At 38.2% G+C, this 72,089-nt stretch overlaps 3 protein-coding genes across 3 annotated transcripts in view; 2 read left to right on the top strand and 1 right to left on the bottom strand.

Annotated features, from left to right (window-relative positions):
• Positions 1 to 1,305, bottom strand: part of slc39a1 (solute carrier family 39 member 1) — a 6,898-nt gene extending 5,593 nt beyond the window's left edge. Inside the window, exon 1 of the mRNA XM_038308844.1 lies at positions 1,032 to 1,305. Within this exon, the coding sequence (XP_038164772.1) occupies positions 1,032 to 1,146 (115 nt within the window). The 5' untranslated portion in view covers positions 1,147 to 1,305. The remainder of the gene's footprint in view (positions 1 to 1,031) is intronic.
• A 6,856-nt stretch (positions 1,306 to 8,161) lies between these two features.
• tmem208 (transmembrane protein 208) lies at positions 8,162 to 12,608 on the top strand. The gene is made up of 6 exons (XM_038308824.1): positions 8,162 to 8,344; positions 9,328 to 9,423; positions 10,329 to 10,388; positions 10,475 to 10,611; positions 12,034 to 12,118; positions 12,206 to 12,608. The coding sequence occupies exons 1-6, from the start codon at positions 8,339 to 8,341 to the stop codon at positions 12,341 to 12,343; spliced, it is 522 nt and encodes a 173-aa protein (XP_038164752.1). The 5' UTR covers positions 8,162 to 8,338; the 3' UTR covers positions 12,344 to 12,608.
• A 27,829-nt stretch (positions 12,609 to 40,437) lies between these two features.
• LOC119799098 (mothers against decapentaplegic homolog 6-like) lies at positions 40,438 to 64,135 on the top strand. Its single transcript, XM_038308832.1, has 4 exons — positions 40,438 to 41,791; positions 44,320 to 44,373; positions 44,807 to 44,884; positions 63,140 to 64,135. Exons 1-4 carry the CDS (start codon positions 41,068 to 41,070, stop codon positions 63,784 to 63,786), a joined length of 1,503 nt encoding a protein of 500 aa, XP_038164760.1. The 5' UTR covers positions 40,438 to 41,067; the 3' UTR covers positions 63,787 to 64,135.
• The last annotated feature ends 7,954 nt before the right edge of the window (positions 64,136 to 72,089 follow it).

Here is a 72,089-nt window from a genome sequence, read left to right as displayed (position 1 = left end):
ACATCTTAAAGGTGGAATATATTTTCACAGCCCTGAGTTATCATCTTTTATATTTGTTTACATGTTTTATACTACTGTTTATGAATAAATTGTAAAACTGAACCTTTAATGGAAAAAATAATAAATGTTTTCTTCCAAACAGGGAATAAAAAAAATTAACTGAGTATCATGTGATTAAAGTACCAGCACAGAGGTCAAAATGACTCAGTTTCAGCACACGAGGATACGAGATGGAGAAATGTTACTTTCACTTCCATATACACATGCATTCACCATTTAGACAGACTTTTTTTTTTTCTTTAGCAATAGATTAAATGTAATCATGTGTGATGAAGAGTTAGAGCTCCAGGCTTTATCCTCATCAGGTGATCCCTGCCAGCCCAGGGCAGTGAGATGGGAGGCCTGCTGGCTGTCAGATGCTTTAACTAAGCCTTTATACACAGAAAATCGTTTAACATAAAAAAAAACAAATATATCAGGAAGATGTTTAGAATGTGTTACTGACTGAGCTGTCACAAGGTAAGATTCTCATTGTGTTCATTGCCTTATCTCTGCTCCGTTGTCTCAGAATCAAACACATCCTTTGTCACAGTAAATAAACTCATCAGAGAGCCATTACCTTTGCAAAATCAGCGGAAGGCAAATCATGTGACACCAAATTAAACGCAGCATGATCAAATGTAATCTAACGGCTGGGAAACCGATCGTTCTAAGTGGAGCGTTTTTGAAACCGAATCTCATTCAAATTTCGTTCAATTCAAAGTTGATTCCATTTCCCCGAGACAAGTCTAAACAGTAGAAAAACAAGAGAAAGCTAGAAACAAACACCACGTCCCACTTTGTCTTTCGGCGTTCATAATGTAACGAAATATGTATACAAAGTATAATTAATTAGCTTTTCGGTATTATGGACGCATATGTAGGAAGTGTATTATTAAAAACCACTAATATGTGTTTAAAAACAGATCTTTTGATTAAATCTGGATACATTAGTTAAAAGCCCACGCTAAAATAAAGCATAAAACACCAACCTGTCCCGTTTGTGTCTCTGAACCATTTGACTCTAGCAGGAATTAATCCAAAGAGGAGAGTCAGGAGCAACAAGCCGACCAAAGCTCCGACTTTCACCTGCAGGAGGTACTCCATGGTTAAAGCAGACCTTCAAAGTGGAGCCGAAGAGTCGGACCTAAACTCTACAAGCATCGGAGTGTCAATCAAGCCATAAGATTAACTGATAACATCTCAGTCCTATGAGGAGCGCCTCACTGAAGCAACAACACCAGTGTTGATATTTAGAAACCACTGGCTACGGTGGCCGAGATGGATTAATACATGCGGTTTCGAGATTTCCGGTGGTTTTGATCAGATTAGAGCGCATTGTGCAAATTAGTCGTTTCAACTGACTATTTAGGGTCGTGATTACTTTTAACACATACATTTCCTTATTTTTTGCTGATAGCTTTGCCGAAAGCATGTTGTTTTTCTGCGTTTGATTTGTAATCTTTATGCTGTTGTTTAAAGACTACAGTGAAATATTATAATAAGAAACTATTTAACAAATAGTAAAACAGTTGCCTTGTTTATTTATTAACATAAATAAATACGTCATCATTATAATTCTACCCCTTAGCAAAAAGTAGTATACTTGAAGTAAATTCTATTAAGAATACTTAAGTATAAGTATACCGAACAATGTACTTTTAGTATACTTGAAGTATTACTAAAGTAATACTTCTTCGAACTAAATTGGGACATTTTTAAGTTTAAACAATAAAGTAAACAATAGTATAGTCAAAACTCTAAGTGCACTGCCTAATTTTAAGTATGAAATAAGTGCACTTTTAGCATACTTGAATAAACTACTTTTTGCTAAGGGTATGCCTATGAACTCAATTGTAATCCACCCACAATCTGTTCAAATACAGGCTGGCTGGGTTAAATGTGAAAATAGTAAAGACTGACACATTTTATTACTTTACAACATAAAGTACATTTCGATATCAGCCAAAGATGGCACAAGGAATATAAGAAACGTTTTCAAAGGAAGATGTTCAGTATAAAATAGAAAACAATCTTTCCAGAAGAAAAGTGATTGAAACTAAACCTTTTGACATCCTTTTGAGTCAACAGGCATTTGAGGTTGGAAAAAAGGACGTTTAGCATCTCTGTGGAGGAATTTTGCCCCTTTTTTTTATAGAAATTTAGGTAATTGTTTTTTAATTTAAACTAAATTGAATTGTTTATAATCGCGCCTTAAATTTCACTAATTTCAGATTCTGACTGGAAGAATTTGTGGTTTGCATTGGTTATGGAGAGTGGTTTGTCTGCAGAATTTGATTAGATCTCTTCCACAGATGCCCCAGTGGCCCATTCTTCTTCTGAATATTAAATCATGACCTCTGACCGTCGCTGAGATAAGTGAGAACTAATGTGCATTAAATAGACAGTAGCTCCTGGATCTTTGGTGATTTCCTGTAAAGAGCTGTGATTCAATTTAGTTTAATTCACTTTAATTCAAAATACACCAAAGGATGATAAAATACTGGGGTAACTCATAATATAGGTGGTAATTTGCCTGGTTGTTTTGGATGTTAATTGCTGCAGACAGTAAGGATCTCCTGCAGAGGTCTGCCTTACAGCAGATCTGGAGAAGCCTCTGATTGAAGACACTGAGAGGTTTTCCACTGCAAGGTTATTATTGTTAGCTAAGATTTACAAGACTTAGACTTTAGACTTAGACAACTTTTATTGTCATTTTTTTATACACAGAGTCTACAAAATAATGTAAACTAGAGTAAAAAACTATTTAATTAACTGAAATAAAATTAAACCTTGCCAAAAACCAAAATGTTCAACTCATCAAAACAAAACAAATTTAAAGAGAGAAAGTGCTTAGTTTTCCCTTGTTTTTCCCCCCCACAATGTTTTAATATGCGGTCTGGTTTCCAGTTGTTGTTTTCGCTTTTTATTTTTGCTGCACCATATTATAACAGCAGATGGCAGGCCATTTGTGTTGCTGCAGCAACATGTCCTTTTAGGGATTTTATTTATTATAATTTTTTTTTTCTTTGTTTTTAGTCTTGGCCCCATATAAGTAAGTCATATTACAGAAAATAAAACTATAACTGAAACTAATAAAAAACTAAACTGAAACAAACATAAAAAAAAAAAAAACTAAAAAAAACAATTAAAACTAAAAATGTAATTATAAATCATAAATTAAAATCAGATGGAAAAAAAAATTGTTAAGACTATTTAAACCTTGACCACTGTTCCATACTTTATGGCTTTTCTATTGTGAAAGGCTTAGAAATGCTCCTGTAACATTCCCATACTTTCTTCACATTGGGACATGAGTTTTAGCTTCTAATGTCTTTCAGTCTACTTTAGTTAGTCACTCATGTTCTATTTAAGCAGTTTCTTTCTTTCTACAGGTCAGGTTTTGATCAAAATCAGTCATCACCTTTCTATGCATGGAGTTTAATCACCGTTCCTTTGATATTTAACAAAGGGGGGAACTATATTCTTTACAAATAGATCTGCTGGTTCAAAGGGGTCTGCTATCAGATTCCAAACCCTGGGGGAGACTGTTTAATTTCATCAGAGTGCAGCGTTGCCAGTTGCTTTTAAGGGTCCTTAACCTGTAACTTCCAGGTTAAATGCTAGTGGCTGAACGTTACACAGTTTCCCTTTGAGAGAACCACAGAAGCAGAGATTGACTTGTGGTTTCAGACCCCTTATAGCACATGTAAACAAATCCTATCCCCTTGCTGAAGCTAGGCCTGCAACAAATTAATTTCAAAGTAAAACAGTTAAGATGAGAAAGGAAACTGGTCCAAAGGACCAATCAGAAATGGTTTATCATAAGAGAATGATTTTGTCTTGTGTTTTTCCTGAAGGGAAAAACCAACCATGGATGAAACTAAAAATTAAATTGTGTCCTTTATTCAAATTCTATGTGGAGGGGACAACAAACACTGCACATTACCCTAAACAGGGAACGAAAACAGCAAAACATTAAATTGGCAGCATCATATAGGGGAGATATTTTTCATTGATAGTTTTCTATGTTACATGTTGTGAGAAACTAGGCTTTAGGTTCCCCTTTCAGCAGAGCAATGACAATAATAATACTGCCAGAGGTACAAAAACATAGTTTGATAAAAGTAGATTAACATCTTAGAATGGCATGGAGTCCAGACTTTAAGTTTCAGTGATGTCCAAACAAATATTGACATTGGAAAACGGTTCAAAATCAGCCAAAAAAAAAAAAAAAAAAGAATATCAGAATACTTTGACATTTAAAATCTCTGATAACAGAAAGCTCATAGAAACACTTTGCTTCTATCTACTTTTGTTTACAGTTTAAGATAGATAGACTTCATTGCTCTTAATTCTCTTAAGTAACTGTTTGGTGAATGAGAAATGGGTCAGTTTTTCTTATACCTGATGTTGTTGAGTATTGTTTACTGTTTGGGAAATATAACCTGACCAAATATTTTCTATCATTCTACTAATTAAAATAAACAATAAAGTATGTATGATTTATGCTGATATCGTATCGGGTTGATTTCAGTATCGTTCAATACTCAAGCTGCAATAACTGTATCCTATTAGAAATTAACAAGTTTAACATAGAATCTAGGGATGCACGATTTTGGGATTTTGGCTGATATCCGATATGCTGATATTTTAAAACTCATGTAGCCGATAACCAATATCGATACTGATGTTAAAGCTGGACAAAAATAAGTAGTCATTGAAAATAGCAGTTTTGTTATCCAATTCTGACACTTTGAAAATATAATATACTCAAATATATTTTCATATGCTGATATCAAATTGATTTTTAAAAACGCGGTATTGATCTATTTTACTTTCAAAATCTCGTGAAATTTCATCGTTCTGTTACAAACTCTCGCGATATTTTGCAAATTCTTGTGAGATTTTGTTAGTAAAATAGATCGATACCGCGTCAATATATCAACATATAAAAATATGGCAAAATTTTGTGAATTTTCGGGGGATTTCGTAGCATAACGATGACATATAGCAATATTTTATTAGTAAAAGAGATTGATATGGTGTTTTTAAATGGCAATATATCAGCATATGAAGACATTGTGATATTTGAATGTATCAATATTTTTTCCCTCGTCTTTAGAAGTTTTTAAGTCTGTAAAAAAGAAGTTTTTGAGGAAGAAGAAGAAGTAGTATTTTTTTTATTTTTTTTCAGACTTTAGAAACTCAGAAGCTGATCAAATATCGGGTTAAATATCGGTGGGGTGGCCGATGTCCGATATTCAGTTTTAAGGCCGATACAGGCCGATACCGATAGGGGGCCGATTATATTGTGCATCCCTAATAGAATCTATTGTGGGAATTAAAATTAGATTTTCACAGACACTCCTAACACTCCAATGGCTCTACAAAAACTATTTCACTGACATGAATGTGTATAAAACTTTTCATATCTTTATTGAATTTTGTGGTTCATGCTCAATATCAATAAAACCTATTGAACGTTTGGTAATAAGATGGATAAGGAACAATGGGAAAAGTTCTAGACATGTAAATGCAGGTCCTTCTCAAAAAAATTGCATATTGGGATAAAGTTAATCATTTTCCATAATGTAATGATAAAACTTGAACATCATATATTTTCAATTTATTGCACACTAACTGAAATATTTCAGGTCTTTTATTGTCTTAATATGGATGATTTTCGGATACAGCTCATGAAAACCCAAAATTCCTATCTCACAGAATTAGCATATTTCATCTGACCAATAAAAGAAAATTGTTCTTAATACAAAAAAAGTCAGCCTTTAAATAATTATGTACAGTCATGCACTCAATACTTGGTCGGGAATTCTTTTGCAGAAATGACTGCTTCAATGCGGTGTGGCATGGAGGCAATCAGCCCGTGGCACTGCTGAGGTGTTATGGAGGCCCAGAATGCTTCGATAGCGGCCTTTAGCTCATCCAGAGTGTTGGGTCTTGCGTCTCTCAACTTTCTCTTCACAATATCCCACAGATTCTCTATGGTGTTCAGGTCAGGAGAGTTGGCAGGCCAATTGAGCACAGTGATACCATGGTCAGTAAACTATTTACCAGTGGTTTTGGCACTGTGAGCATGTGCCAGGTCGGGCTGAAGAATGAAATCTTTATCTCCATAAAGCTTTTCAGCAGATGGAAGCATGAAGTGCTCCAAAATCTCCTGATAGCTGTATTGACCCTGTGCTTGATAAAACACAGTGGACCAACACCAGCAGCTGACATGGCACCCCAGACCATCACTGACTGTGCGTACTTGACACTGGACTTCTGGCATTTTGGCATTTCCTTCTCCTCAGTCTTCATCCAGCCTCTGGCACCTTGAATTCCAAATGAAATGCAAAATTTGCTTTCATCCAGAAAAAAAGTACTTTGGACCACTGAGCAACAGTCCATTGCTGCTTCTCTTGTCCTTTCCTGGGGAATGCGGCACCTGTAGCCCATTTCCTGCACACGGCTGTGCACGGTGGCTCTGGATGTTTCTACTCCAGACTCAGTCCACTGCTTCTGCAGGTCCCCCCAAAGTCTGGAATCGGCCATTCTCCACAATCTTCCTCAGGGTCCTGTCACCTCTTCTCGTTGTGCAGCGTTTTCTGCCACACTTTTTCCTTCCCACTGAGGTGCCTTGACACAGCACTCTGGGAACAGTCTATTAGTTCAGAAATATCTTTCTGTGTCATACCCTCTTGCTTGAGGGTATCAATGATGGCCTTCAGTCAGGTCGACAGTCTTACCCATGATTGAGGTTTTGAGTGATGAACCAGGCTGGGAGTTTTAAAGGCCTCAGGAATCTTTAGCAAATGTTTATAGTTAATTTATTGATTCAGATGATTAGGCGCATAGCTAGGGTGACCAAACGTCCGTATTTCCCAGGACATATTCGTATTTCATGTCCTGTCCTGGGTGTCCCGGGTTTTTTTTAGAAAGTGAGGAAATGTCCTGTTTTTTTAAATTACCTTCATTGGACCATTAAATTTACAGACGCTAGGGCACTGCGCACGACGCTGCGTGTGACATCACCCCTGAGCCGCGCCAGTGCGGGCAGCCCTGTTCTTAATCAGAATATAGATAGCGTGGCTGTCAGTACGCCAACAACATGCAAAGGCACAAATGTATGTTTACCAACGATTTACAAAAGAGTTTCCCCGCTTTCAGACCGGATCGAGACACATTGGAGGCCTTGTGCACAGTGTGCAAAGCAGGCACATACGTATGTCTCGGTGTCCAATGGAAGTGCAAGGGATCTGAAAAGCCACCTGGACTCCGAAAGTCAAGATATTCTATTGATATGTTTGTTCGTTTTTGGTACATTTTGAGTTATTTTTGCTACAAAAGAGGTATTTTTTGTTAATTAGCTCATTTGTTTATTTTTTCCAATAACCTACAGAACAGACATTATTTCGTTCATTGCTGAGGCTGAGCATCATCATATTGGGAGTTGAGAGTTATTGTTAACTTTTATTGTTAAGTGAGGGATGTTTAGATGAGACATTATTTCTTTCATTGTGCTATTCATTCATTACAGGAATTGTTAAACATTTTTAATAAATACATTTTGAATAAAATTATCATTTGTTATTGGAGTTATTGCTGTTGACTTTTACTGAAAAGCATTTTTAATAAATCAACTGTTAATATCATGTTATTGTAGGATTACCTAGGCCTATGCATGGGAACAGAGATCCCCCACCGCCGCCCCCCCGCTCCAAGGTGTCCTGGTTTTTCAAAATGAAAATATGGTCACCCTACGCATAGCTTTAGAGACCTTTTTCATGATATGCTAATTTTGTGAGATAGAAATTTGGGGTTTTCATGAGCTGTATGCCAAAATCATTATTATTAAGACAATAAAATACCTGGAATATTTCAATTAGTGTGCAATGATTCTAAAATATATGAATGTTCAAGTTTTATCATTACATTATGGAAAATAATTAACCTTATCACAATATGCTAATATTTTGAGAAGGACCTGTACAGGGCTCTGCAGCGCTGTTTCTCTTGACAATTGTTAATATTCTTTCTGACCAGCAGATGGCAGCACCGCCCAATATTATCAGAGACGTCCTGGAGCTCCTGCAACGTCATATTCATGCGCCGGAAATGTTTCATACTCCGGAGCCCGGAGTGCTGATGTGTTTCTGAGACGTTTTAGTTGACAGATCCCTCAGGGTCTGATCATTTTTATCGGTATATTAACGGGTAGAAGCGGGAGCTGTTGTAAGGTTCATGACAGAGAGGACCCACCGGAGGAGATCCTCAGTAGAGACGAGTAGAGGGAATGGCGGTGAGTGAAGCAGACACATGTATTAAAGGAGGAACACTGGTTCATTTCAGTAGGAACTGACTGCAGTCACTGTCCTGCTGGGATAACGGTAGCTGGGACTAACGATTGAGACATAATAACATCATGTTTTAGTGTCATTTTCACTTTTTTTCAATACAACATAAAACTATATTAAGTACCCATTTAAGCCTCTTTACATGGTCTACTGATAAATAAGGCATAAACTGCTTACCTAATGCCTATTTAAAAGAGAAAAGGCATCCACATTTAGGCATAAAGTAGTTCTATGTGTACTTAAAGAAGCAATAGAATAGCAGCAAAAAACATTTAAATGTCCAAGATTCAAGAGTGGGTGTCATCCAAAAGTATTAACTTTTTTCTGTTAAGGAGGTACAAATATATAGTGTGGTTTTAGGTCTCAACTTTGACTAGGCCATTTTAACACACAGGTGTATTATGATCTAAGCCCCTAAATTACAGCTCTGGCTCTATGTTGTTATTTTACAAACTGGAACATAAAGTGAAGTCCAAAGATCAGGTATGTTTCTGCTTCTAACTGGTTTTATTCTAGGGTCCTTCTGCGTTTATCCTTATTCATAATAAAGGAAGTGGTAAAAGTAGAACTTCTGACTGATGGATTGCAGGTTATAAAAAAACATCAAAAAGCAGCTCACTCAAGAGTTGCTGCAACAACTTGGATGAATTCAAATAATTCAGTCATTGATTTAGGAATTCTTCTAAATTAAGCAAGTGCAGATCAAATGTGTTATTTTGGAGTATTAATCAACAGTAAATGTCTCAACTCAAAACTATAAAGTGTTTCGATTTATAAGACTACAAATATCATTATGTTTATATTTTTTGACCGTTTCCTTTAGAAAGTATGGAATATGAATTATTATTTGCTAAAATGCATTGATTTCTTTTGATCAGGTTGAGAGCAGTTTGGTTTTACTCACAAAGCTCTCCATGTTTTCTTAAAGCCCAAAGGTAAAGTTGGAACAAAAGGAAAGAAGCAGATCTATGAGGAGAACGAGGCGACGCTCAAGTTCTACACCAGAGTCATCCTTGGAGCCAATGTAAGACAGATGCATATAGTTATTGTGGTCTTTCTTCTGGGACAATGTTAGGGGATGATCACCAGCTGTAATTGACTGGATGCTGACAGATATAAAGCTTGGCATTGTATGGGACTAGTAGAATGGTTTAGGATTCTTTTCCTGCTTTTTCTTGAAAGCAGAAAACAAGGATCAGTACGGCAAAACATGATTAAACCGTATTTATCTGCAATTTATTTGTTCCTTTTTTTAGATTACTAATGTTGACACGAAAGGAAAATATGAACCTCTAAAAGGCTAGATTTATATTTAAATCCAAAGCCGAAAAAGTTAGCTCCTGGAAGTAGCATAGGATCCCATTTCCGGTACAAATGGGCACAGATGAGTGATAAAAGCCTTTAATACATTATCGTTTAGTACACTTACAATTTTTGGGAAGGGAAAAACATAATCTACGTCTTTTTTACTGAATAAAATTGAGGGCGACCTGGATGTATATCTGGTTGCACATGCACAAATGAGCTGATGGTACGGATCGATTTCCGGGATGGATCGGGTAATGACATCAACAACTGTTCAAAGTTACTGTCCTCCTTACAAGATGTTTTTAGCACCATAACTGCTTCAAAACCTACATTTTCCAGGTGCATGATCTATAGGATCAGAAATGTACCCAGAAGCTTGGCTCTTCATGTCCTAATCATGTCTTAATCGTCAAAAAAGTGTTTTTCGTAAATCTAAACAATAACTTTTATATTATTTCCTATTATTTCCTAAAACCCAGTTGTAAAATTTTGAAGTAGTTGTAAGTGGGAAAGCAGATGTTTAGGAACACTGATGATGAAATGATAACGATAAAAGCAAGCAGTTTAGTTTGTGTTACTGTTTTGATGAGTTTCCTTCAACTAATTACATTTCTCCTACAGGCAATATATGCTGCTGTGAATTTTTTAGTTTTCTACAGTTCTTCCACGTTATGGACCTGGGTGAGTGGATTTAAGTGTCTCCTAACTGTCTGAAAGTAGTGCTGTCGTTGTCTTTTCTGAGCCTGATCTTGATATGTTTCCCACAGCTGCTGCTGCTGTTTGCACTGGCCGTGTACGTGGGGAGTTACCGCTCTATGTCAGCCATGGCCAAACCAGCGTTTGCTGAGGACGGAAGCCTCGTGGATGGAGGAATAGACCTAAATATGGAGCAGGGAATGGCGGAGTAGGTCATGTTATGATTAGTAGATGAAATATGGTAAAAAAGTTAACGTTGGTCTCAATGTTTTTGCTTTTCTAACTCTGTTATGTGTCTGTTAGGCCTGCATCATTAGGACATAGCTGCCTAAGGTGCAGTGGCGTTATAAAATCCAGTTTCTGATGGGAGGAAGTCATCGTTGAATATGCTAATTTTATGAAATTTTTATTCACTTTTTTTTACATTTCATTTTAGTTTTATAATGAATGAAATGTCTTTTCAAACATGAGATCATTATTTCTTAGTAAAATTTAAAAGGGAAAAGACTTAATAACATGAATAAAGATACAGCTTACACTGTTTAAATCCAAATTACTTTCTTGTAGTGTAACTGTGATTCTATAATTCAGTCTAAGGATCAAAGCTGTTAACACTCAAACTCTGTATCTGGTTGCAATACTAATTTTGTTTGGCATCGATGCTAAAAACAAGTGTTTGCATATTTTAAGAGCTCAACAATAATATATTTACTCTTAATTTCATATTTATGGGTTATTTATTTTGTACATTTATTTAATATTTGATTCTGTTAAGGGTATAGTGGAGGATTTTTGCAAATTTTTGAAAAGAGCCATCCTCTCCTCTTAAAAAAAAAAAAAAATGCACATGCACAACCCTGTACCCGCTCCAGAAAAGGAATGCCTATCAAACGCGTGCAAGAGCGTGCACCAGCCCATTTCTCCTCGTGCACGCTTTGTTTAAAAGTTGCTGTTTGCATCGCTCATAAGAGCTTACTTTCCGAAAGACTAACCACCAGTAAGTGAAAATGGGGATGAGTACGTCATTCTGGTGATAAGTCCATCACATACATATACCGTAACCAGAATGATTGACAATTAGGAGGACCACTTATTTTGATGATCCACCCGGAAATGGAACATCCTCCTCTATACTTTTAAGAAAGCATGTTCAATGGTGAGATTAAGAAAGGTGAGCTTTTCTAAGCTAACATTTTCTTTGTCACGCCTTTAATTATCTGGCCTTTTTGTCCCAGTAGTATTGAAAATGGTATTGAATGTTAAATATTTTCCTATATATTGGTATTGAATTTGATATTTTAGTATCAGTAGACATCCCCTTATTTAGTTGAAAGGAGCTTATAGCTGATTCCAACTGATCCACTGCAAATAGACTTTTGATAGATGAGCAAGTTTTGAGTTTGTTACTCTAAGTTTGTGTCTTAATGTTAGACACAACGTTAACATTTATCTGAACTCTTAAAAACACTGAAACATTGTTTTCCATATTTAGACTCTTTTGATAAAATATCTCCCAGTCTCATTAAAGCTATGTTACATTTAAAGTTTAGAAAATGATATATAAAATCTGGTCCAAATACTCAGATTAATATTTTGCGCTGTCTGTTGTTTTGTTTTGTTTTGTTTTCAGACACCTTAAAGATGTAATCCTGCTCACCGCCATAGTGCAGGTGCTTAGCACCATCTCTTCTTATTTCTGGTACCTTTGGTGGTTGGTAAGAGCTTTTTTTTTTACCTTCTTTCATCTCTGATACTTTATTTCTTCTTCTCCTGACATGTCCTGTGCTTTGTGCGTGTTTCAGGCCCCCGCTCGTGCCCTGCACCTACTTTGGGTGAATTTTCTGGGCCCCTGGTTTATGGCAGAGAATCCTTCAGCACCTGAGGAGGTGAATGAGAAAAAGCAGAAAAGACAAGAGCGTAGACAGATGAAGCGATACTGATGCTGCAGAGCGCACTGAGCAGTATTTTTATACACACACAATTTAATATACAGGAGGAGGGCAACCCGTAAGTTATTCAGGAGGAAATTTTTGGTTATTGAGTTAAATCCGGTTGAAATCAGATCCAGTGAAATCCTGTCATTCATGTTTGTTTTCTTTCTGCTTTCATGCTGTAATCTAATGTTCTCCCTAAATTATGAAATGAAATGTTCCCTGTTTAGATGATGGCTCGCTCTAAATCCCATTCGTCTTCATGACAAAATGTGAGAGCAGAATGCTTTCCCCGCTACATATTTCTTTTTTTTTTTTCTTCCACGCCATCGTCCAAAACAGGTTTGTAACGTCATATCTTTTATTAGAATTTTCTCAGCTCCACACTGTGTCCGGATGTTTCAGAATCTAAATCAAAGCCTTAATGAGAAAATGGGAACAACTTTGCAATAAAATTCTTCCTCTGTGTGTGCTGAGTTGTTATTTGACTGAATAGATGTTTTTGCAGTGACTGAGCTGTGTTTTCTAGTGACTCAACAGTGACATATAAAGTTTATGGCTTTGGTTTGTTAAGTTTCCAGTTTTTGGACTAATTTCCTGAGCGGTTATTAAATGTAATGAAGATTATCATGAGTAAAAAAGTAAAACTTCACTGGTGTGTTATATATAGTTAGCAACATTTACTACAAAGCTTTTGGAAAAGTGTAATTAAGACATGTTCTTAATGCCGTTAATGTTTTTTTTTAATTGCTTATTAATTTTTACATTTTCTTTATTATGAATTTTCTAAATCTTTAAACTCCCAATATTTTTGTCTTGTTTTTTTTTATTTTCTCTAAACGTTTCAGCAACCAGTAGAGCCAGTTCTTTAATCTTCCCTCCTTTATGTGACAATAATCTTTTTATATTCAAACTAGGCTTTAGGCTCAAGGCCTAACAAAGCTATGCCCTCTTGTAAATTCTTTACATGTTAGGATATAAGAAGTGTATGGGGCCAAAATGGTAGCTTTAATATTTGCAAATGTGTGTGGAGAGTTGTGTGTCTGTATCTCGATTTGTGTGTGTGCAGTGGGATTTGAAAATGTGTAAATAAATCTGTAAATGTGTGAGGAGATGTGTGTGTCTGTACAACAATCCGCAAATGTGTAAAACTACAGGTGCTGGTCATAAAATTAGAATATCATGAAAAAGTAGATTGATTTCAGTAATTCCATTTAAAAAGTGAAACTTGTATATTATATTCATACATTACATACAAACTCATATATTTCAGATGTTTATTTTGTTTAATTTTGATGATTACAAATGACAACAAATGAAAATCTCAAATTCATATCAGAAAATTAGAATATTGTGAAAAGGTTCAAAATTGATGGCCCCTGGTGCCACACTCTAATCAGCTAATTAACTCAAACCACCTGCAAAAGCCTTTAAATGGTCTTTCAGTCTAGTTCTATAGGCTACACAATCATGGGGAAGACTGCTGACTTGACAGTTGTCCAAAAGACGACCATCGACACCTTGCACAAGGAGGGCAAGACACAAAAGGTCATTGCTAAAGAGGCTGGCTGTTCACAGAGCTCAGTGTCCAAGCACATTAATAGAGAGGCGAAGGGAAGGAAAAGATGTGGTCGAAAAAAGTGTACAAGCAAGAGAGATAACCGCACCCTGGAGAGGATTGTGAAACAAAACCCATTCAAAAATGTGGGGGAGATTCACAAAGAGTGGACTGCAGCTGGAGTGAGTGCTTCAAGAACCACCACACACAGACGTATGAAAGACATGGGTTTCTGCTGTCGCATTCCTTGTGTCAAGCCACTCTTGAACCACAGACAGCGCCAGAAGCGTCTTGCCTGGGCTAAAGAGAAACAGGACTGGACTGCTGGTGAGTGGTCCAAAGTCATGTTCTCTGATGAAAGTAAATTTTGCATTTCCTTTGGAAATCAAGGTCCCAGAGTCTGGAGGAAAAGAAGAGAGGCACTTCATCCACGTTGCTTGAAGTCCAGTGTAAAGTTTCCACAGTCAGTGATGGTTTGGGGTGCCATGTCATCTGCTGGTGTTGGTCCATTGTGTTTTCTGAGGTCCAGGGTCAACGCAGCCACATACCAGGAAGTTTTAGAGCACTTCATGCTTCCTGCAGCTGACCAACTTTTTGGAGATGCAGATTTCATTTTCCAACAGGACTTGGCACCTGCACACAGTGCCAAAGCTACCAGTACCTGGTTGAAGGACCATGGTATCCCTGTTCTTAATTGGCCAGCAAACTCTCCTGACCTTAACCCCATAGAAAATCTATGGGGTATTGTGAAGAAGAAGATGCAATACACCAGACCCAACAATTCAGAAGAGCTAAAAGCCACTATTAGAGCAACCTGGGCTATCATAACACCTGAGCAGTGCCACAGACTGATCGACTCCATGCCACGCCGCATTGCTGCAGTAATACAGGCCAAAGGAGGCCCAACTAAACACTGAGTGCTGTACATGCTCATACTTTTCATGTTCATACTTTTCAGTTGGCCAACATTTCTATAAATCCTTTGTTTTTATTGGTCTTCAGTAATATTCTAATTTTCTGATATGATGAATTTGAGATTTTCATTTGTTGTCATTTGTAATCATCAAAATTAAACAAAATAAACATCTGAAATATATGAGTTTGTATGTAATGTATGAATATAATATACAAGTTTCACTTTTTAAATGGAATTACTGAAATCAATCTACTTTTTCATGATATTCTAATTTTATGACCAGCACCTGTACTTGTGTGTAATCCTTTTTGCAAATGTGTAAAAAATCCACAAATCTGTATTCAGATCTGCAAATGTGTACTGAGATTTGCAAATGTGTAAAAAATCCACAAATCTGTATTCAGATCTGCAAATGTGTACTGAGACTTGCAAATGTGTAGATCAATCTGTAAGCACACACAGAGACACTTGTGTCTGAAGTATTTTCTCTTCAAGACCCAGAAATACAGACAAATCATTGGTTACAAGTCAAGCGGTTTTTCGGTTGGCTCTCTTTACACACGTGATTTTTGCTAATCTTCTGCCGCGTGAGATGCACAAATGCGTAGAAGGATTTGTATCTGTATTTTCGCGATTTGTAACCCCTTGCGCAGGCTCGCAGGCTCACATGCTGCCCTGACCACAGGCTCACAGACAGCCTCTACCTTTTTTTTTTCCTCCGCTGCGGGAGTTGACATGACAAGGATTATATATTGATACCATTCAGTAAGGAAAAAATTTAATCTATTATTAAACAAAAGGTTACGGAAAGATGGCAGAAGCTGTGGGAAGAGCATAGAACTGGAAGGTGGCTTTATAGCAAGGGCGTAGGTTTGATTTGAACTTTGGTAGGGACACTATTAGTCTGGTGTCATTGGTGCTATGCAATATGCATGCCCTTTTTTATGCTCGATGTGAGCATCCGTACTGATAAGAGGAATTCATTGTTAAAAGAGAAAAGCAACATTTTGCTCCATTAATAAAAATGTTATAAGCTCTACACTCATTAGATGCTGTTTATCAATGTTTGAAGTATCACCGGCTCTGATGAATGTGGAATTAGGACTGTTTTCCACTTTGAAAACGGTTTCATTTGAACGACTAAGAGAGAAGGTAAATACAGTATTTTCTTTTGAAGATATAGAATTGTGCAGAGTTAAACCCCACTCTTATATTTTTACCTACTATTCTCTCTCTGTATCAAGCAAAATAATACATTCATTAAAATATTAACTTCACTAAAAAAGTTGAACATCTGGGCTGTAGTTACTCTGTGTAGCCAATTTCATGTATTTCATCTGGGGCTGAAAAAAAATGAATCATATTAATTGATTATTTCAATAATCGTCAACTAATTTAGTGAGTGATTCATCATTAACTGGAGTATAGAGACTTTAAAACATACAGTAATATAAATGTAAAATGTGCCTTTCCCCACAGAGCAACCCACTTAGATCAGTTATTATATCAAAATTGTAAAAATAAAAACAAAAAAATGAAAACTGTAATATCAACTTAATATCAGTAAAAAGGAAATCCTCACATTTTCTTTTTTAGTTGGCTGTGGCTAAGAATCAGAAATGTTGATGGCTTACAGCCTTTATTTGCCCATTTTTCCAGCAGTCTTCAGAACTCCTGGCTGACTCAGAATATTTCGTTTTATAAAAGAAAAAAAAAGGTTTTTGTTTTGTAGTGTACATGATATTCATTTTTGTTTTAATTGGGACTAGTTTTGTAGCCTAATATTAATTGTAGTAACCGCTGCATTCTAGTGTGAATATATTTTCAATGTTGTGCTCCAAGCACACGCGGACTAGAAAACAGCCAATCAGAGAGAGAGAAGGCGGAACTTAAGGCAGAACAACCAATGAGAGTGGAGTTAAACAGCGCAGAACAGTTCCATGCGCTGCTACATGAAAGGGACAGGAGAGACCAGGCAGAGGAGCTGCGAGAGGAAAAGAAGCCACTGCTGCAACAATTACTGCTGTAAATTATAAACATGTTGCTCACATCCAATTATTGGTCGGGACAATTAGGTCGGTTCAAAATTTTGGTAGGGACATGTCCCTATGCAAACCTACGCCCATGCTTTATAGTATTCAAAGGAAAATTGGTGAAATGAGGAGAACGGAAAGGAATAAAAAAGAGGTTATATCTAGATTAAGTTTCGGAAACACGGGGTTAAATGGAAACTTATTTAGAATGGGAACAGGAGGTTGTGGTTTTTGTTATCAAGGGGAGACGGTGGAGCATGTTTTGTTGTTTTGTTATAAATATTCTATGGAGAGAAGGGTTACAAGAAAATAAATTACAGTTAAATATACAAGATATTTTGGGGGAAAAAAATCTACTTATGATTATTTTTGTAATTTGATATACAATCCTGAAAAAACGAAATTGGTAGAAAGGATATAAGTTTATTTATGTAAATATTGTTAATATTTATTTTTATTTTTCAGTGGGAAAATACATAGCATCCCGATCCACACTCTACTGAAGTAGATGGTGGTAATGCACATCATAAAGTTGCTTGCCAGCCGCCATAAAACAGAAGCAGAAGAAGAAGAAACAGTTTTACTAATGCAAACTATAGGAAAAATTAAAGAAATATACTTACAGAAAGCTGACGGGATTCCATTGCTCTCAACTTAGCAGGTACAACCCCTAGGACCCCAGTAACGTCACGTACTGTACAATACCGCCAACTGGTGGTATGTGGCTGTATGTGAAGCAAGTTGTGCTGAACTGTCTCAGCAGAGAGAGAGCTGTGAGCCTGCGAGCCTGCGGTCAGGGCAGCATGTGAGCCTGCGAGCCTGCGCAAGGGGTTACAAATCGCGAAAATACACATACAAATCCTTCTACGCATTTGTGCATCTCACACGGCAGAAGAGTAGCAAAAATCACGTGTGTAAAGAGAGCCAACTGAAACACCGCTTGACTTGTAACCAATGATTTGTCTGTATTTCTGGGTCTTGAAGCGAAAATACTTCAGACACAAGTGTCTCTGTGTGTGCTTACAGATTGATCTACACATTTGCAAGTCTCAGTACACATTTGCAGATCTGAATACAGATTTGTGGATTTTTTACACATTTGCAAATCTCAGTACACATTTGCAGATCTGAATACAGATTTGTGGATTTTTTACACATTTGCAAAACGGATTACACACAAGTAGTTTTACACATTTGCAGATTGTTGTACAGACACACAAATCTCCTCACACATTTACAGATTTATTTACACATTTTCAAATCCCACTGCACACACACAAATCGAGATACAGACACACAACTCTCCACACACATTTGCAAATATTAAAGCTACCATTTTGGCCCCATAGAAGTGATCCAGTCTTTTTGCAGGTTCTAAAGTTATTTTAATGCATCATAAAATACACAGACAAGAGGTTTCACACTATTACTGAAAAGAAATCTGCAGAGAACAAGAAGCCATTTTCAGTACAGTTATGAGCCAGGTTTTCTTTTGGAGGAATTTTGCCTCATGTTTCTATGCAATGTTGCTTCACTTGATGAAGGTTTTCCAATATTCATTACTAAAGATTTCTCTGAAAGTGTCACATCAGGATTTCAGGCAGGTTTGGATTTGATTGAGAAATTTGAGCACCAGTTCTTTTCTCCTTCAGCCATTCTGTTGCAGATTAGCCTCCGTGTTTGAGGTTCATTGTCTTGTTAATGAGCCGCTGTGGACTGAGGTTCAGCTGTCGGACAGATGGCATTACATTAGACTCTTGAACACGGCAGTTTTCTGTAGAGTTTGTGACGGATTCGGTGACAGCTTCACCCTTTGACATCTTTACTCTTAAGGTCTTTGTGCCGGTTTTTGCTGTTTTTTTTTGTTCTTTATACATTATAACCAAATATCTTTCATCCCAATTATTGTCTGTATACTTAACAGAAAAAATCTTTTAAACAAATTTAGAAACTCATTGCACATTACAATCTTTTATTGAATGAGTTGCCAGTACCTATAGCTTTAAGTTGTTAATATTCATGAATGTTCAGCTAACTTTTGTGTTTTTCTTGTAAAATATGGGAAAACCAACTTTTGGAGTTGGCTTTTTAGTTGGAGGCTTAATGTTTGTTTAATGTTTACTTTTAACAATACCGATTGCTGCTAAAGAGATGCTGCAATCACGATAATACTTTATGTTCTTTACAATGATAAAGCCTTTCATTGAATTCTTTTTTTTATTGATCTATAGTTAGCTTACCTGTTTCAGCCTTGTTTTGTCTAAATATTACAGATTGGAACTACTGTGGGGTGACCTACTGCTTAATGAGCAGAGTATTTTTATTTTATTTTTTTCTGAGCAATGGTAAAGGACGGAGGTTCAAACCTTAGACTGCTGCTTTCTCTAAAACAAAAAAGGGGTTATAGGTAAAAAACGTAGATGATAAATTCCTCCAGGGAAAGACAGCTATTAATAGAAATGATTATTCTGCCAGAGGTTTCTTCCCAACGGTGAGTTTTCCTCTCCACTGTCGCTCCATGCTTGCTCACCATGGATAGGTTCTCTAAATCTGTGTTATCCAACTGGACTTCCATCTTCCAGGTCCCTGAGTGAAGCTCTAGTATCAGCTCATGCAGTCCACTGCATCTCCTCATAAAGCTCAGCATACCGTCTCTCTAACCAGCAGCATACAGACTGACCAACTTCATCTATCTCCACTCCACCACTATTTAGGCAGAGCTGAAAGGCTGTAGGAAAGCAAGGCGGCAACACATCTGACCCATTTACACCAGTGATTTTGTAGAAGTATGCTTGGCCCGAAAAAAAACAAAAAAAAAACGTTTATAAGGAACTACTGATTTAAAGAAATTTATGCAAACTTCAGAAAGCTAAAAAAAATCTCAAAAACATATATTTCTTTACTTATTCTGACATTTATTACATTGATTTGACATTCGCAGGATGAAATACCCTAAAAGAGGAAACGTTTAGTAACAAAAAAGGCTTTTAATAAAGTTAATTGACTATCTGGCTTCAGTTCCATCTTTCAATCAGAAATCATTAATTCAGTTTTATCTATAGCTTCTCCTTGGATAGTTCTCATGTTTCTATGCGTTTGTTTGGCCATTTAGGATTAGAAATGTTTGTGTTTTCACTACAGCATGACATGATCTGATTTATTCTGTTTAAAAAAAAAGCTTCTTCGGCAGATTTTTTTCCACTAGTTGAATCTGCAATAATCTCTGACTTGCCATTAAGTTTGAAGCACTGTGGCATCCTGAATGAACAGCTTTAGAAGGGTTTTACACACAGCATGAAGACAAATGCTGTCAGAAATTATTATTAATAGGAGCGCCACTTTAATGGCAGTTGCTGCAACACTTCAAAACACTCATAAGTCAATATTTAGTGGCTCTTGAAACTGCTCATCCATTTAGGATTAGTTGTTGGGGCTGACAGATAAATGCGCAGATGACAGCCTAATCCCTAAACACTGAGGTTATGTTAAACCTATCAGAGAAGCTTCCGTTTTTATCCATCAACTTTAGACTTATCCTCAAGGCAAACGCTGCTTATTAGGTCTTCTAAGTCACTCTGTGTATCCACTGTTGACAAAGTGAATTGAGCGATTAAGCTGAAGCTCCAAAGAGAACCAGTGGGCCAGTAAAGCTCTGGTCCACTTCTCCACCCCCCCGCCTCAAAAAAAGAAAAAAAAAACATCCAAATTTGCTCAACAAGCTAAAACCTGCAGTGTGGAAGTTTAACGCTGACTATGTTCTCTACAAAATAGACAAAATATAAAAGTTTGCTTTCATCTTGGGTTGAAATCTAAGCAGCTCTTCTTACCAACTTCATACATTTACACCCATGTACCCTGAAGAGTTCCTTTCAGTCCTAAAGTAACCAAAATTAGAGCAGCTCTGCATCCAGTTGTGAGGACCAATCCTGGGGCGCTTTGGGAGAGATCATGCTGCAGTGTCATTTCGTCCTTGGGCGACTAACTTGCATATAACCCCCTAACCCCACCCTCATAAACCCTTGCACAAATCACAAAACCCCCCACAGATGTTCTCTGTGTTTTCTCTTTGTTGTGACCTCAATAAAAACATGTACAGGGATGTTGTTGTGCATTGATTTAGAAGTATCTCCTAAAGTTACATGCTTTATGAGGAAATCTGTCTTGCATGCAGTTCCATAGTAGGAGGGTGAGCTATTTGTTTACAGTGGCGATATAACCAGCCTCATCCTGACAACATGAAATAAGGGAGTTGGAGTTGCATTCCTTTTTCCGCGTTTCGTGTGCATAGCCTGGAAGAAAAAGCAGAACTTTATGTCTGATAGTGACTTTAAACATGAAAATGATAGCTGCCTTGTTGAGAACTGTCATCATGGGGTCTGACATTTAAAAGAACTGATTTAGGACAATTAAAATAGACAAGTTTCCCATGTAAGATCTCGACTGAGTGAGTAAAAAGAGGAAACTGGATGGAATTTGGGCCGCAGTCGACTCTCTGACCTTTGAACTGCATCACTCCTTGCCTTTGAAGTCCATACAGGGAATCATAAGCAGCACAGTGAGTGTTGCCCTGAATGTTCAGCCTGCACTTTGTAAACAGAATCAGAGCTTCTTTGAGTGTGTTTGGCAGAGCTGTGGGTGTAGCTCTGCTAAAGTCCATCATCTGGACTCGGTTTCAACCTTGTTTTGTCTAAACTCACCCACGCACTGGGGACTATTTGGGTAAGTGAAGCAGGACCAGCTCAACAAACCAACGCTTCAATTCAAATTGTCTGTTAAAACCCTTTCTGGTGATTCACTCTTCTTTTATCCCTCATACCCAATAAGTGTCGCTGTTTCTGGAAGAGTCCAGGCTGGGCAGCGTTCACAGCTCCCACCCTGGCTATAAAAGGAAGCTGTCAAGAATTTCTGCTGCATTTCACTCCTGTCTTTGAGTCTGTTTTTATAACTCCAGTTTGGAGGACATACTTCTGTTTGTAGTCACTTTGTGGAAACCTGCCTCCTCCTGAGAGGAGAACAAGCCTCTTAAGCTTTGAGTTGAGAGCTTGGTTAACGGAGAGGAAGATCAACTTTATGGCCATGGCTAAGTTTTCCACGGAATTTACTGAAGTCAGCGTAATGTCCTCTGAAGTGATGGAGACATTTAGAGCATAAGTCTTGGTGGGAAGCGCTCCACCCTCTCAGGGATTTAGAGGATTGTCACCTCTACTAAACGTCTCACTCTATCGCCCTGCCAAGCTGTCACCTGCTCCAGTTTGTCACCACCACAAAACTAAACCAAGAGCATTAAAAACCACAAAATGACACATCAGCGATTCTTATGTGCACAAGTAAAAAAAAAAAAGATTTATTCAATACATTAAAACTTAAAGTAACATTAGATGGTGCCATCAGCATTTTTAATCATAAATCGATGCTTACAAATGGAACTGTGGCATAAATAATGATGAGTTTGAAGTCGGCACATAAACACCTTGTAGAAATCCATCTATTCCTGTTTTATTGCTGCTGGTTAAAATGTCTGCTACTGTAAGAATAAAGCAGATATGAGGTGAACAAATCCAAAAAGGTCATAAGGTTGAAAATGACGTTTCATATGTATAATTAACTTTACAAAACAGAAAAATATTACAATCTATAAACCAAGGTTATAATTAGCTTACTGAGGTTATGATCAGCCACCTATAGTCAATTTGATGCAAAAAAAACAAACAAAAAAGAAATGCATAGTTAGCAACTGGGAAGTCATTCTCAAGACATTATCTATCTATCTATCTATCTATCTATCTATCTATCTATCTATCTATCTATCTATCTATCTATCTATCTATCTATCTATCTATCTATCTATCTATCTATCTATCTATCTATCTATCTATCTATCTATCTATCTATCTATCTATCTATCTATCTATCCTTCCATCCATTCTTCCATTCATTCATCCTTCCTTCCTTCCATCTATCCATCCATCCATCCATCCATCCATGTTTCTACAAGAAACCTGCAATAAATGGCTGGTTTCCTTAACAACAGTCATTAAGGATTTTCCTTAGTCAGGACTGCAAAACTAGTAATATGGACGAAAAAATAAAAAGATTAAAAAGATCAATAGAGATTTAAAAATGAAGCTTGTGTTTTATTTCAAAGACTGGTTGTTCATTGCGTCTGTGTGAGATTTAAGTTTATTTTAAGTACACAAATAATTTAGATGTCTTTGAAAGTAAGTGGGGTATGAACCATATTTTATGTTTGGTGGAAAAAAAATCTTCAGCTTTCTGTTTTTAATGTTTATTCAGTGTTTGTTTGTTTTTGTTTATTTTCCAACTGTTGAAGTGTTAAATTTCTTTCTTCTTGAATATATATATTTTTTTCAAAATTCAGATTAGAGATCATCTACTGCGATCCTCTTCTCACTTCCTGCCATCTCACAGTTTCATCTCATTGACAAATGACTAAAAAGCATCATCAGCCCTCCAGCTTTCAGCAATCCTCTTATATGATCCACCCATTTAGACAAATTTTCCTCTGTGAGGATCAGGAACTGATATTTGCTTCAAATCACCACACAACAATCCTCCATTAATTTTTTTGCAGTTGTTGTTGTTTTGGTTGATTGGTATTTTTTGTGTAAAAAAAAATAAAAACAACTCAGTGAGTGACTACAGGCATTCATTTTCTGAGTGGCGCCAGAGTCTGCATGACTCCGGCTGAACCAGGATCAGTGACGGACAGTCTCCATCACAGTGGGTTCCCTTCCTTTTCCTTTGTTTTTGACCCGCTTCCTTCCACGTTTTCTTCAGTTCTGTTCCCCCCTATTGAAGTCTAAACAAACTACAATGCTGTGAAAGTAAACAAATGCACAAATATCATGTCACACAGCGTTGGCCCTCACCCAAGTGGGACCTGGTTTATGAGGATCCTAAAAGGTGCATGATTCTGATACATAAGAAGGAAGTTAAAACATGACATTGGAATATTATGTATGAATGTGGTACGTGACTGAGTTGCAGTAACATATGAGAGTGTGTTTCTGTTATTGATCCAGCGTTGAATACAAATCCAAAAACAACAGAGTGTATGCTTCATCAAACAGCACTGAGATGATACTGTTATGTGACTATTAAGAGTTTAAATTGCCACAAATAGATGTTTACTTCAGAACAGTGAATTCTACATTCGTTTTTTTTGTGTGCAAAAATATGATTATTTTTCATTTTATTTTTTTTATTATTTATATATTTTATATTCTTATTTGATCTCTTTGTTCTATAATATCATATTGACCTTTAGAGGAACGTAGAAGGAAGGAAAAATAAAGTTAAGAATGAAAAAAAACTTTCTCTGAATATATTAAATGACATTATGTAACCAAATAATGGTTAATATATATATATATATATATATATATATATATATATATATATATATATATATATATATATATATATATATATATATATATATATATATATATATATATATATATATATATATATATATACATACATACATACATACATACACACACACACACACAATGTAGCTAACCACCATCAGTGTGTGAGTGTGTGCATGAATGGTTGAATGACTGAATGTAGTGTATAGCATTTTCATCAAGTATTACGATTAGAAAAAGTGCTATATAAGTACAGGCTGTACTCGAGTTGAGGGGGGAAAGCATCCGCCTTCTTAAAAAAATCTTAAAAATCATCCCCCTTCTTAAATGACCAGCCCCCCATACCATACCTTGTGACATTTTATTACTGAATGTGTATAATTTCTACTAAATATTAACAGTAATAATATTGCCCTTTCAACATTTGGCGGACTGTTGGCTTTTGAGTATCCTGAGCAAAATAAATAAACTCAAAGAAGTGTTCTACCATGACTATGAAACTGATCCCAGTGGGAAAAATGTCCTCTGCGTTTGTCCCTAACTATGTAGGGGCAGTGATAGCCATGCCAGTCAAGAGACTGACTGCAGTTCTACCGTAAGGAGCCTTTGTAAAGCTCAATGACTGACTTGACATGTAAAAACCATAGCATGTACACTATATTGCCAAAAGTATTTGCTCACCCATCCAAATTATTGGAATCAGGTGTTCCAATCACTTCCATGGCCACAGGTGTATAAATTCAAGCACCTAGGCATGCAGACTGTTTTTACAAACATTTGTGAAAGAATGGGTCGCTCTCAGGAGCTCAGTGAATTCCAGCGTGGAACTGTGATAGGATGCCACCTGTGCAACAAATCCAGTCGTGAAATTTCCTCGCTCCTAAATATTCCACAGTCAACTGTCAGCTGTATTATAAGAAAATGGAAGTGTTTGGGAACGACAGCAACTCAGCCACGAAGTGGTAGGCCACGTAAACTGACGGAGCGGGGTCAGCGGATGCTGACGCGCATAGTGCGAAGAGGTTGCCAACTTTCTGCAGAGTCAATCACTACAGACCTCCAAACTTCATGTGGCCTTCAGATTAGCTCAAGAACAGTGCGCAGAGAGCTTCATGGAATGGGTTTCCATGGTCGAGCAGCTGCATCCAAGCCATACATCACCAAGTGCAATGCAAAGCGTCGGATGCGGTGGTGTAAAGCACGCCGCCACTGGACTCTAGAGCAGTGGAGACGCGTTCTCTGGAGTGACGAATCGCGCTTCTCCATCTGGCAATCTGATGGACGGGTCTGGGTTTGGCGGTTGCCAGGAGAACGGTACTTGTCTGACTGCATTGTGCCAAGTGTAAAGTTTGGTGGAGGGGGGATTATGGTGTGGGGTTGTTTTTCAGGAGCTGGGCTTGGCCCCTTAGTTCCAGTGAAAGGAACTCTGAATGCTTCAGCATACCAAGACATTTTGGACAATTCCATGCTCCCAACTTTGTGGGAACAGTTTGGAGCTGGCCCCTTCCTCTTCCAACATGACTGTGCACCAGTGCACAAAGCAAGGTCCATAAAGACATGGATGACAGAGTCTGGTGTGGATGAACTTGACTGGCCTGCACAGAGTCCTGACCTCAACCCGATAGAACACCTTTGGGATGAATTAGAGCGGAGACTGAGAGCCAGGCCTTCTCGTCCAACATCAGTGTGCGACCTCACAAATGCGCTTCTGGAAGAATGGTCAAAAATTCCCATAAACACACTCCTAAACCTTGTGGACAGCCTTCCCAGAAGAGTTGAAGCTGTTCTAGCTGCAAAGGGTGGACCGACGTCATATTGAACCCTATGGATTAGGAACGGGATGTCACTTAAGCTCATATGTGAGTCAAGGCAGGTGAGCAAATACTTTTGGCAATATAGTGTATATTGCTTTAGGTTAATAGACTATATTAATTAGGCTATGTACGCTTCCAAAAAAAATTAAAAATAAATTCCCTAGACTACGGAGTACAGGCCATTTACCATTTACCATGTTAAGAAGAAAATGTCGGTAAAATTATGGAAAACCTGTGCCAGGGCAAAAGGTGGTGGTAATGTTACTGGAATAAAAACACAATGCAAAAATTTTACAGCAAAGCCAGAAATGGTGGCCTTTGCTTCTGAAATGGCATTCTTAATCCGCGGCAGCCATATTTGACTGAAACTTCAGACCATTAAAATTTTTTTAGCCCATACAACAATTGAAATACTTCAGTGCAAAATGAAAAAAAAAAAAACCCTAACATTTACTTCGAAATTTATAGGACATGAGTGTCTGGTAAATAGGCGATATTTTAATATTATTTTTTTGTATTTAGAAGAATGCTGTTTTTTTTTTATGCCTGCTGCCTGTAAGAGCTTAGGAATAAAATGTTCAAGTAATGTATTTATTAGCATTGATCATGAAAAGAGATTTAGTATTTTACAAAATTATGTAAAACTAAACAAAATATTAAGTGATATGCATCTTCTGGTGTTTCAAAGCATTACATAATAAGAAACATTTGTTGGAATAAGCACTTTAAAATGCACCTTTTGAGTTATAGAGCCTAAAAAAATTTATTTTTACAGTGGGTAAGATTATAGTATATTGTTTTTACTTAACCTCTGAATTACACAGCAGACTCAGCAGATGGAAAATAACATTTAATCAATAAGCCTTGAGAACAAAAAAAAAGAAAAAAAGAAGAATGGGATTCTCTCAATGGTGCATATTTGTTTAAAACAAGCTTATTTTCATTAAATGAAATTACTCATTATGAATGATGTAGCCAGAAATGTTACTCAAGTAAAAGTAGAGATATTTCATGATATTTTTTAGTACAGGGATGTTAAACTACTTCTTAAAGTCATTTTTGTATTATTTAAAAGGATACTCAAGCAGATGTAGTTAAACTAATATAACAAGTTACTACCCACATCTGTGAGCGTAGGAATGTTGATCAACCGGTAGATTAAAAGCGCAACCTTTTGGTTGAGCTCCCTCTTCCCCAAAACAGATCGGTACAGCGTCCACATTACAACACTCCAATCTCCACTCAGGGTTCTCAAAACTTTTCCAATTTAAAACCAGGAGCTCGGACTTGGAGGAGCCAATCTTCATCCCTTCTTCTTCCTACCCTCCTGCGAACCTGAAGCCCATGCTTTAGGTCTTGGCCAAAGCAAGCAAACAGAACCATATCAGAGCCATATCCCCACACCAAATCCCCTCCTGTGCTTCAATGCATAAATCCTGTCCCTTAACATCATAAAAAGCTGCTGGAGTCAAACAGGTGGACTTTATGTAGACAATGTGGACCAGAACCCTGCTCTGCCGGTACAGAGACCAGATGGCCCCTAGTAAAGGCCCACGAAGTAAAGAAAGAAATGTACCATAGGGGATACAGGTGAATGCCTTCTTTATATCTACAAAGCTTAAACAAAGCTTATGAAGATTAATCTACAATGTTGCTCACTATTTCTTTTTTCCAGTAACAATCTTGTTAAGTAAATCAAACAAAATGTGAGATTGTTGTCTTAATGTGTCTTCCTATGCTGATTTAATTAGAACTTTGGTTTGGGATTCTTTTAAAATGCTACTTTTTTTCTCACCTTTTCTTTTTTTAAATGTGGGCAGGAAAGTTGTTTTCCAAAATCTCACAAACACAATAGATAACATTGCAGCTATCCTTAAAGCATTACTTTTTTTAATGTTAAGATATTGTATAGATTTACCAAATAAACAATAAAAGAGGATGATGTGAAAAAAGTTAATTTTTATAAGTAAAGACTCAACTTATAACATTGTTTTCAAATTATATATATCTATTTTTTTGTTTTGATGTTTTCTCTTTATCACTTCTTGCATTTCCATTTGTTATGTTGTTTGTTTGAAATTACACCCAAAAGAAACAAACAAAAAAGATAGGAGGAAATAACAAGCGACACAGCTCATCAGGAGGCCCCATAGGTAAGCAAACATGTTTTCCAGCAGAGTCTCCATAGAACGACATGATAAGGGAGGATATCACAGAACTTCAAAATGCCAGCTAAGTCTAACAGGAGATACAATCAAGAGGAATCTATGTTGAATAATCTCCAGTGGATGGGTTAAATGGGGAAATGTGATCCTTCAAATGATAATTTCTTGATGGAACATGCGCGAGTAATTTCAAAGCTCTGTGAAAAATGAAATGAGTCTGTGTTGCATGCCATTGCATGTCTCAGACTTACTTATAAAAAACCCAAAATGCTTTCAGTAAGTCCCACTATGTGGAAAAACTTTAGCTCACCTAAGGAAAATCCAACAGCTTTGGGATTTCTCCTATAGGTGTCTGAAATCTTTAATTGTAAAGCAAGAAAGGTCATCCAGCATCAAGCAGTCTGTCACTAACCATGTCAATGACTCCTTGAATGCCTTTTCATGTAACAAGAGTTTCCAAATTTGTGCTCATGTCATGATCATCCCTTTCCACCATTCAAACCCTTCCATTCCCACCCACCTCATGCTATTACAGTGGATGTATAATGGAAGTGTAGATTAATGGTTAATTTCCAGGAAACTTGTGCATTCTGTCGCAAAGTGCTTTCCATTAATTAGGGACTCTGTTTCTCAGAACAGAGTGCAGTGAAGAGACGAGTGATTAATGACCCAGCTAGTGCAGTCAGAAGTCCGTGCAGACCCAGTGACGCTCGTCAGAGCAGCAAAGAGTCCCAGCAGCAAAGACAGAGTAAAATAAATAAATAATTGTTGCCCCCGACCAAGAAAAAGATATGGAGTTTCATTGAAAGGGTATATGGGCGCAGTTTCTAATCTAAAAGAGGCTTGTTGTGCTTCCTCTGGTGCCAGAGTTCAGCAGCAGTGGATGGGTGTATTCAAAGCAAGAATGGATATCAAGGGGAGTTCGGGGTCTTGACTTTTACTCTATATATGTGTTAAGTTCATTCACACGAAATTGTAGCTTATGTATACTCTGTCCTCCACACTGAGAGACACTCAAGCTATAGATCAGTACTGTCAGATTTTCGCTGCGCTTTGTATGGACAGGAAAACCCTCATGCCAGAAACTATTTACCATGTTGAAAAGTATAAATAGATATTCTTTTCCATCATAAACAGCTGCCTCTTTAGTTTATTTATTTTTTTACTTGTGAAAGTGTAAATTTAGCTGTGATAGCCATGATATTTCTTCAACTTGGTTGATATATATCTAAATAAAAAACACTTGCTAAATTTAAAGAAAAATAAATTATTAATAAAAGGTATTAATAAAAAGTTTATGAAGTGTTATTTAAAGAGTTTGTCTCAAGTGATCTCTTTTAAGGAAAACTAACCAGAGAGAGAAAGCTTTAAGATGTAAACACAGAGAAAAATAAATTATTAATAAAAGGTAGCAATAAACAACAGGTATAAGTATAGCTAAGTTGTTGAGATCTAGTGGTCAAATCCCATATTGCAACCAACAACACATACAATATTTCGTGTTGTCTAAAGGGCTGGTTATGATGCCACAGCAGTGTGTCGCAGTGAGCTTGTCGCAGGTATGATGCAGATATTTTTTATTCATGCCCAATATTGAAGCGTGATCTGCGCCATGTTATTCAATGCCACAATGCAAGAGGGACAATCACGAACTAGCTGTGAGTCTAGATTAGCGTTTCACCGATACTGATATCGGGCGGGGCCCCGATCCAGCACTAAAATGGTGATATCGGCGAGTACCGACAAATAGGGCACAGATACCATTCAGTCAAGTTTATTCAACTATTGTCACTCATTCCAGGTAGGCTATAAAAAGTTCTACTGGATTCACTTTGTATTAGTCTTTTTCACAAAGGTGGGCAGCAGCTTGACAAATCCATGATGATATCGGTATTGGCCGATACTTCACAGCCAGGTATCGGTATCTGGGCCAAAAAATAGCATTGATGCAACACTAGTCTAGAGGCGGTAAGGAAGTGGAAAAACACAAGGGGCAAGTTTGTGTGACAACAGAGAGACATAAGGGCAAAAAAGATCGGGATCCAGGTGGAAAAAAGGATCCCAGCGTTCTTGTGCACCTCGCTCTTCTAGCTGGTCCAACTTCACAAGTCTTTTCCACAATGGCGGTCATACAAACAAACCAAGTCGGTAAGGTACCAAACAAGAAATATGCATAGTGTGGAGCGGATGTAGATTTGACCAATCAGATGCCTCCTATATGCGGCATTTTCTGCAGTCACCTACAATTTTGGCGAGGTGCACCAGATTGTCTGCGGAAGGGGCAGGGGCATATTTGCGTTAACTGCGACACACAAGCAGACTACCTTTTCTGAGCATAAACCAGCCTTAAGTTGGTTGTTAAAATTGGACACTATATGAGAACCTTGCCTTTTTTCAGGTTTCTAATTGTCATTTTAATTGTTCACAATCCTCTTAGTAATACCAACAATGCATACACAGCAGGAAATCTCTGCCTTCTTTTATACTGACCTGATTTGCTGCAATGCGACAATATCAAACAGAGCAACATATCACAATGCTATCATTGAGCTTTCAAGGGAACTGGTACAGGGATATGAGAATAGTCATTGAATCTAGGCTTCAGTTCTGCAATGGACCATACTTCTGAGGCTCTGTTTTGGCGTCAGGTAAATCCTTTAGCTGAGAATAAAAGTCACATGCCTTCAGCAGGTCTCTGTAATATCCTGCTGTATCTATAATGACAGTATTGACCTATTTTCATCAGGGAAATATGAAATAATTACATCAAGGTTTTGGTTACTCAATGCAGTTTCTTTGTCACATGGTTTATTTCACAGATTATCCTGACAGTAAAGAGACTGGCAGGTAAGTTAACTACTGTTAGTTAAAGCTTCTATTTGTGCTGGCTCATACTGTGAAAAAATATGCTCTGATTAAAGCAAATGTTTGCACTTTGATTTATTTCAAACTAGCAAATGTATTATAAAGTAATAGAAAAAATACCTTCAACAAAAATAAAATGTCTTAAGGTGTTGGAGTGAGAAAATCATTTAAACAATTTGCTCCTTAGCTAATTTAATTCAAATCAAGACAATTAAATTAAAAAAAGGCTTATTAATCCCAGAGGGATATTAAATATGAGGTAATATGAACCAGGAGCATGCACAGGTGGGCAGGGGAGCAGTTAACCCCGACCCCCCCCACTGCCACCCAACCCCCCGGCGGCCCAATTGTGTTTATTTATTTATTCGTTTATTTGATAGGGACAAGTATGTTTCATGAATCATGTCACACACTACAAGAAAAACTCATGTCCTTTTGGAAGCCAAAACGTGTGCTAAAGGGCTCCCTTGGCAGCTAAAACGCATGCTGAGGTACCGTCTTGAGTGCCAAAACATATGCAAAAGTGCCCTCTGTGGAATCAAAATGCATGCTAAAGTGTCTTATTGGAAGCCAAACATGTGCTAAAGTGCCCCATTGGGAGCCAAAACGCATGCTAAACTACTCACTTGGAAGCCAGGGCGTGGGCTAAACTGTCCTCTCAGAAGCCAAAAAGGATGCTAAAGAGCCCTCTCGGGAGCGAAAACCTGAGCTAAAGTCCCCAATTGGGAATCAAATGTGTGCTAAATGCCCTCTTGGGAGCCAAAACTTGTGTTTAACTGCCGGTTCGGGGCCAAAATGCATACTAAAGTTCCCCCATTGGAACCAAAATACATGCCCTGTGCATTGATGTACGTGCTATGTGCACTTTTTTCCGCTCCAAACCTTCTAAAAGTCTGTGCAGGCCACTGCAATGAACTGCTAATGTTTAAGTAACCAATTGGACATGTCTTGAGCACTTGAACACTGTCAAGTGTCTTGCTCGAATAAGCATCAATGGGTATACTGTAGTGAGAGACGGACATGGTCAGTAACAATGCTCAAGTATGTTGTGTCCCTGAAACCGTTATCAGTTAGTACCAAGGGGACAATAGTTATCAGGTAAAAATCTCCCACATACCTTATTTTCACGACTATAAGGCGTATATAAACGTCTTTTTTTCCCCTCAAAATGCGCGGCGCGCCCTATAGTGCGGTGCGCCCTATGTGTGTTGTTACTGCGGACGTTGTTGAGACCACCATGAGAAAGTTAAAGGGGGAAGTGTGGGCGTGGATTGTGTATAAAAGAACAGGTATGTGCTTTATGCAGAACTCCTTATCTCCTCATTGAGGAGATGATGAAAGAGTGTCTGAGGGAGGTGTTTGTAAGGAGACCAGGTGGTTTTTTCCATGCATCACCATCGCTGTTAATCTGTGACTCCATGCGTGCCCATCTCACAGCCAATGTGAAAAACATGGTGAAATAAATAAACGCTGTGCTTGCTGTTATTCCGGAAGGTCTGACAAAGGAACTTCAACCGCTCGACATCGGTGTGAACCGGCCGTTCAAAGTAAGGCTACGTACACGCGTCTGCTGCTTCGTTTTTGCTGCTTGTACCAGTTAGTTCTGACGCGCGGCTGAAGCAGCTTTGCTGCTCTGGCTACGCGGTGCAAAAGTGTGTCTGACGCACGTTGGGCGGAGCTACTCTATCCTTTCTTTGCCTTGCAGCTATATTTGCTGTGATCAGTGGAAATAAAGTAGTTTTAATATGTTTTTAAGTGAGAAAGTCCACCTGAAAAACTTAATCATTACAGTCAGTTCATCCAGGTTACAATCCCACCTTCCAATATTATTTGTTTCGGAGCCGCTCAGACCCCCCACTTACCAGCGGTGCACTGTCAGCAAGAATCCCATTCAACAGCAGCCTCTGGCCGGGTCGCCTCCTCGCGGTTCACCGCGGCAGCTGGTAGGTGTTTTTCATCTAAATAATTTAAACTGCAGGCAGCAGGATAATAAAAGCGAACATATTCTGCTGGCAGATTTCTGCATTTTAAGTTAATTTATGCGTCAATAAACTGTTTCAGCGGAGTGATCACAGCGCTCTGTCATCAGAGCGATGTGTCTGTCTCACGGCCAGCTCCCAGGTTTGATTAATACTTTGTAATAAATACATGAATAAAGCACAGTCATACTCAGTTTTGCTCCCGCTCTATTTTTAAATACTCAGTAGAGGTATTTAAAGGTAGTAGAGGACATGTACCTGTATATAAAAAACGCGCCCTATAGTCCGGTGCGCCTTATGTGTGTGTTAAATACAGAAATGGCACACATAACTGAGACTGCACCTTTTAGTACAGTGCGCCTTATGGTTGTGAAAATACGGTAATACAATTACCACTAAAAGTTAATGCAAAGCATGAAGGATCATCTGCTTACATGTAGTTTAAACCAAACTCTGACCCCAACGCCTGAAAGTCACAGCTGGAATGAAGATTCAGTAGACGAGGCACCATCTTGCAAATCTCTTATTGTTAATTTTTGTGAGCCTGTGTGATATATAGCTGACTTTAAACGTTCTTCACTAACAAGAGTTAGCTGGTATAGGCTTCTGCTGCAGTAGCCCACCTGCTTCCTGGTTTTCCACGATGTAGAGTTTAATTTCTCATACCTGCTAGGATAAGTAGTTTCTAATTAGGACAGTTCCTCGGTCCGGCTATATACAGTTATAATCTTCATTCTGTACGTGGCAAAGATTTGGGAATGGAATGAGAGCGGTGTCCTTCAGCTAAGAACAAAGTGTCATATTTTGATAAGGCTGGTGCGATGGATGTCTCCTCATCTGAAAAGGTCTATGATGTGATGATCAGACATGGCAAAAGTACTCACTTTCCGTACTTGAGTAAAAGTACAGATACTTGTGTAAAAAAATACTCTGGTAAAAGTGGAAGTACTGATTAAGCTTCTTTACTCAAGTAAAAGTAACAAAGTAAAGGCTTGTAAATTTACTTAAAGTATAAAAGTAAAAGTAGAAACCATTTTTTTCATGCCGTTGCCTACATTTTAAATGGATGTCTGCCAATAGGACTAGATCTCCGTTGTGTTCATTTTCAATCATCTCGTCGTCCATGCTACTATGCTAACGCCACCGCCACCAAGCTGCAATGATTTGCCGCGAATGAATACCGCCGAATCTGTCGATTCATCTTGTAGTGGTGCGTCAAATGCAACGTAGATTCCCATCCAATTAGATTGAATTTGGTATTTGATGACGTGAAAAATAATAACGGTAACTCCATTGAAATGGTTCAAAACTAAAGTAACGAGACAATTTTTTTAAATGTAAGGAGTAGAAAGTACAGATATTTGTGTAAAAATGTAAGGAGTAGAAGTAAAAAGTCGCCATAAAAATAAGTAGTAAAGTAAAGTAAAAATATCAGAAAAATCTACTAGAGTACAGTAACGAAGTATTTGTACTTCGTTACTTCCCATCTCTGGTGATGATGTGGCATACTGAAGTATAAAATGCTTCGCTACCTGTTTGTCGGGGCCATTTCTTGAGAAGTGAGCCCCGTTGGTAAGCAGCTGCCTTCTGTAACCCTAAGAAACTTCTCTGATCTGACTAAGATTACAATTTCTATCAAAACCTGTTGTCTTGTCTCATGGTTATTTAATACATATAAGTTTATGAAGTGTTATTTAAAGAGATTGTCTCAAGTGATCTCTTTTAAGGAAAACTAACCAGAGAGAGAAAGCTTTAAGATGTAAACACAGAGCTTTCCTTTGGTTGAAACATGGAGTTATTTATATTACTTAGTTATTTCATATCAAACTGTCTGCATAAACCTAAAACTGCTTGTGATGTAAATTCCAACATATCAATAGTCTACCAGGTTTGTCTGATCACCACCATGTCCAGATGCTTTAATGCTATTATCAAATGGCCTGATTTGCTGGTTGTGTCAATATATTTAGTATATGTACTGAATAAAGCAAGCAGGCAGCATATGTAAATATATATAATCTTCTGCTGCTCTCTGCAAATCTATGTTTTTCTAAATGCTGCAAAGTCCCCTCAAGCTAAGAGCCCTAACCAGATAAAGCAGGTAGCTGGGTGAAATTGGTGACTGTTGGCAGTGATTGTTTGCAGGGATTCCTAAAGACATCAGATTAAGAGGGCAGTCTGGTCTGACTCCAAAGGTCTGGCCCAACATTATCTCTAGCACCCCGGACTGTTTTCATAATGGGGCCTCCCAGTCTCTCCAGTGCTGCTCTGTAAGTAGCTGGGAGTGGGCAGTTGAAGTTTGTGCGTGGTTGGATGTTTATGTATGCATGCATGCGTGTGTGTATGTGTGTGAGGGCAAAATAAACTACCGCCCTGGCAGGGCAGCACACTGTCTGCCATATCGCTGGTGCAGTAGAGCCATTAGGGAGCGATGAAGCTGATGACATGTTGTTCCTGTGACGGCCCGCCATGGCCCCAGACTCCTCTGTGCTTCTGCTGCTGCCGCCACTGGTGCTGGTGTTGTGGGAGCCCAAAGGTCTGCCGCTGGACAGACACAGAGACGCAGGGACGGAGTTTATTTTGGGAGGTGGTTCGGTGCCGGACACCCTGTCTACTCTCCCACCAACCTTTTACACCACCACCACCTCCACCCTCTTCCCACGCTTTTAACAATCGCAAACCGACAAAAGCAACTAACATGCCTTTATTTTTCTAATGCAGTGAAAGTAATGGCAACTGATGGTCTGAGTTAGATTATTCTAAATAATACAATTTTGTGTTCAACAGCATCAAGATTGAACAACAATCCTTGGAGAAACTTGGCTTTTTTGCAGAAGCATAGACTCATGGCAACATAAATAGGGAAATATAACCTTTAAAGGGGAAAAACTTCCATGATAAGAAATAACTGCTTTGTTGCCTTTTTATAACCACTATCACATGTGAGCCATTTATTGTCACCACTAACAGTTTCTGCAAATAAATCTAAAAACATTACATTTCCCAGGGTAAAGTAGAATGATTTGGCATAAAGGCTTATTTTGTTCTTTACAAATGAACAGGCCTTGTCTGTCCAACCAATCCAAAAACTAATTTGGGGTGTTCACCAACTGATACTAGGACTTTAGCAAGGATTAAAGGGGGTGGTATAAATATAAGTAATGCTGTGGGTCCTTTTCCCCTCAAGAAAAAAACAGCACAATTCACCGAAGAGATAATCAACAAATACTCATCCCCAATCCAAAACTCATACTGTGTACAAGCACTTTTATAACAAAACTCCTCATTTATGCCAATTTATGCATCATATCCAAAATACTATTTTTAATTGGAATATAAAAAGAGACCTGTTGAAAATACTATGACGTTTTGATCTTACTCTTCTGCTAGTGATAATGCTGTGCAAAAATTACTTTACCAACTTTTACTGTTTTCCTTTTGTAAGTACTAAGTCATTTAAGATATCAGAATATGCATTTAGATCATGCTTGTTTGTCAGTACGTTTCGAAAATAGCACCATATAGGCAGGTATTAGAAATCCTTTTGATTCTCACATTTCTGTCCTAAAAAATATATCGTATTTATTCTGATTTATATATATATATATATATATATATATATATATATATACAGCAAATAATAGAGATGAATTTCTCAAAAAACAATAAAGAAAATGCATTTGAAATGTGTGTCAAGTTTCAAGAAAACATTGTATATCTTTATATTGACACTTTTATTTAAAAATATTAGAATTATATTCGCATTCTTACAATTATATATATACATACTTTACAATAAAAGGTGGAGGAGCCTTATTTGGGATCATAATTGATAAGTCTCCATTAATTGTTTTCATGATTAATCTTTGCAGATGAGCTCCAGCTGTTCCAGAATGGACGGCCTCCTCATCACCACCTTAACCAGTTTGGGGACGAGATTCAAATCATGACTCTTTGTAGGGCTGCTGCAAGTAGTAAATCTTGCTGCTAGTAAGAAGAAGCATGCTTTTGAAATAAAAAGATTACTTTAAGCCTAAATTTGAAGGGCTATGAATAACATTGAGCATAACTGTACATATGTGCATGACCTAATAATAGTTAGATATGTGTTGCTTCTCCTTGCGAACAGTAATGTGTGGATTTTCACAAATATTTAATTCTTTAATACTTCTTATGGCTGCTGTGACATAGTGTGATCTTAATAGCTACAGAAGCATTCAGCTCTTGATAAAACTTGTCCCACACATCTCCCTTTTGCCTCTCTGCATCTCAGCATCCGATTTAGTTACACAGGGGCACATTTTGAACAGGTGCCCAACGTAGCCACACTCCCAACAAACCCTCTCTCATTGTAACTTGACTCTCGCTCCTACAGCCCTGGCCCACTAGTCCCCTGCATAGTCACAGATTGTGCAAAGCACGTATGCATGATACATGGGGTTAAAGCTTTTGACATGAGGTCTAGATCCCAGTTCACACGTACTGTGCTGACCCCCAACCTATAGTTCTTGCACAGAAGCTGGTTGAGTGGATCTGTGGGAGCAGTCATGTTGGCACGGGAACAGGCGGTGAACCTGCTAGTTGAAATCTGATATAACCCCTAGTTTAAACCTGGGGTGTTTAACCTGACCATTAGCAGCAATCTGAAGTTAAGACAGTCCAGCACTGGAACTTATTAACCAAAGACTGGACCTCCAACATAACCAGTCTGACGCAGATTAGGTTGGCCGGAGCCAGTCTTCTTTCACAGATCTCCTAGTGACAAAAATGGAAAAAGGGGAGCCGAGGATGGCGCTTATAATCCTTTTTAATGCTTTATTAAAGTGATAAAAGTGTCTTTATATGATTTCCAGTTAAAAATTGGTATAAGAATTATGTTTTTTAAATGCTTTTCTCTTGTTATTAAATTCTTTACAATTCTTTTAATTTGTTGTTTGATTTTTATATATATATATATATATATATATATATATATATATATATATATATATATATATATATATATATATATATATATATATATATATATATATATATATATATATATATATATATATATATATATTTGGGTTTAAATCCAAACAAAATTTAAAAATCATTTGATGTCTCTCAGATAAAATGGAGGTAACATCTTGATAATTCCATCCTAATTACAAAGGGGTGAGAAATATAAAAGTATTTGCATATAATTCTATCTTGTCTGGCTATTGAATGTGAATATTGCCTGCTGAGCATATCCAATGTGAGCACAGCAGAGCGGGATGTTGCGTCTTTAAGAGTTAAGAAACTTGAAACCGTGTTTGCGCAATAATCAGAGCAGCTCTGAGCCGCCAAAGTGTCTAGACTGGCACATGATGGCGGGAATCAACCAATGGCTCCAGAGCTTTCCTCTGGGGCCCGGAGAGAGAGACACGGGGAGAGAGAGGGAAGGTCAAGGCAGGGAAACACACACAGGAAGCCAGGGATTTGGATTTCAAAATAAAAGCAGGAGGCTGACGTTTTAATGGACTCTAGAAGATAGGCTGAGATGACCTTAGACTTAGACTCAGCTTTATTTATCCCTTGGGTTTACTCCTTCAGGGAAATTCTGGTTCCAATAGCTTATATAGAGTACAAAGAGTTAAAGCAATATGCCATTAAAGATAAAAATACAACAGGCATGATTAAAAAAAGTGTATATAGTACAAAAAAGCATACTAAATACAATAACTATGCATATATATAAATCAAAATGCATTTTAAAAGAAATGTGTGTATCCAGTTTACCCTCATTAGCAATAAATCCGACAACCTAATGACTTGTTTTGTGGGTAAGAGGCTTAATATTTTATGCAGCTGTCTTTAATTTATTGTAATTATGAATGGTTGGAGACTGGTTAGAGTATTAACTTTTGTTTATGTTGTATCCCCCAATTGGTGAAAAAGCAACATAATTGTTAAGATCTGCACCCAAACATGTGACGATCAGAATTTTTAAAGAACCCTTGTTTAATTTCATAAATGCAAAATGCTATGGTTCTAAAGAATTCAAATATCTTTCTGAGTTAAAAAGGTTTCCTATATTGTTACCTCCGCTCTCTTTGATTTTTCATTTTTCTAGTGGATTACTTTATTTGGTCATTTTGAACTAAAGTAAAAACTAAGTAATTTAATAAACATTCAATTAAAAATCATGTTTATGTTCCTGCTTAATTTCTGTTGGAATAATGATAGATATAATGCTATTTGCTTTTTTAGTGTGTGGGGACAGAGTAATTCTATACTATTTACAAAACACCATTGTATCACTGCACAACATAGTAATTTTGTGATAAACATTTGATATAAAAAATGCTTTTGGTTTTCTGATTCTGAACATGATTTACAGAAAACCAAAGACATTGGAAGAATCCAACTAATCACTGAAGTTACTATTATATTTATTCTATTAATATTCAGTCACATTTACTGTATGGTTCCTATAGGTTGTGAAAATGATTCTTACTTTCCAAATATAAAATTGAGACCCATATAGCTATGGTGGACATGTAATTTCATCCACATCAGTTGTAGTCAGTCAATTTTGTGTTTAAACTATAGATGTTTGTATTTTGCTCTAATAGAAGATGCCTGGCTCCAATAAGTAAATATTCACATGGGGCCCATATAGACTTATTGAATTGCTGTACCATTAAAAAAATATATTTCATGTGCCTTTCATCACAAGAATATATGGAAGAGGATTAGGGCCACTGAAAAAATTAAAAAAGTTAACTGATTTTAAAATTTTATTTCAGTATAATATGAGAAAAAATGCAGAATTCTCATTTTAATCTCAGAATTATGACTTTAATCTCAGTGCTCCCACATCTCTTCCTTAATGGTGCCCATCTACATTAAGATACAAAATTCTGATATTAAAGTCAGAATTCTGAGAAAAAGGCAGACTTCTAAAATTAAAGTCAGAATTCTGAGAAAAAAGTCAGAATTCTGAGGTCAAAGTCAGAATTCTGACTTTTTTCCCATATTAAACTGAAATAATATTTAGAAAATCTGTTAACTTTTTTGTTGTTTCTTTTCAGTGGCCCTAATCTTCTTCCATACAAGAAATATGCCATATAGTGCAAAGGGAAATGGAAAATTAACCCATTTAAAAAAAAATCTATATCACTCCTTCCTCAATTTGAAGCGTGTTCCTTTGATAGATTATCTACATAATCATTTTATGAAAAACCTCCCAATCACTTAACTTTTTTTGAGAATAAGTTATAGCTACTTTAACTTGGAAACAAAATCTAAACATCCTGCCTTCATTCCGTGTGGCTTGATTTCTGAGAGAGCTTAGGAGCGTCTGTGCGTGAGCGGGTGCGTGTTTATGTGTGTGCGTGTCTCTGTGTGTGAGAGCATGTGTGTACGTCCGAAAAAGACTCGCAGGGGAGTGGAGAGTGGAGTAATTCCAGCTCTAAACTTCTTTGCACGGAATCCGTCCGGTCGTTTGGCACCAGAGCGCCCGGACGCCTCTGCGTTATGCATGGAGTCCGGCGCCGTTTAGGAAGGGATTTCCAGCGCTGTGAGGATTTATTTTAGGCGTGAAGGAAAAGAAGAGTTTGAACATCAAGGCAAAACTCCAGGAAACTTTGGATCCTAGATTCTGATGGGGTTGTTCTGATGTAAACTGATGCTGTCTGACTATGCTGTGTGGATTGCGTGCTGGATCATCTGTCGGAGAGGTGAAGATTTTGTAGAGCGGCTGGCAAAAGTTTTGGCTTAATTAATTTAACGACAGCAGTTCAGAAAGAGGTGGCTGTGATCAGCCCTCTGGGGAAAACTAATGATGTTTAGCGCGGCGTCTGTCTGAGTTCAACTTTCTCATGCTGCAGAGGAGCAGGGGAACCGCGACCACCGGCTGCGCACGCTGTGCGCACCGTGCACCAACTCCCGGTCTTTGGAGACAAGTGTAAATCGATGCGGCATCCCCCGAGAGGCGGACGGGACCGACAGGGCTCATCCAAAACCGTCTAGGTTGTCGTATGTTCAAGTCGAAACGCTCCGGTCTTGTTCGGCGTCTCTGGAGAAACCGTCTGGTCACCGAGAGCGGCGGGCGGGATGGAAGCAGACGAGGCGAGGCAGGACGGCACGGTCACTCAGGAAGGCTCCACAGACACGAGCAGAGGTCGGTGACACGCACTGACGCGGGACTCTCCGCTGAGGCTGGAGACATGACGGAGAGCGTGGAGAGGGAGGAAGAGGAGCAGCCGGATGACGACCGGGGTGTCATGTGCGTTGCAGGGCGCAGGAGCTCTCTGCCGGAGCAGGAGAGCGACGGCAGGACGGTGATGTGCTGTTTGTTTGGGGAGTGGGATCTTAGACCACGGAGCTCCTACTGGGCCCTGAGAAAAGACGGAGGGCCCCCCTGTCAGTGCGCACCTATGCGCACTGGGCTCGACGAGGACATAGCGAGCGCTGCTCACACTTTTTTAAAAAGACTTAAAGACAGATCTCTGGATGCTCTGGTGAAGGCTGTGGAGACCAAAGGAGGGATACCAGGGGAGTGCGTCCTTGTGCCGAGAACCGAGCTGCGCCTGAGCGCGCACCACGTCTCCCCTCAGTATATGATGTGTCGGCTGTTTCGCTGGAGCGACCTGCCGCTCTCAGCTCGGCTCAAAGCGCTGTGCCACTGCCAGAGCTTCGCTTCTGGAGACAGCGCAAAGGTGTGCTGCAACCCCTATCACTACAGCCGGCTGTGCGGGCCAGGTGAGGACACCAACACTGGAAGGGGGGTTTAAACATGCTGCTGGGTGGGTCAAAAGATACATTTCAAATAATAATATAGCGCATTATTTCGGGGGGCCCCAAGGGGCCCTGGATTCTGAAGAAGCTCTGCGGATTTAATGGCAGATAGATCCCGAGAAAAAGGATTAAATAATCTAATGAGAGTTAAATCCACTTGAGGACTTATAATAGTGACTCATGGTATAAACTATTGCGCGAAATAAATGGGTATTTCCAACACTTTTTTTTTGCCTGCAGCAGTTGTTTTGTCAGTCAAGCAAAAAGGCTCAGTTTTAATCGAGTTTTTAGCAAATATTTCTTATTATAAGCTGGTAGTTTTGTGGATGTAAAAAGTGATGAAAACAGGGTTGCTTTGTTGTGTTTTTTTTATAACGTGTCCAATATTTTTTTAAACTTTTTAGCAGCTTTTACACACCCAAACACATTCACATGCTTCAACTTTTTTTTCTGTTGTTGTAAAACTTTGCTTTGTTCCCACACAGTCCCAGCGATGTTAGCTCTCAGATTGCACTAAGGCTCGTTTTGCTCTGACAAGGAGGTCCTCCTCCTGTTATTTAGGTGAAGGAGTGCCGATAATATACAGTTTGCATAGCGCTGGCGCCAGACTGACTCGCTGGGTATCTGACAGACTGAGGACTCCAGCAATTACTGTCTCTGCTCTTAAAGGGGCCGCAGCCACAAACCCAGGTCCACTTCACATTGAAGGGACTCTCCCAGCAACAGCAGCTATTTTACTCAAGATTTTCAGCTTCCTTTTGGCGTCTGAGTAGAATAAACATGTTAGTTATGCTGTAGTAAAAATGATAAAAGAGGGAAAGGCACACCAATCAAGGTGATGAAGCTTGTATATTGAAAATACACAAAAATATAGAAGATTTTAATGCCTAACAGATTTGTTTTATTAGAAATAAGAAATAACAAGAAAATGAAAGACTTATATTTGCTTTAAACTTAAGTTTTAAAGCCTTTCAGAGAGGTTCATCTTAAAGCTGGTTTAGAAATAGGGTTAAAATTTCTGGTTGAAATGCTGAATATCAGTTTGCTTTTTGTACAGTCTCTAAATACAGATAGTATCGTCTTGACATACATGTTTAAATTGATTACGGTCATTTTATTTCATCACCATTTTCTAATTTTGTATTTTTTTTTATTTAAAAAGGTTCCATTAGTGGAGGATCATCTTATAGCGAGGGTCATGGGTCGGATTACTGCGTCTATGTTATGTTTTCTATCCAGAGTGGCAACATAGGATTTAAAGTTCTGTGAAAAACTAGATTTTACTCTTTGTCTGATGTTAGCAAATGCAGTTTTGTGACTTAAAGTGCTCATATCTTTAGCAGACTTATCATAATGTGTTGAATTTGACTAGCCAGGGGATGTTGAAAGAGAATATGAGCCATAATTTTCAGTTATAATGAAATGAACACTATTCATTAGGTTTGATAATTTATGTTTTAACTATATTTAATGAAAGTACTCTGCTAAAACTAGTAATATACTCCTTTTTTAGGCACTTAGGACAAGTTTCAGATGAACGGAATGGCAAAAAGTTGTAACAAAATGGGGGATATGAGGCTAATTGACAGGAAATCTTTGAAAAACTATTCCAGGAGGATTGAGACTTTTTGTTTGTTGTTGGACATAATAACACAACAAAATATAAATAAGAAAAAAGTGATATAATTTTATTTTGATCATTTTTCTTACAGTTACTCAGACTTTCAGGTTTATAGTTCCGCAAAGTAACAAAAATTTCTTTAAAAGCTGGAACATCAGATGTAAAGTTGGTGGTTTCTCACCAAGCCAAACCTATAAAAAAATCCAAAATGGCCACCTTTCAGATAAAACCAAGTAAAAGTTACCATGATAAACTTATTTTAATCATTAAAAAAGATTTTAATGATGAAACATTCATTCCCAGGTCCGAGTTCACAAGTGGTTGAAGCACCAGCAACCAACACATTTTCTTGGTTGGCTGTTGTCCCCTTCAGTTTATGCTGGGAGTTTTACTAATGTTCTCCCCTGGACTTCTCCTGTTGAATTGTTATTTTAAAGCACAGACCAGTGTGCTTTAGCAACTTAATCTTTTTCTCTGTGTCATCCGGGTTGTTACAGTCACAAAACATGCTGAAATCTGAGGCAGTCTGACTTTTGCTAAATTTTCCTGCAGATATTTTGTCCCCTATCCAGGAGTCCTTGTTGTACTAGAGCAATCTGAGGTTGAAGCTTTGATGCTTTTAATCAAGATGGTGGTCCATCCTCCTAAGCAGAGGACCTGGGCCTTTACTGCAGATCCTCTTCATTACATTATTACTGAAAATAATAATTTCTGTAAAAAATTTTCTTAAGTACCTCTAAATATTTATACCCAGTTTCACCACTTAAACATTTGGATACAGGTTTTTCAATCCATATAAATATGTATATTTTTGTGCTTGTATTTAATAGTACCTATGCCATAATACCTTTTTCTTTTGTTGGAATTTCAGAATCACCTCCTCCTCCATATTCTCTGTCCCAATCAGATGAACCTAAGCTACTGGGTAAGTAAAAAAAAAAAAGCAAAAGAAGCCATCCATCAAACGGTTGAACTAACAGGCATGTGTCCTCAGCATCATCTTTTTAGCGTGGAAACACAGATTATCTTTGTAAAGCTGCTGCCGTTGAAAGTGACACCCGGTTATGAGGTGCGCACACAGTTTGTGTGAGAATAGTTTTCAGTCCAAGAAACCCTTCAAAAAATCCCAAAGTGGATTTAATTTTAAATGTCTTAATTAGCTCATTTTAAGAAAGTTTGTAATACTTTATCATACACACGAACATTACTTCTTAAATTACCTTTGTTTACTGCAGTTACAAAAAACTATTTCCAGGAGAATATTTAGCTCCTGGAACTTTTGCCTTCTAAAGAAATTACAGGAAAGACAAAGGACCTGGATCTCATGTCTCTCTTGCTTTCTTTTTTTTTGTAAACAGACTCAGCTCTGTCTTACACTGAAACTGCGGCCCCCCTCCTCCCAAGTCCGCCCCACATTATGCCAAGAGACTTAACAGGTGAGTCACCTACTTTTTCCTGCAGAAATATTTAGACATTTTTTGGTAAAGAGTTTTTGTTGACGCTAAAAAGTTGCAGAAGTTCTCCTCACAGAGTGCCTAAAAGTTTTTTTTTTTCATTTTCCTCCAAACGACACACACACACACACACACACAGACACAGAGCCTCATTAATGCAAACATAAATGCCATATTTCCTGCCTGGATGTTTGCACAAAAGGGTAAATTATATTTACTAGCTTTATCGTGTTGTGCTTTCCCCCTATCTTCAAAGGCTGTGGGGACAACCCAAAAGGCCCACTGCATAAAGCTCCTATTGTGAGAGTGGCATGGAGGGCCTGGTGGGGGTCTGGGGTCTCACTATCTAGATGCCTCAGCAGTGTAGCATTTCTCTCTCTCCTTCCTTGTCTGCGCTTTCTCCACGGCGAAATATTTCACCGGGACGGAGCTGCAACAAGATCCCCGTGCATACTCCCAATCCTTTTTGCCTCTCTAGCCACCCATCCCCCCTTTCCCTCTTTCTTCCCTCAAATCCCTTCATTCCTCTCTGCAATTGAGCAGTGGAAAGAGGCTGGCACTTTGGAGGCAGGGGGGGGGGCGCCGAGCCGCTCTGATGAGGCGGCGGTGTAGAGTTTTGTGTGCGAGTGTATATGTGAAAAGAAGGAGAGGGGGGGCAAGTACTGAGTTGGGACAGGAAACAGCCCCCTCTAGATGATGAAACTGGAGCTTTATTTGTTTACGTGCTGGGGTCGGGTGGAGAGGTCCTTGTAGCGTTAGAAGAAACCCACAAACCCACTCAATCAGGCCTCCCTGGGCTCACTTGTGGACGGTGTTGAAAGGTGAATGGGCACCTAGAAAGTCTGTGCAGTGTAGTCACGGCACTGCGGTGCCGTCTGAAGTACAGTCAGAGGAAGGCCTTTTCACTTGGACGACTGCAGAAGTTATATTCAGATTTCAAATGCTTTTCACATAACTTATTGTTCAGTTTTAGGGTGTGTGGGGTATTTTTGCACATAAAAACATGCATTAAGATTCTACACCTCTAATAAGGCATGCAGTAAATTCTGTACATTTAAAGTGTCAAAACCATCACTGTTAAAATGTTAAGTACAGTAGTTTGGAAAAGTTAAAAACCACTCCCACTTTATTTATAGCTTCCTTTTAAGCAGCAATGCTTTCCATAAGGGATCTTGATTAATAGTGCTCTGTCGTTGTTTATAACGTTTCTTTTTGGTTACAACTTTCCCATCCAGTTCTTTTTAATTCAGATCTGCAAAAAATTAACTTAATCTGGATATTGAGTCTTTATGGATTAAATAAAAGTCATTAAAAAAGGCGTAAACACCACCGGAGAGATGCAGTATCTTTTACCTGATCTTCTAAGATTTTCCTAATATCACTGACCGAGTTATCTTGTTGATACCCCTTTTTTTTTGCATTGATATTAGCAGTATTCCACATTTGTAACTTAAGAGATGATGGAAATATATCTGAGAACAGAGGAAGGAATTATATCTGCTTGTTTTTGCTGGTGTCAAAGAAACTAAAGCTATTATTTGAAACACGTTTTTTCAGACGTCTATTACCTGCGTACATACCACTGGTTTATCTGTTAAGTACTGGATACTTTGGGTCAAATAAGTCCTTTGCCTTTTGCATTACTTTTTACTTTAGCTTCATAACCATTAGAAAAACATTTCATCCCATACCTGTACCTTCGCCTTTTTCTTCCAATTTATTAGGTTTTTCTGTGAGTTATGGAGATGCAGAGTCATAGAAATGTACTGTCATTAAATTAAATTATATATTTTTGGCTAAAGAAAGTCATATTTAATAATATTTCAATGTTATTTTGTTTTAGAGTATTCCAATTTTGCCTGTATACTCTTATGGCAGATTATTATGACCCTTCGATCAAAGCAGAGATTTTTTTACGGATGCTTTCAATTGAAGTCGTTTAACCACATTACATTACATCCGATTGGAATAACTCATAAAAATGTCCTTAAAATCATTGTTGTTTTAAAGCTAAATTAATAGGTCCTCTTGATAGGTACAGATTACTGTGTGGTCAGTATAATACAGTAACCCAGGAGAAAAGTGTGAAATGACCAGTACTTGTTTACAAGCCCAAGGATGAAGAGATCAGAGTTAAATGGCTTTGAAAAGGAAACGTTAAATAGTTGTAATAAAGAATAGAGCCACAAATGTTCTTTGAGACTTTCACCTCTTAAAAGCGTTGCTTGCTAATTTACTGCATACTTTTAGATAGAAAAAGGTAAAAATGCTTATGCATATTGTTCATATTTAAAGGTAAAGTCTCTAAATCTGATCAGTCTGAAGGCTTCTAGTATCAGGTTGTGATATTAATGATTTCTTTAAAATTCTTTGTGAGAAAGGGCCCAACCTATGCCATGTATTTAGTGTGTGTGTGTGTGTGTGTGTGTGGTCTCTGATCCGCTGCCCCCCTCACCAGAATGCTGGAGCCGAGAATCGCAGCTCAAAAGCGTAAGTAGGAGCGAGACTTAGGTAAACAGAGGCAGCCAAGAAATCTGCATGTGGCTTTTGTTGCTCACTTTGACAAGTTATATGAATCCTGTTAGGAGCTAAAGCCTGTCAAATACCAGGAAACAGGCTGAATTTGCAGCCCATAGCAACATGTATCAGAGAGGTGACTCTTTCTATTTAATAAAAGCTTTAATCTCAGAAAGATCCTTCAAGAGGAGTTAATCCCCATGTATGCCACCTTAAGCTTCTGATATTTTCTTTACAACAAAAACAAGCAGGTACTCTGGCACTCTGGCATCTTTCTTTTTAACCTTTAAAATCCACCAACCGGCTTAGCCATAAAAAAGTCAAACCAAGGCGTGGTCCATACATACCTTTGCCCTGGCCGCTTTTATCGTTCGATCAGTTAACGTTCCCTGCAGAAGTAAGCAGGCCTGCTATGACAAGGGGGGAACTGGAAGTTTGTATGTTTATATCTCAGTGGACCATCCCTGTGTGACTCCCAACAAAACGTGTGATTCAGCTGCTAATTTTCCAGTGTGTGTGAGTCTGTGTGTTCGTGTGACGGGGGAGAGACAGCAAGGAATTTCTGTCTGACTCTGTGATAAGATCGTCTCAGTGTGCTCACATAGGGGCCCTATCAGGAGAAAAACTCGCACACATGCACACACACACACGTTCTGCCATCACGCAGTGAGTTGGGTGGGATGAATAGATGTGTTTTTTTCACCTTAACGGTAGATGTCTAAGGGAGAGTTGTCTGTTCTCTGGGCGTTGGAGTTTGTTTAAAAAGGCTTCTGTTGCCATTTCTCAAATTACCAAGCCAGTCTGCAGTATTTAAATTTAGTCTCTCTTTTGCCATGGTATGCAAATGACTGAAATGAGGGATGAAACTTGTTGGGCTAACAATAGTCTTAGGCATTGTTTTTAAAAAAAACGTCCCATTGGGAGCTTATATTAATGAGAAAGCTAAATATAATTCATATTGAAAAATAAAGATGAACACCATCGTGGTTATGATAGGGCCTCACGCTGATCTGAAAACATCTTAATTTGTTATTTCTTAGTACCTTAAATAAAAAAGCATAAGCTCAATTAATCAGCTACTAAACTAATATAGCTTTAATATAGCCTGTTCTATTAATCATCTCGGTCTTTCAGTTTTTTCCTGTCAGGAGTCGCCACAGTGAGTCATCCATCCCCATCTAACCCCATCATTTGCAGCTTCTTCTTTCACACCAGCTACCTTCATATCCTCTATTAGTCCTTCCTTCAATCTCCTCTTCGGTCTTCCTCTAGGCTCAACAACCTTCTGAAAATGTTCTCACTACCCTTTTTTTGTACATGTCCAAGGCGTCGCAGTCTGGCCTCTCTGGCTTTAACTCCAAAGCCTCTAATGTGAGCTGATCCCCTAATTCTCTCATCCCTGATCCTATGCGCCTTCTTCCCTCTAAAGCTGGGCCTTTTTCAGGCCGATTCTCCAGTCATGCGAGAATTCTTCGATCGGGCTGAGTTTCAGTTTCATCGTGCGCCATGTAGTATTCAGGGGGTTACGAGGAGAGATCAGCCTCTCACGACCACCTCCCGACCAGGAATCGTAAGGTCGATTCAGTCGGCCGTCGTGAGATCGCATCAGATCGTCGGGCCGCACAGTGTGAGAACATGCATCGTGAGCTGTGAACTTTTAAACCCTGTGGTTTCGTCATACAGTTTGAGTTGTAGCTGCGTGAAAAGATTGAAAATGTCGCACAGTGTATGTCCGGCTTTAAAGAGAACCTCAACATCTTTATCTCTTCTACCTCCAGCTCTGTCTCCTGTCTCTTCCTCAGTGCCATTGTCTGAAAACCTCTCAACATTGCTGTTCTTTCCTTCCAGTTACAATCTGCTCTGACACACTTCTTGCCCTTTTTTCCACACTCACCGTTAGGGGTAAGTATGGCCATGGATGCTGCGATACGATACTTGTCACACTACTTGGCCCATGATACCATATTATGTCGATATTGCAATATCACTATATTTTGCAAGATTTTTCCCATCCACCAGAGTGGAGGTGCAGAGGTATTCCATTTTCCCTCATTGTTTTAGGTAAAAGTGCTGTTTTTTTTAAAATTTATACTAGGAACTGAAAAATCTATATTACTGTATATCGTGCATCCGATATATCACCAAATTTTTCCACACCCCTACTCACTGTTGTTCTTGCCTGTCGACCCTAAGTACTTAAAATCCTCCACCTTTTTTTATTTCTGTTCCCTGTAACTTCATAACTCCACTCCAGACCCTCTTCTTGACACACATGAATTCTGCTTTTCTACAGTTAAACGTAGTTCTTCATCTCTCTAGATTTTCCTCAACCTGTTCTCTGCTCTCTCTAAGCATTGCACTTGTCAAGGATTCTCTGCTGATGAAGTATAATATAAATGCATTTTTAAATCAGTTGTTATAAAACAGTTGGCTGCATGCACCTGCTATCCTCCAACAAGATTTTTTTTCTTTTATATTTCAATGTTCAAATCAAAAGGTGCATAAAGAAAACTAAAAGCTGTTTTGGTTAAAAATGGCGTATCAGCCAAAACAGTGTTGTTTTTTAATGTAATCTTTTAAAATAAAAAAAGAGCAATCTGAAAGAGCTGTGGAACAATGGAAACATTTATTGCACAAGAGTTATTTTTTATTATTTATGTCAGCCATTTTCGGTTGTTTTGCATAAGGATATAGCAGATTTGGTAAAAACTCCTTATACTGTAAGCAATATAAGCATCTAACAATTTGTCAGTTTTGATAGGTTATATTCAAAAACATTAAGAACAGGTTTATTTATTGAGGTTGGTTACAAGAAATTAGATTATTATTGCATTTATCCATTTATCAGCGTTTCCCTTTTCTTATAAGCTAAAAACTGATCCACTTTGTTGCCATAGAGTTTGGGGTGTTCGACATGTGGAAACAAGTAAAGCTATGATACTTAGCGGACATTAGTGCGGCCTGGATGAAGTGAAGTGAAGCAGGAGCCCTGCTCCCAGTCTGCCCTTGGTAATCATATTTTGGGGGCTTGTTTGCTTTAGCAGAGCGAGGTATCAACCAAACATCCTGTCTTGAAGCCCTGTCTGCACTCACTGCAGCATTAACCCCATGAATTGGGCCTTTGACTGATGTGGCACAGCCCAGGAATGTTGGGAAATGATTAAGGTGGGGCCTTGGAGTGAAAGAAGTTTTTCTGGGGGGGTGGATAACATGGGGGTCTGACCCTGAAGAGTGACATCAGATATATGTATGAACTTACTGCATTAACTCTTAAGAAACACACTAAACTGCACTGACATTCCTGGATGGGGGCTGGTTCGGGAGTTCGACTAAAGCTGAGCTGCGCTAGAAAGTTTGCTTCTGTAAGTGTGAAGCTCTCTGGGTCAGTGAAGGTGAACTTAGTTAAACAAGGTTTTGTAAATTATCTACTGAGGCTGTGACTTACTTGCAAAAAATTGCAGACAGAACTTTAACACTTATTTAAATGCACAAAGAGTAGTTAAGGATTTTTAGAGTTTCCAGTGAGAATCTGTATGTTGGTGAACTTCCAACCTGTTTTCTGGCATGGGTACAACACTTACCCTTATGCCTGACTGAGACACATTAGGCTATGGAATTTAACAACAAGCGCTGGCCCATTAACCATTTGCCATTTCCTCAAATATTTTCCATCACAGTTCTTTTTCTCTAAACTAACTGTACACAGACAAGGATGCAGCACACAGCTCCCTCTAAAATATGCGATTTCTGTTAACATGGCAATGTTGCTAATGCCGGATGGCCTGGTCTTAATATTAGCAAAAAACGACTTATCTACTGAGATTTCCCCACACTGTCATCGTGAGTTTAAAAAAAAAAGATCATGAACAGTGATCAGCAGTTGTTTGAATGGAAATCCCTTGTTAATGTTGGATTTAAGAGGAGAATAGGGGGTTAGGTTCATGATGGGAAGGAAACAGTGGCTCAAATGACCTTCAAGTGGTGTGGAATACCATCTTAGTGCATATAGCAGTAAAAAACTGAAGAGGGGCTACAACAGCAGGGAACCACGCTTGATTCTATTGTGCTGAGCAAAGAACAGCAAATCAAGGCTGCAAGTACAAATTGATCAAAAACAGACTAAAAATGTTTTTTGTTTTAACAAATCTTGAGTTCTGCTGTGACATTTACATAGTTAAAGAGGGAGGGAGAATTTTTATTAAAAATGCTCTTCTGTTGTTTTTCACTGTCAATACTAGAGTCGTGAGATATTTATATACTATTTGATTAAAAATAAAGCAGTGTTTAAAAGAAAAACACACTTTTGCATGTTCAGTTTTATGCCCATACCAAAGGCCAGACGTGTGAAAACACTCTAGGAGACTAGCCAGCCAACATGGCGGATATACACACTGAAACAGTTAGCGATAGAGACAAAAATATCTATGTATCTCCTTCGTCATGTGAGCCTATTTCAATGGATAAGGAACAAAATCAAGTCGACAAACAGGTTAAACGGTTAACGGTTAAAGCTCAAGGCCTGTTGGTACTAACTGAGCATAATTTAGTATTGTTGCTGATTATGTCAACTTCTTTATAACCATAGTGTAGCTAAAGGGAAATGAAGTTCACTGGTCTCCAATACCCTAAAATTTTCCCAGATCTCAATCCAGTAGCGCAGGATGGAATTGGTGTGTGAAGCTACCATGTCATTATGGACCTAAAACTATTTTAACATATGCAGTGACAAAAATATACCCTATAGTAGTTGCTTCACCTAAAAAAGTGCCTGTGGGTTGTATTTTCTGATGCAGAAAATAGTGGCAAAGATTATGAAGGTCAGTGTTTAGGTTTTGGAAGCATAATGTGATAAATAGACAAGTAAAAAGTCGACTCATTGCTACTGATTTTGTCTGTAATATATAATACTATTGTATGTTATATGAACACTTTTTTGTTTTTTTGGTGAGGTTTGCTGTGGGTCATTTGTACCTTTTGCCGTTTAGTACTTTGCAATTTGGTATTTTGTGCTCACTCTGGTGCTGTCTCTGTAAGCTTTTAATGTCCATGGCTTGAAGTAGCAACATATTGTTGCAGGCATATATATTCATGGTTGTTTAGGTTTGATTATCGGTTAACATACTTCATATATTGTTGTCATGAGCAGCCAAACTTGGCATCAAAACCACTATTAATAGATTTTGTGTCATAGTAGGTATTCAGAAAACAGCTGCAAAAACAGCATGATTTTCGACCTTTTTTACATGTCCTTGAAATGTGTTTATTTACAAACAATAAACAAAAGTAAACCCAAATATTAGGTACACAATGAGTGAGGTAAAAGACAACCTGTCAATGGATGGACGGATGGATGGATGGATGGATGGATGGATGGATGGATGGATGGATGGATGGATGGATGGATGGATGGATGGAGGGATGGATGGATGGATGGATGGATGGATGGATGGATGGATGGATGGATGGATATTTTGACGTCTGGCTAAAGTGTCTCTTATAGGTCACTTTAACCAGTCTAAAATTCAGATAAAAGACAGACTGTTTATAATATTTTTTTTAACATCACCCATAATACTGTTTCTCCCTCTTATAGTTTCCTTTACAGCTACAAACATTTGAAAAACTATCCAAATTAAGTGACTTTATCAATATTTTTGCAATTTTCTACTAAGCCAATTGCAACCATAATTCAGTGCAGTCAGCGATGTTGGTTGTTTTTTTAAATCTTCTCTCCATGCCGGTGATCAGTTAAGCTAACTATCTTTTCTTTATTTGTATATAGTAACCTATTTCATGTGTAGGGTCAGGTTATTCTTCTCTCTTTTTATTGTGTCAGTTATCTCCTTCAGATATGGGGATTTTTACACAAATAAATCTTTAACTTATTTCTCACACATCTGGCAGATATCATAATGTAAAAACTGGATAATGAATCTATTAAACTAGATAGTGGAATGAATGTAATTTAAAAAAAGCTTTACAGTAGTTCAAAGTCACTAATTCCACAAGTTTCAACATGGTGAACAGGTGGCCTGATAAAGAAGTCTGATCAGTTTCTTACCAGCGAACGTTTTATTGCCGTCGAATTGTGGAGTTGAGTGGATCTGAAAGAGGACATGCATGTTCACAGCTCTCTGCAGCCTCTGCTCTCCACTCAGAGAGGGTTGCAGTTCTCCCTTTGAGGATGATGGTAGCATGATCAGTTCTGAAATGCTGTCAAAGGATCATTATGAAAGGAAAGTTAATGATTTTGAATATTTTGATCTTCACCCAGCAGTGCTTCTGATAGACGAAACTTTGGCAAATTGAGGCAAGTAGTTAATGTTTGTGAATCAGACCTAAAGAGATTGCATTTAAAGCTCCATAAGAAATACTGTCCTCTGTGATGTGAACCCTGCATTATTAGATTAATTTGCATCAATGAAAAAAACAGTCGGAGAAACAGAACATTTCCTTAAGTCTTTTACTCTACTTTTATTTAGTAAAATCTGAATGGATCAGCAAAGCTTCACAAACATTCCAGCATCTTTCCTTTTCAGTCATATTTTACTTTACACTGCTGTGTTTTAGCCCCTTTTTAATGCTATATAAAGATTTTATATTTAACACTGTTTACACACCATTTAAGCCTTATTACCTCTCTGTGATACTAAAGCGTCACTCACCTTGGCATGCTGGATCCTTAAAACTGAAATCTAAACTCAGAGGATGGCTGAATTCCTTACTGATCAATCTAACAATCATATGGCTATGACGAGCACGTATTGATTGTTCAAATTCATCATTCATTTCAGATTATATGACAGGGGCGTTACGTCAAAACAATAATTTTAAGGTAGGAGAAAACTGAATTCCACACCCCTAGCCTGAACACAAATGCACCATTCAAAGTTGGAGCACATTAAAACCGGCACAAATACTTCAAAGACGTGACAAGACTTGACGCTTCATCAAATCCCCTACCTTTTCAATGCAGCCAGACTACATGGAAAGATAGAAAACACTGTAATGGCAGCTGTAGATCAAAAAAGAAAAGCATTCTTTTATTATTAGTTTCCAGCAGGAAATAAAACATTCAACACAGTTTATGTATTTGTCTTGTCCTGACACTTTTTATTGCCATGTTCTCTTATTTAAGTCCAAATTTCTATTTGGTTGACCTGTTTTCATTTTATTTTCTCTGATCAGCACATTCACCATATGAGGGATGGATTATTTATTGCCGTTGTCAGCTGCCCACTCTCTTTTGCTCTCTTCGCCTCTCTTGTCCTCCCTCTTTACATCTTTGTGTGTCGCATTTCTCCTCCCTCTCCTTGGGTCCATGTTGTCAGGCAATCACCATTTAAAATAAGGTTTAAATTACAGGACTGGCTGTGGCTTTCCCTCAGAGTTTTTGCCAACTCGCAATTTGGTTTTTAATGGAAGCCTGCCATGCTGCAGAACCTAAAGATTCTTTGCAGATGTTGACAGACTCTGACTCTATACCCCCGCTCTACCCCTCCACATAAAAAATGTCACTATTGAGCTATGAATGCAACAAGAGTTAAAACAAAAATCTTTTTTTTTCTTTTTTTTTTTGGAACATGTAATTGACCATCTAATTGACCTGCTGAAAAGATCTTTAAAATAGTTTTATGTTTGTTTTTAGGAATGTTTGGACAAAATGATTAAAAGAGCATTTTTATCAACATCTCTTGAATATTTTTCCTATGTATCAGGGTTGTGCATTGTGTATTCAGTCCACACTTGTGTATTTACAACGAATTCCAGTTCGGCATTCATAGCGGAACAATTGGATCTATTCCACAAATAAATGAGTGTAATTATGTTGTGAGGAGTGAAGGCCATATAGTGGGACCACATGAGGCTCAATGAGAGACTTGTCAACTTGACCCCTGTGACTCTCTGAGCGGGGGGAGGAAGTGTTGAGGAAAAGGGCCTGTCCAGGAATGTGTTGGGAGGGGAGACTTGTCAACCAGCAGGCTCGCTCCTAGTCTCAGTCTGCATTTGTGTCTCTGTAAATCATATTTCTTACAGTTTTCTTATGCAAATTTACCATTTGCATTTTTTTGCTGCATAACGTTAAACCTGCAAAAAAAAAACTGTTGGATCATGATACGTACAGATAAACGCTGATTGAATGGAAAAACTGAGGATTAGCTGTTAATTCCCAATAAGATAAGAGATGTCTTTAAGTTTCACACATAAGCCGCAACCATTTCCAGAAATACCTCCAAAAATTACCCCCTGACTTGATGGATGGTAATAAAAAGGACAGCCGAGTTGTCAAGGATGCACTTATATATGTTCAAAGCTGCGGCATTCCTCAGGGCGAGTTGTTTGGCGCTTTGAAGTTGGGAGTTGAAATGCAGGAAGCTAGTTACTTTCTCTCCTCCTTCTGATGAAGCTCTCTGCTTCTGAGACCTGCACAGGAATTTTATAGGGACGCACACTAACCTTCCTGTAACTCGGCCGACCTCCAGGTTCAAGTAAAGCGTCCGTCCGCTTGGCGGTATATTTCTTGCCTTAGTGAGCGCAGAAACGTTATTAGCTGCATTCTGTTCCATTACTAGGCCCACTTTGCAATGAAAAGTATGAGAGGTAAAACAAACAAACGTGCAAGAATGTGTGTGTGTGTGTGTGTGTTGATGTGTTTGAGAGCCTGGGTTGTTTTCAACTGTAAAGGCCTCGTCTGGCGATAAGGCTGCTCACTGATGGCAGAGATAGTCGAGACGCCAGCTTAAATGTGGCTTGCTGGTTTGATGTTGCCCTCTAATGATAGTTGTCTCAAACAACATAGAATCTACCATTTCTGTTCGGACAGGGGTGCTTTTCTCACTTTTTTCGATTATTTTATTTCTACCGTTAGAATTTCCACAGCATATCTATAATGATATAGAATTATAACAAAACATCTCAACTACGGACAGCGGTCAGTGGTTAAATTCTGCTCTTCACTTCTGTTCCCCCCCCGGCACCCCCCAGACCCCTCCTCCCCCCTCCCAACCCTCTCCCACTTCTTTCAGCACAGTGGAAGAGTCTAATAACTGGAGGGGAATCTAATCCTTGGCACTGGATGAAAGACAAGGGTCTCCCTCCCTCCCTTTCTCACAGTCTCTTTTTCTCTCTTCATTTTTTCCGTGGATGCTGGTTATGCTTGGCAGGTTCTCGCTCCCTCTCATTCTGTGCGCTCCCTCTTTCACCCAGTCTTTCTTTTTTTCCTGCCCTTTCTATTTCCCCTGTTTTCCTCCCAGACATGATTTCTCTTTAGGTTAGTCACATGATGGAGATGTTAAGATAAAAAAACTTCATCTACCGTACATGAGAAAATTAAACCCTTATTTGCTTTCTTTTTTAATAAATGTAAAAAAATATATATGTTTGAGTTCAAAATATATATATCAGTAATACTTCATTTACATGTGTAAGAAAGATGTTACATCACTGAGAAGCGCAAAAAACCCCTCCTTAATTGTATTTTTTAAGATACCCTGAAATAAGAAATTTAGAGAAAAACTATGTTTTGTTGCACGCGTTCCCCTCTCACACCTGTTGCTAAGAGCTCATAGTCCCTGGTGCACAACAAATTAATCTCCGACATTTAAGAAGTGAGCAAAAAAAAGACTGGTTTCCATAAATGTTTGTGTCACAAAAACAAAGTTGCATCTGTGATAAGGACCTGACCTACAGCTCCATCTCCATACTCATAAAGCAGCTGCTTTTCATGGAATTTTTACCAAGCTGAATTTTACTCAGTGAGATTCACTTTTAATGATCCTGTTAATATGTTAGCAAAAAAAACATTGATAGTAAGAAAGAAATTGAGGATTAGAAGAATGGATTAGGAGCTACTGAGCACATAGTTTATAGAGGCCAAGAAATGTGGTGTTTAAAGGTGAAATCCAAACTAACCAGGCTAACTAGGGTTAAAATACATAACTTAAAAAAACACCTTATCTGTTCTTTTTTTATATTTTTGTTCAGGTTTTCCACATGTTTTGCTTTTGCCTGGTTTTTAAATTTATTTTAGTTGAAGCCATAGTGTAATGTAGCCACAGTTCTGATACTTTTCTGTAGTGTGGTGTTATTTTTAATTATTTTAAATAAAGAAGTATCATTATCATTTTTTCACAGATTACCACAGTTGTACGCCATATTTACTCACAGTTTAACATATATACAACATGTAGGAATTTATCATATATGTGATGTAGACACTGATTTACACACTCCATATGGTTAATATGTTTGTTTTTATTTCTAATCAACAAAACCCTCTTCACATATTTGCTTTACATATAATAAAACCATATATTCCAAATATTTTGCTTTGTATTGGAAAATATTAAATGGCTTTATACATAAAAACATGAAATAATAGTTGTTGCATCTCTTTTCGATGATGATGATAGCATCATCATGGGACAAAAAAAAAAAGTTAAAAGTGAGAAATTTACTGTTTTGAAATAAAAAAAACATGAATTTGACTTAAAAATATATAAATTTTCCCCAGTAGTTTGGCATATGAGACTCCAATGATATTAATTAGGTTTAATTTCTCTTTATTCAAACGGTTTATTTATTTAACAAAGTCAGTTGCCATTGGGGCTGAGGTGATATGGCTTGAAAATTTGACCTAAAATTTTCTCCATACCAAATCAAATCTATTCCTTTTTCTCTGAATTGTATCCTAAAAACAAATTAAGAATAATGGAAACACATTTTTAAAACTGGCCCTTATTTCAGTTATAGTCTGTAATAAAAGTAATACACAAACGTTTGCAGTGAGTGGTATAATCCAAAACATAGAACAAAAAGTAACCGGCTGATGTTACTCTGATCAACAGATCATATAGATTATTGGGTTGTGTGGCGATGGTTCTGTGCTGAACTGCACTTGAGATGCTTCGTCCAGCTTGGAGGTCCACTGGGCTTAGTAGAGCAAGCTATCGGTATTGTTAAGGCAATACCGATAAGGAAATTCATCCATATTAAAAAATATAAAAAAACTTTTCTTTGTCCATGGTGTGCATTTCCTCTTGCAGCCAATAGACCTGGGTTATACATCCAGTTTAAATGTTAAAACAAATGTATCTAGGGATGCACGATATTGGGATTTTGGCCGATATCCGATATGCCGATATTTTAAAACTCATGTAGCCGATAACCGATATCGATACCGATGTTAAAGCTGGACAAAAATAAGTAGTCAGTGAAAATAGCAGTTTTGTTATCCATTTCTGACACTTTGAAAAATAATATACTCAAATATATTTTCATATGCTGATATCAAATAGATTTTTAATCGATCGGTGTCGATCTATTTTACTTTCAAAATCTCGTGAAATTTCATCGTTTTGTTACAAACTCTCGTGATATTTTGCAAATTCTTGTGAGATTTTATTAGTAAAATAGATCGATACCGCGTCAATATATCAACATATAAAAATATGGCAAAATTTCGTGAATTTTCGGGGGATTTCGTAGCATAATGATGACATATAGCAATATTTCATTAGCAAAAGAGATTGATATGGTGTTTTTAAATGGCAATATATCAGCATATGAAGATATTGTGATATTTTAATGTATCAATATTTTTTCCCTCGTCTTTAAAAGTTTTTAAGTCTGTAAAAAAGAAGTTTTTGAGGAAGAAGAAGAAGTAGTATTTATTTTTTTTAGACTTTAGAAACTCAGAAGCTGATCAAATATCGGGTTAAATATCGGTGGGGTGACCGATGTCCGATATTCATTTTTAAGGCCGATACCGATAGGGGGCCGATTATATCGTGCATCCCTAAATGTATATCCTTTTTGTTTTTGCTCTCTCTCAGTAAACCCTAAGAAGTTTCAAATTAAGACATAGCTCCTTATCATAGCCGGCAGCAGCACAGCTTTTTACATAAAACACAGATTATCTTGTTGTAACTTTAAATGTACCCTTACACTGTACTCCATTAAAAGGTAGTGGAAAACAGTTTTAACTATTGAAGCTCTGCTTGTTTTGCCTTTTGTCTGATTTAAACCTGAAAAAAATGGAAGGAATCTTTATACTTTGATTTAAACACAAAATAAAAACAATACAATAAAACTGTTCAGCTGAAATCTCACAGATTTCCGTTTTTTTGTTACAGGTAAAGCTTCATAGAACAGTCTAAAAAAATCTTTTTTCATGCTTCCTCCTCATTTGTGGTCTGTGTGAAAGAATAGTTAGGAAACTAAGGGAAAAGATGAGTGTTCATGATGTCTAAATCCAGATTTGAACCGTCTGTGGAAAACCTACAGGAAACAGACTTTCTGTCCCCTGAACTGAAAACATCTCTGTCCCTTAAAATCTTCACAGCTCTGTCAAGATGGTGAATACTGTTCTGTTTGTTTTAAATATTCATCTCACTATCTGTAGGCTGAAAGCCGATGTTAAAGTTAGTGGACACTTCTGTAAGATTGGCACTAAGAGACAGCGATTTTGAAGTGAAATAACAAAGGCCACTTATCTAATTGGTAAACAGAGCTCTTAAATGGTGGTCGGCCTAAATGCTTGCAGGGTGCTGTAATTGCTGCCAGCCTTCTTATACAGATGCAGGCGTGCTCGTTCACATCACAGGCACCCAGGGCTCCTCCCCCCCACCCAACCGACTTCCTCCGCTCAAACGTAAATACGCTGATAACCTCGGGTCTGAACCCCTATTTAAAAATTCCATTGAAGAAGTTAGTCACCCTTCCCTCCTTCTCCCCCGCCCCCTTCTCCTCCCTCCCTCCCCATTCTCACACGAGCTTGTCATACCTTCAGTTGGATGATAGCCAGGCTGAGCGTGATGACACTAAGACCTGTGCCAGAAACATTAAACATGTCTTACTGTTCCTCTGGGGCTGTCAAACACTGATGCAGATCATGATTTAGAGTTTTGAACTTCTCACCGAAGAGGTGTGTGTGTGTGATAAAGTTTTTGCACCCCTTTTCATTTTCTTTGATGAGCAAAACTTTTAAAGTGGAATTCATTTTTTTTGGGTTTTAGTTTGACTTTTGGCTGTTTTTTTTCTTTCTTTTTTTTTTGTTTTTTTTTCTTTACAAACTTTAAAAACCATCTAACTCAGTGTATACATGTTCTTATGTAGTATTAAACCTCCAGTAAAGATCTGACCTGAGATCTCTTCTGCAAATTCCTCCAGAAATGCTTGACTTTCAATGCATATTATATTTTCTGTTCATGTTTTTTATCCAGCCTTAACCTTAAGCTTTGAAGTCCCAAATAGGTGCTTTATCTGAGGCACACAATCTGCTAAGAGACAGATTAGATTGACTGCTTATCGAGTTATAAAATGAGGAAAAAAAGGTAAAGCAGGTCAGCACACAGTTGTTGACTATCATGCTTCTTTGAAAAGGCACAGAAAATCAGTTTGTTCTGTTTTCTTTGGGCATTAATTTGATCATGAGCTCATAAAGTTTCCCTGTGTTTCCCCAGACATGTTTGTGTTGCCTTATTACAGGGAAGAGCACGGCTTGTAAAAGTGTGTTCAAGTCCTGGGATGTGTGCGTGTTTGTGTGTGTTCGGGCGAGTTAGAGAAAGAGTGAGAGAGATCCTGCTAGCTGAGCAGCCTGCTCTCTTATTGGAGAGCTGTAAAACCTCCAGACTGCAGGAGTTGCCAGCCTGGAATTCACTAATGACACACGTGGGCCTCAGATGAGAAGTGCAATTTTGTGCACCAGTGTTTGTGTGTTTGCAGTTGTGCTGTTTGGATCAGGAGGCTCGGTTTGTGCGAGTGTGAGAACTCTTGCCTGTGTAGTTTTCTGCGCTCCAACTCCTATCTGCTGCTGATTGTGGTGATAAGAGCCTCTAGATACACTCAGACCTGCTGAAACTAACCCGGACCCCTCCTGGTCCCGGCCTCACCTAAAAGCAGAGCATTAATGAGAGAGCGGCCATCATCTGGCTCTTTGCGGGTGAAGAGGGGGTGTTCGCTGTGATGTGAAAGGAATGGGGCCACAGGCACATGGGTCTTTAAATCCTCTGTGTCAATAGAGTCTCTGGAGCAAAATAATGGCATCACTCTGTGTGGGAGTTAATGTGAGCTGATAGCATGAGGGCTGGGGGTCAGGGGTTCACGGGCTTACGCTAGGTTGACAGAGAGCTGAGTGCTTTTGCCCCCCAGCTCTGCTCTCTACCTCAGGACCTGAAGAAGGTTTGCACAGGGTGACGGTGAGGGATGTCAGCAGAGGAGGCAAAGGAATCAGGGATTAAGTCTGCTTTTTCATAATCGAGGCACACAGGTGGCAAACCGAAGTAAAATGTTCGACCGAAGGCAAAACAAAAATGAATCCAGGGCTTATAAGCATGGCTAGGCTTAAGAGAGCAGATATTTTCTATCCCTTAAATCTCTGCACATATTTCATTAGAAAAAAAGGCTGATTCTTATCTGTAGCAAAAGTATCTGTATATTTATTACCATATTATCCATATTATTAATGAGCTCCAGTAAGAAGAAAAAAGAGAGCTAAGAATTTAAAACATACCGTATGTAGAAAATGTTTTGTTTAAAAAAAAAAAGAATCCCAGAATCTCCCTCTTTTGTCTCTCCCTTTAGGTCATGATAAAGAATGCAGGATTGAGATACCTTTTTTTTTTTCTTTTGTTTTGCTTGTTTGTTCGTTTCACTATTCAAATCCAAAGGCTAAATTAGTCATTTATTTACAGAACCCTATGCAGTCCTGAAATGCTTTTATTTCCTTTTATTGTTTTATTTTATTATTTTTTCGGTCTGGACTGATATTGGAATTAGAAGATTTAATAAAAAAAAAAGACTTTACCAGGTTTTATTCTCTTTTCAATTTGTCTTTGTAAAGCTAAAATATCCAGATATATTTGAAATATTTTTTTAACAAGCACACAGCTAATGTTTCCATCAACCTCTAAGTAACAGAAAAATACAAAAAAGTAAAAAAAAAAACAACAAATAGCAGAAATGGCATTTACCATAATGCTGAAATCGAAAGGAAAGATCGGGACGTAATAATTAGAATACCAAGCATACCGTTAAAAGACAGTAAAACCAAGTTAGATGTTTTGCTCTAATTTTATGAATTATGTTAAGAAAAAGTGCCAAAAAAATTAAGAATGTTTAGAATAATGTGTAAAAACCATGATTATGTTCAATCTGGTTAAGGCTTAGTCATGTACTCTGATTATATGACAAAGTACATAAAGCTCTACTTGTAATAAATTGTGTCCTGAGACATTCAGAGCCATCATGTCTGCCTCACTGCAAACTTGTGAAAGACAATGGAGCAATAAAGCAAAGCGGTCCTCCATTCACATTAAAAATATCTAATTAAAGTCTTTTCTTTCCCATGGGATTAACACTTTATAAAATAAAAGCACACTTTAATTATTTTTCCCTTTTGAGCTGAAATATTTTACTGCTCTGAGCAATGTGTCTTCTGTAGCCATTAATAGTTAAGATAATCTTTTAACCTTAATTCTTCTTATTTTTTTAGACTCAGATCAGTAGCTTATTCCACCTTACTTTGGGCTTTTAGGTTCTTGCACATCTTTAGAAAATCTTTTGTATAAAACCCACCACACCATGCTATCCAGACAAGTGGGATAAGTTATTGGGTTATATGCATACACTATCTCAACATAAAAAGCCAGATGATCAAGCTCTATCAAAGGTTTACCAGAGTGATGCTAACAGGATTTCTTCCATCTGTTTTCCCATCAGACACTGGTACCTCCATCGGCTCCTCCACCTCCGGTGGACACCGCTCTCACTGGTGCAGCGTTGCCTACTGGGAGCAACGCACCCGTGTGGGACGCCTGTATCCAGCCTACGAGCCCTCGCTCAGTATCTTCTACGACCTACCTCAGGGCACGGGCCTCTGCCTCGGCCAGCTCCACGCCAACGCTTACCACAGCCGCCGCGAGGACCCAGGCAGCCACAGCACGTCGGACCTTTATCGGCACCACAGCCACGGAAGAGGAGGAGGGAACAACAGCAGTAGCAGCAACATACAACAGATTCGCAGTAAAATCGGTTTCGGCATCGTGCTGAGCCGAGAGCCGGACGGGGTGTGGGTCTACAACCGCAGCCAGCACCCGGTGTTCGTCCACTCGCCAACTCTGGACCTACCGAGCGCTCGTGGGCTGAGCATGAACAGGGTGATGCCTGGTTTCTCTCTTAAGGTGTTTGATTTTGAGTGTTCTAGCTGGATGACAGAGCACGGCGTGAAACCAGAGACCCAAGAGGGGCCCTGGGACCCCCACAGCATCCGTATCAGTTTTGCTAAGGGATGGGGCCCCTGTTACTCCAGACAGTTCATCACCTCCTGCCCCTGCTGGCTGGAGGTCCTGCTCAACACCCACAGATAGCACACAAAACAGGAAGCATCTGGACTCAGTATCCCAATTGTAATCTAGCTAGATTTAATATAAATTTATATATTATATAAGATATATTTTACATGTAAATACTTGAGTCATTTTTACGATGCAATTATTTATGTATAGTGTAATGTGTATATTGTCGACATAAAAAGGAACAAGAATATGCACTTTGATTCTATATATATGCATTGCAGCTTTTCAATGTGTCTATTTGCAAACCGCAACTGTAAAAGTAACCGATTTGGTTCATGTTCTCAATTTTTTCAACTCCTTTAAAATATTTGCATCACACGAACAAAACACATTTTTCAATAAAGAATTTGTATTAAATGAACGCTCCTGTCGTGGTTCAAGTACTATGATATGATAAGATATTATAAATATTTAATGTTTTAATATTTGCTGCTAAGGAGAAAGCTTACTAGTTCTTAAGCAACTTTCTTTATTTACTTCTTCAAGGTTAAAATGAGTATCCAATTTTAACATTACTTTGTGACGTTCTCACTTATTAAAAAGCTATTATGAGTTTGTTTTTCTTCTGAAAATTCACAGTAAATCACAGTGATATTAATAAACTCCCATGATCTTTAACAGATCAGGCTAAGATTTTACATTGGGTAAAAATAGTTGCACTTTTTTGCGATTTGCTCTAATTAAGGAATAGAGTGAGTCCCCATCCCACTATGAAAGTTTAACACATTGATTTGATGCCTCTACTGATGCGGTTTCTTTGAATGTATTGTTCCCCTGTATATTTTTAACTAGCCCTTCAAACTAAATGTTTATGTGACAGAACAGGCTTTATGTTTCTCTGCTAAGCTGAACTAACAACTTCTGGCTGCGCCTTTATCCCCAATGATTAGCTCATTTTTTAAATGAATGTCTTACAAGGCATGATTCAAAGAAGGCTTAAATCTGTTTCTTCTATGCTGGGAACAACACAAGCTGCTCTAAATGTTTGGCCTGGAAGCAGTTTAATAGGAATACTGTAAGTAGGCAAAACCAATTAGTTATTCCTAAAGTAACAGTAAATCTATATTTACATTTGCCTGTTAAATTCTTCTATCCTGTATGATTGGGTGTTTAAGGAAAATGTTGATGTTCTGTAAATCGTGGACCAGGTCAGTTGCTGATTTTCATTATGATAAATTGATCATGTAGTGCAGGGGATTGCAGGTGGCTGGCAGCCGTTCTGCTCTCGGGTAGAAGATTAATGCTGTAACCACATCTTGTCTTATGAGTAAGATTAAAATATGTAGTAAAGGCCAGGCCAACTTATAGCTCTGTACAAAAGTATTCAGACATCACTCACTCTTCTTACATGGCCTCCAAGCTGCCAGACTGAGAGAAAATATTTTTATGTGGTCTCAATAATTTTTTCTGTTGGCTTTTTGAAGCTCATTTGAAGTTTTGGCTTTGGGGGCCTTTCTGCCTCTGTTTCTGTGCAGTACCTGCCCATTTCTCTCTCAGTCATAGCTGTTTTACTCTCAGCTAGATGTAAGATGCATATAAACAGCACTCGAGTTGAGGTAAGATGATAGGGGGATGGCGTCCACCTTCTTTAAAAAATCCTTAAAATCATCCCCTCTCTTCAGTACCATCCCCTGTCACATTTTATTACTCAATGTGTAACATTTCTACTTAATATTAACAGCAATGGCAATAATATTGCCCTTTCATTATTTCATGGGCTGTGGGCTTATGGGTAACCCGAGCAAAATAAATAAAATCAAAAGAAGTGTCCTACCATGACTATGAAGCTGATCCCAGTGGGAAATTTCTCTGCATTTGCTTTAACTATGCAGGGACAGTGATAGCCTTGCCAGTCCAGAGACTGACTGCAGTTCTACTGTAAGGTGCCTCGGTCAAGGTCAATGAATGGCGTACCTGATGTGTAACGACCATACCATGCATATTGATTTGGGTTTATAGACTATATTAAAATAAACTATATTAAGTTATGCATGCTTAAAAAAAATCCGCCCTCCGCCTTCTTTTTTTTTTCATTTAAACATTTATTTTAAGCTAAAGAGATTAGCAAAATGAGTCTGTACTTAATTGACAGCAACCAATTTAAAATAAAAAAAAACAACACATTTGGTTCCCATGTTGTTAGTTGAATCAGTGTAAATATTCAGGTGACAGAGAAAACGATTCTTGTGAAACTTGCGATAAACTGATGGTTGATGCATCTTTCAGATCCTGTGTCTGGTTTCTATTGGAGATTCTTAAAGGCATAACTTCATTATACCATTCATCTGGTGTAGATAGTTTCTTAGACCTGTCACTTGATGTTTTTAATCACTCGTTACAGTCTACCATCATTGTAAAGACCAGGCAGAAAACGAAAGCAGACGACAAACTTAAACACTTTTTTTCAGAAAGCTTGCAGATATATTGATCAAAATATGCCTGAAGTCTTGCAGAAGCAAAGCATACAGAAATTATCATTTTAACACAAGCTAAACCTGTGAATCCAAAGTGGAGAGACAAAGGATCAAAAGTAGTTTTCTATTTTGTTCAACATGAAATCCAGTCAAGATGTTTAACATGCACAGCAGGAAGCTACTTTCCTCTTAGAAATAATAAAAAAAAAAAATAAAACCCTCCATTGCAGCAGCTGTAATTAGCAACATGCCAACCTGAAAACAGGCAGACTATTTCCTTTTTCTAACACAGGGGAAAAAATAGGCTTATCTGCTGCAATCAGTCTTAACCGCTGCACTGCCCACTGCCACATGCAAAGCAAATGAAGGAATGTAAACTCATTTACAGTGTGGATCACAAAGCAGAGCAACATCATGAAAAGCTTTGCAGGGCTTCTAACAGTTGCCTTGGTTTTAGCGAGGATCTTTATGCATAGCCACGATTTGCTGCAGATGGGATTTTTTTTACAGTCAGACTCTAAAATGTCAGAAAGAAGCTGACACGAATTGGATTACATAGTCTCTCCAAGTCAAGAAGAAATTGTGTGTTTCATTCGGTCAGAAAGAGTGTCGTTATTCTTTCAATGCATTCTATTTCAAATCTTTTCGAAAAGGTATAATCAAGTTTTAACTATCATCTTGGCTTTAAAAGCACCAGTGGCAATGGAAAACAGCAAAAGGCGCCTTGGTGCCAGTGGTAAGGAAATAAAGTGCATAACTAAGAAATTACACAACAAACCACAGCATGGTGCTCAGGCACAAACCCACTGCAGTGGGGGAAAGCTTTCTGCTCATAGCATGATGGTGTCCTGACAACACGGTCATTTATAGAAACTCACATTTAAGCAGAAAGAGCAACATCAAAAAGGTAATTTAAGCAAGGCAAGGCGCTAAAAGAAATACTGAAGACATTAGTGTGGAGAGAGAAGAAGGAGGTAGGCTTTCCTGGTTTCTGGAAGGCAGACATTTTTGTTTTGACCCTAAACTTCTGTGGGCTCCCTGCTTGAACCTGTAATTAGCCTAAGCCTAAAAAGCTATGAGAGTTTGATTACAAAGTTGCAGCACTCCTGAGGAAAACTAATTAAGCATTTCAGTGTTCAAAAACCTTTCCAGGGCTACTGTATACTTACATCGAGTGCTTAAAATAGAGCTGCAAACACAACAAGCAGGGAGGTTTCTTCATGGAATCAGCATACATTTTTTTAAACTCGTATTTGCTTTACTAGATGTAATCTTTTCTTAAGTTTCTGGGCATTCCCATACCCCACTCGCAGTAGAAAATTCCAATGTATATTTCAGTCCAGTCTCCTCTTTGCTTTTCCAGGAAAAGTGTGGGATTTGTGGTTTGGATACAGCTAAAGGATTCAGGGGAGGGGTTGTGGTGGGAGAGCTGCTGCTGGCAGCATTTGTCTAAAAACTTACCATGTTTCCATGCCATCCGTTCTTTTTTTTTCACCTGGGTCAATTTTCCTGTCCTAATTGTTTTGCTTTATTCGCAAATATAGTCATGGAGGCGATGAAATGGATCCCAGGCTCCAAGCGGGGGAAGAAGTTTTCTGGCTCTTGTCCTCAGGGCTGTGGTGGCTGCCGAACTCCCTGTGACCTGAAGCAAAACTTAATTTTGCTGCTGGCTCTTGAACTCCACCTATTCACTGTGTAATTATCTTTGTACAAATTATGACATTATAATTATCTCAATGAGCATATAAGGGTTTTTAAATTAATGGAAAACCATTTTGTTTTTTTGTTACAAATAAGGCTCTAAAGGAGCATTTTAATCAACAATCATTAGCTTGCGTTTTCTTGGCTTAAATTTACACATTTATGTGGAGTAGTTTCTATCCTGTGGGCTGAGGCTGGCACAAAGGCCTGCAAATTAAAGAGAGTGTGATGCTGGGCTTTCCCCTTATGCTTAGCGTTAAATTATAATGTGTGCATGCAATCAGTCTAAGAGAAGTCATATCAAGCAATGCTCCCTATTTTCTATTAAAAATTTTTTTTTCCTGCACACAGAGTTCCCCATGCATCACCAAGCCATCATTTCTTCTGCTTGTTAGGTACACAGGCAGCCATGGGAAGGCATAGGCAGGTCATTAGTGCATCAGGGTCATCTTAGAGATACACCGACAAAAGACAACCATTAGCATTCACACTTATTAACTGGTGTTTAAACACTGGCAAGTGTAAACTGGATTAAAGGTGCCTTTATTTTAAGATAAAGAGGGCTGCATATGCTTCTCACTGACACACCAGATTTCTGGTGAGAGATCTAGAGAAACACAATCATTATGACCTCACCAAGAGAAGTTAGCTTTGAAAACAAAAAAACACACCTTAAATAAGCAGTATCTATGGCAGGCATCCCCAAACTCAGTCCTCGAGGGCCGCTTTCCTGCAGGTTTTAGAGGTTACCCTGCTTTAAAACAGCTGATTATAATGATTGCATTAGAGCAAAAGCCTGTTAATCAGCTTTCAATTAAAATCAGCTGTGCTGGAGCAAGGGAACCTCTAAAACCTGCAGGACAGCGGCCCTCGAGGACCGAGTTTGGGGATGCCTGATCTATGGCAACAGGTTGGTTACCCGGCAGAGGAGAAAGAACCAAAACACTAAAGGTTTCTGAGAAATGCAAGCCAAATTTAAGAATGCTCTGGAAAACCACCTGCAGAACTACAACAGCGCTGCAGCACCTGTGAAGATACTGCAGAAGGGATGAACTACATGAAGAAAAATTCCCAAACACTGTATGGCTTTCAAAGACCTGGAGGTACAGTGATTATTAGACAACAGAGATGGCAAAAGTACTCACTTTCCATACTTGAGTAAAAGTACAGATACTTGTGTTAAAAAATACTCTGGTAAAAGTGGAAGTACTGATTAAACTTCTTTACTCAAGTAAAAGTAACAAAGTACAGGCTTGCAAATTTACTTAAAGTATAAAAGTAAAAGTAGAAATCACTTTTTTCATGCCGTTGCCTACATTTTAAATGGATGTCTGCCAATAGGACTAGATGTCCGTTGTGTTCATTTTCAATCATCTCGTCGTCCATACTACTATGCTAACGCCACCGCCACCAAGCTGCAATGATTTGCCGCAAATGAATACCGCCGAATCTGTCGATTCATCTTGTAGTGGTGCGTCAAATGCAACATAGATTCCCATCCAATTAGATTGAATTTGGTATTGATGACGTGAAAAATAATAACGGTAACTCCATTGAAGTGATTCAAAACTAAAGTAACGAGCCAATTTTTTTAAATGTAAGGAGTAGAAAGTACAGATATTTGTGTAAAAATGTAAGGAGTAGAAGTAAAAAGTCGCCATAAAAATAATTAGTAAAGTAAAGTAAAAATATAAGAAAAATCTACTTGAGTACAGTAACGAAGTATTTGTACTTCGTTACTTCCCATCTCTGTTAGACAAGCAGAGATTTCTGTGGCTAAGCTGGGACTTAAGAGGCTCATCAGCACTGAAACCAAAGGACATCATCACATCTACTGTGCTTTTTTTTTGTTTTTGTCAAGAAACCCATACAAGGAATGCACAATACAGTTATCCAAGGTGACCTAGGTTTAACACAAGGTCATTTTTTTGCTCCTGTGAATGAGATGATCGATTCCTTTGATCCAGGGGTGGGCAATTCCAGTTCCTGGGTGCTGTATCCTGAAACTTTTACATCCATCCTTTGTCCAACACACCTGAATCAAATGGCTTTCTTACCTCCCTTAGTATGCAGTCAGTCCTCAAGAGTCCTCTCAATCATCTAATTACTTGATTCAGGTGTGTTGAACTAAAGGCACGTCTAAAAGTTGCAGGATACCGGCCCTAAGGAACTGGAATTGCTCACCCCTGCCAATCTATCGAAGACCAACCGTGGCCACCAAACTGTTGACATTCACGTAGAAGCTATGAACATTTACCATTCAATACATTACCTATGAATGTTTCTAGTGCATTGCACAAAATTTGAAATCAGTGATTGTCTCAAAACTTTTGGCCATGGGTGACAAAAATATAAACTTCAAGTACTGTTGGGCTTTGGCATGCACAGACTTTTTAGGGGCGGGAAGGTTTATATAGTGCATCCTCATCAGGACAGTTAGGTTACTTTATAATCTAGCAGTAGCCGGTGTATGTGTAGAACTGAGTTGAGTTCTTCGTTATCACTCTGGGATGGCTGCCGTTCAGTCTGTCCGTGAAAAGGAGGGACGTTTAGTACAATACTTCGAACTGATTGGGTGACATACCAGCTATTACCCGCCTTTTATAATAGGCTTTCAGCCAATTGTTGCAGCGAATAATTGTAATTTCACAACTAGCAGAGTGAGCTGATAAATCAAACTTTTTCCAAATCCTGTTGGAAAAAAAACACATGCATCTTTCCCATCTACAAATGCACAAAGACCTTCTCTTTGTTCCTTTTTTAAAGGAGAAATTGTCACTATTTTAGCTAAAACCGAGTCCACTGCGGTATTGACAGGTGGGTCCTCCAGCGTAGCCATGTTTGTAATGCCCTGGAAAGACCCTTCTGACTGTCATCATTCATACATCTCCCGCCCCAAAAAACACTGCTGGCATGTCATTGGTCCGACTTGCTGGTTGTTAAAAGCTGGATTGTTGCCAGATCTGAGTTTTCAGTCTTACAACAAATCCATCTTGAAAGACTCCCACTAATATGTCCATCTTCAAACAACCAGCGAGTCGGACTAATGACATGCCAGCAGTGGTTTTTGGGGTGGGGAATGCAGGTATGACGACAGTCAGAAGGGTCTTTACAGGGCATTACAAACATGGCTACGCTGGAGGACTCACCTGTCAATACCGCAGTGGACTCGGTTTTAGCTAAAATAGTGACAATTTCTCCTTTAAAAAGGAACAAAGAGAAGCTCTTTGTGCATTTTTACTGTAGATGGGAAAGATGTCTTGGATGGGAAAGATAATTAGGAAAAAGGTTGATTCATCAGTTTACTTCGCTAGTTTTGAAGACCCTCAAGCAGCTGCAGACAATTCGCTGCTACGACTGGCTCAAAGCGTATTATGGAAGACGGGTACTAGCTGGCACGTCACCCAATCAGCTCGAAGTATTGTACTAAACATTCCTCCTTTTCACGGACAGACTGAACGGCAGCAATCCCATATTGATAACATAGAACTAAACTCAGTTCTACATACACTGGCTACTGCCAGGTTACCGCAGTCTTGCTGGGGTGATCAATCACCTGGAAGATTTAGGCCTAGCACCCCTAGTGGCTAAAAGGTATAGTGTTGCTGTAAAAATGGCATCATCCAAGACTATTCTTTAGTCAAGTCACTTGATGTTTGTCTTTCAGTTTCCAGTTAAATAATACTTACGTAAAAACCTGACTGAGGAAGGGTCCAAGAAATGTATTTTAACCAAAATTTCCAATTTTTTATGAAAATTTATTTTTCGTAAAAATTTTTAAACAAACTGAATATGGAGCCCGAGTAGTTTAAATCAAAAGTACATTTGCATCAATAGCATGAGCTGCAAAACCTAATAAAGGCTATTCTTAAAACATTGTCAAGAAGCGCATTAAATTTCTTACGGGGTCACAAATGGCCACCAGGCCACACTTTGGACACCCCTGTCCTAATTCTTCTGATTAATTACCAAGTGCACCAAGCTGCTGTTACAGCTGCTCCTAGCAGCACAGTTATAAAGCAAAACACCTGAAATATTGACGACTGAGACACTGCGACACAATGAAGACCTTGTTAAGCTTTCCTTTGAAGACAGCAACTATAATCCTGTGTGAGAAAAGAACCAAAGAATCTTTAACTATGCCATTGTAGAGCATCATTTGAGAAAACAAGAAGCTCTTTGATCACACCTCTGTGGTAA

This window comes from Cyprinodon tularosa, unplaced genomic scaffold, assembly GCF_016077235.1.
Source record: "Cyprinodon tularosa strain WSP-4 unplaced genomic scaffold, ASM1607723v1 ctg649, whole genome shotgun sequence".
NCBI lineage: Eukaryota > Metazoa > Chordata > Actinopteri > Cyprinodontiformes > Cyprinodontidae > Cyprinodon > Cyprinodon tularosa.
Note: the sequence above shows the minus strand (reverse complement) of the source record. Positions and strands in the feature narration are given on the sequence as shown.

Excerpts from the sequence above, each read along its gene's own strand:
- LOC119799098 (XM_038308832.1), top strand. The coding sequence starts at position 41,068 with ATGTTCAAGTCGAAACGCTCCGGTCTTGTTCGGCGTCTCTGGAGAAAC. Across the intron at positions 44,374-44,806 it reads AGATGAACCTAAGCTACTGG|ACTCAGCTCTGTCTTACACT; the intron begins GTAAGTAAAAAA and ends TTTTGTAAACAG. Across the intron at positions 44,885-63,139 it reads TATGCCAAGAGACTTAACAG|ACACTGGTACCTCCATCGGC; the intron begins GTGAGTCACCTA and ends TTTTCCCATCAG.
- tmem208 (XM_038308824.1), top strand. Across the intron at positions 10,389-10,474 it reads CTTCCACGTTATGGACCTGG|CTGCTGCTGCTGTTTGCACT; the intron begins GTGAGTGGATTT and ends TGTTTCCCACAG. Across the intron at positions 12,119-12,205 it reads TCTGGTACCTTTGGTGGTTG|GCCCCCGCTCGTGCCCTGCA; the intron begins GTAAGAGCTTTT and ends TGCGTGTTTCAG.